This window comes from Diplotaxodon limnothrissa, linkage group LG8 (assembly GCF_057381915.1).
Source record: "Diplotaxodon limnothrissa isolate DT_005_m linkage group LG8, D_limnothrissa_male_GT1.1, whole genome shotgun sequence".
In the NCBI taxonomy this organism is placed as follows: Eukaryota; Metazoa; Chordata; class Actinopteri; order Cichliformes; family Cichlidae; genus Diplotaxodon; species Diplotaxodon limnothrissa.
In genome coordinates, this window is record NC_140603.1 from 16,502,905 (window position 1) to 16,557,988 (window position 55,084).

The 55,084-nt window shown below is 41.7% G+C and overlaps 4 protein-coding genes across 5 annotated transcripts; 2 read left to right on the forward strand and 2 right to left on the reverse strand.

Moving 5' to 3' along the window:
• The first annotated feature begins 1,059 nt into the window (after positions 1-1,059).
• Positions 1,060-11,467, forward strand: LOC146626636 (sulfotransferase 1C1-like). Its single transcript, XM_085361398.1, has 7 exons — positions 1,060-1,850; positions 2,478-2,606; positions 3,846-3,943; positions 4,165-4,291; positions 8,095-8,189; positions 9,495-9,675; positions 10,736-11,467. The coding sequence occupies exons 1-7, from the start codon at positions 1,664-1,666 to the stop codon at positions 10,846-10,848; spliced, it is 930 nt and encodes a 309-aa protein (XP_085217524.1). The 5' UTR covers positions 1,060-1,663; the 3' UTR covers positions 10,849-11,467.
• On the reverse strand, positions 11,107-16,062 carry LOC146626637 (sarcoplasmic/endoplasmic reticulum calcium ATPase 1-like). The gene is made up of 9 exons (XM_085361397.1): positions 15,998-16,062; positions 15,615-15,838; positions 15,278-15,498; positions 14,993-15,189; positions 14,818-14,903; positions 14,602-14,735; positions 14,376-14,493; positions 14,148-14,265; positions 11,107-11,767 (listed from the first exon to the last, which is right to left on the reverse strand). Exons 1-9 carry the CDS (start codon positions 16,005-16,007, stop codon positions 11,748-11,750), a joined length of 1,128 nt encoding a protein of 375 aa, XP_085217523.1. The 5' UTR covers positions 16,008-16,062; the 3' UTR covers positions 11,107-11,747.
• A 2,494-nt stretch (positions 16,063-18,556) lies between these two features.
• Positions 18,557-39,354, forward strand: LOC146626638 (sulfotransferase 1C1-like). The gene is made up of 7 exons (XM_085361399.1): positions 18,557-19,347; positions 19,983-20,111; positions 33,677-33,774; positions 33,996-34,122; positions 36,056-36,150; positions 37,445-37,625; positions 38,686-39,354. Exons 1-7 carry the CDS (start codon positions 19,161-19,163, stop codon positions 38,796-38,798), a joined length of 930 nt encoding a protein of 309 aa, XP_085217525.1. The 5' UTR covers positions 18,557-19,160; the 3' UTR covers positions 38,799-39,354.
• Positions 39,056-51,488, reverse strand: atp2a1l (ATPase sarcoplasmic/endoplasmic reticulum Ca2+ transporting 1, like). 2 transcript variants are annotated; one of them, XM_085361396.1, is made up of 24 exons: positions 51,204-51,488; positions 50,247-50,264; positions 49,849-49,931; positions 48,602-48,706; positions 47,625-47,763; positions 46,702-46,782; positions 46,528-46,613; positions 46,132-46,429; positions 45,878-46,044; positions 45,695-45,783; positions 45,497-45,599; positions 45,271-45,402; positions 45,021-45,137; positions 44,175-44,393; positions 43,975-44,086; positions 43,592-43,815; positions 43,255-43,475; positions 42,964-43,166; positions 42,789-42,874; positions 42,573-42,706; positions 42,345-42,462; positions 42,117-42,234; positions 41,792-41,837; positions 39,056-39,719 (listed from the first exon to the last, which is right to left on the reverse strand). In XM_085361396.1, exons 1-23 carry the CDS (start codon positions 51,319-51,321, stop codon positions 41,833-41,835), a joined length of 2,976 nt encoding a protein of 991 aa, XP_085217522.1. In that variant the 5' UTR covers positions 51,322-51,488; the 3' UTR covers positions 39,056-39,719; positions 41,792-41,832. The 2 variants fall into 2 exon arrangements, with proteins under 2 accessions (XP_085217522.1, XP_085217521.1); XM_085361395.1 differs by lacking the exon at positions 41,792-41,837.
• Between the last annotated feature and the right edge of the window lie 3,596 nt (positions 51,489-55,084).

Below are 55,084 nucleotides of genomic sequence, written 5' to 3' on the forward strand. Positions count from 1 at the left end.
TATATATATATATATATATATATATATATATATATATATATATATATATATATATATATATATATATATATATATATATGCATCAAAATAATCTGACAATACTATAATATTGGCCATATTATATTTACATTACCACAGTGAGATGATTTTAGTCTCATGAACAACATTAGCTAATTGTTATTTACTAACTAATCTTGAAATAACTGTTCGGTACAGAAATGAAGCCCAACAATCATGTTTTACAGTCCTGTGGTCTCAGCCTCAGATACTCAACTAATCAAAGTGATGTCATGACAATAATGAATGACCAACAAAACATTTTTTCTCCTTCATTTCTGTAACGTTTCTCGCAGTTAGTATCATGGTTGCTAGGCAACCTGAACAGCGCGACGAAGGCTAGACCGTCCCATTTCACAAGCCTCTCACTTCCGCACTCGTACTTATAGTACGCACCGTACGTAGTACGCGTAGTAAATTTCTCAACTTTCCCAGACAGTTTTTATAAAAACATTCTTGAACTCCACTGAGACAGCTCAACCTGTTTATAGTGAAAATATTGTTTCTATCGCTGGCAGGATATTAACTCTGAAAATCCTGGAATGTAAAGTCTAAACACTTTCATCTGGCTGAATAGATAACCTATGAAGTCCATATAAATCTCCAGCAGCGTGTCTACACAAGAACATTTTTCTTCTTGTAAGACAATACAATATGAAACGAGACCCCTGCCATGCACTCTTTTACTGGAATTAGGTCAACATTTTGTTTACTTTGAAGGATCAAAGTCCAAATGTGCTTTTGTAAAGATTGGCCACTAATTTTCTGATTGTGATTAAAAATTGGTTGTTTTTTAAAATTGTGATTAAAAAGTGTGAATCAATGAACACAACTCTGTTAAAAGACCAAGAAACGCAAGTGGTCAGAGTGTTTTACACAGAGTTACACATTTAACTGTGAAGTTTAAATCCATTTCATTTGTACTCTCCACATGTAAGTCCACCTCTCTGTGGGTTGCAGGATTTTTCGCGACCCTCCCTTTTTCCTTCCTCAGATTACAGAGGAAGCAGTCAAGACAGTATTGTGAGGAAAAGTGGAATTCATACGTAACTAGGAACGTTACATAAGGGCACTTTAGTGTAGGTCTGCTGGTGCAAGTTCCTGTGATCGCAGACTGATAAGAACCTGGGTACAAGCACTCAGGGAGCCAGCTTACAAAGATAGAAAGAGGGGCAAAAAGAAACACGTTTTAAAGTGACTGAGGCACTCAGACTTCAGCTGGGAGTTCATTGTTTCTGAGAGGCCGCTGAGAGACTCCTGCTCCCGCATTCAGATCTGGGAGGCGACTTACGCTGCAGACCACGAGAAATCAAGAGGAAACAAGGCAGCGCTGCTGTTGGCCGGGATCATGCAAGGAGGAGATAATGACAGTTTAAAAAGGAAGTAAACACGCTGACTGTGGGACTGACAATCAGGAAGAACAGGACCATTAGAAGCTGGGATTTATGTGGCTCATTGGCAAATCAGCAGTGAGTGGTTGACACAGACAGCTGAAGGCAGGACCTCGGGAGTTTGTTGAAGTTTTTTTTTTCTCTTCAATTTAAAAGAGGCAGATTTTAGCTCTCTGTTCTTGATTTCCTTGAGGCAGCTTTTGGCAGTGTAAAAAATGTCAGAGGAGAAAGAAATGACTTATAGCGAGGCTATTCATAAGGCCAGCTCCTCCATCACACGCTTCCCTCTCATCCCAGTCAGAGGAGTGCCTCTCATGAACTACATCGCCAACAACTGGGACAACATCTGGGCTTTTTGTCCCGATCCATCGGACCTCCTCATCGCCACCTACCCCAAAGCAGGTACTCAGAAACAGTGTTAGACACAAAGTACTGATCTCAAGCAGCTTTATTTGCGTTCTTACATTTCTAACACTTTACACTTCCACTCACGGGTATGGAGAAAAATACTGTGCATTTTCCTTATCTGTTGCAAATTCAGATGTTACATGAAAATATGCAGGACTGCACTGCCAAAACAGCATAGAAAATGAAGCACACTTTCCCTTTTCTCTTTAATGCAGCACTTTAACTTGTGAGGAAATATTTTTCCATTGTGGTGTTAATGCTTTCTTCTTCTTCCATTACTTGATTGTTAAGTAGTTTTTCCACTAAGTCTACCAAAACATTGTGTGTGTGTAACTGCTTAAACAAGCAGGCAATAAAGGAAAACACCAGTAACTCTAGACTAATCCTGTAATTACGCCTTCATGAAGTGTGAGAGTTATAATTTAAGCAAACAAACAACAAAGACAGACTACTTTTCCTGCCCTTCAGTCTCTGGACTAATTTGTTAGACTGTGGAATCTGCTGTAATGTGGCACTACTAAGTAGCTGGTGTCAAAAAAGACGTTTGTTGGACTGTTGTTAATGTTTTTACTCAATGTGGTGAGATTTAGCAGTGCACCGTTTGATGTCTCTGTCTCATAGGGACTACATGGACCCAGGAAATTGTTGACCTGCTCCTTCACAATGGAGATGCTGAGGCCTGCAAACGAGCCCCCACACCTGTCCGCAGTCCATTCCTAGAGATCTTCTCCCCACCTCCCATCCCTTCAGGTGTGTGTTTTATCTATGTTTTTATTCTCTACTGTGACTCAGCAGGTTTAACATGTAGTTGTAGCATGTCAGAACTCACAAAAACAAGTCAAGGAGGAATGTTTCTGTAACGGATCGTTTTTTTCCCATCCCAATCAGAGTCAATGAGTTCTCAACCCATAAGCATATCCCTCCAAAGAAAAGACTTGAACTGGAGTTCTGTAGGCGATCAACAAAAGTTACTGTAGTTGGGTCATTTCAGTGAACGCAGCTGTGCTTTTCCAACACAGATTAGCCATATTTGTGTTTGACTAAACTTTAATACCAGCCAGTTGAATTTTTACAATGAAGCCAACTTTCAAGCATGTCACGGTGACCTAACAGGCAGGTTTATAACAATAAGTCACAGACAGCTAAAAAAGTAGCTGTAGTGTTTTGCTGCAGGGTTTTGGCACAACAGTCAGTGTTACTACTGTCTAAGGAAATCTTAAATGTACTGGGGTGCTAGACTTACCACTATATCCAAACCATTAGATACAAGAAAGAAAATAATGAACTTTACCCTCCCACCCTTTCTCTCCCCTGGACTGTTGACTCAACAAAACATGCCTATGTTTCATCAGTCTCTAATCACTTCAGGTGTTCTTACCTTGATTATCCAGACTTGGTCCCCTACTGTGTTTGTTATTTTTGTCAGGTACATTTTTATATTGTATTTATTCATTTTCAGTCATCTGGGAAAAAGTAAAAACAGGACTTAAATATACTTCTTCTAATTCAGGTTGGTTATTCAAAGAACAGATACCTGGAAGGCTCCATGTTAATGCAAACGGTTGTATAACAAAACACTGAGCTAAATGACATTACATCAAAATAGCTGGATGATATCATTCTCTTGTAGTAGGCTACTACAAATGATCTTGCAAATACCTCAGAATAAGGTGAAATCCTATTAGTTCACAATATGCTGAGTCATTCGGTCATTTTAGTAGAAATCACGACAACAGTTGCTCTGGTTTGGTGCTAAGTAAAATTGAATTGAATTAAATTAATACTGCTGTCACATTTTTTGGGAAATTTGCCTTAAGTTAAATGGCCGTGTCAACTTTTTCTCCTGTTTAATGTTATTTTAACCATGTTAAAAAAAAAGTAAATTCAACAATGCTAATAAGCAGTTTCCATTGGTTGGAATATATGAGAAATCATGGAATACACATGTTAAGTTTTTCCTGTGTCCAATTCCCTGGATTTATGTCTCAGGTCTTGATCTTCTGGAAAAAATGGATCCCCCGAGAGTTATCAAGACGCATCTTCCTTTTCAGCTGGTGCCTCCTGGATTCTGGGAAAACAAATGCAAGGTGAGACTTCTTGTCTATCAGACTTCAGTGAGAGTAGAAATTCCTCATTTTATTGCTTCTTACTAGACAGAAAACTCATGCAGCTTGAAGGTAAAAGGTTCATGATACGGCACATAAATGAGGTGGGAGGTTACGAATGCCATGCTAGACACAATCTCATCAAATAACATGTTCTCTGTACTGTGAATATCTTTTTGTGTTCCTCCTGATTATGTGGGAAGTCGATCTACGTGGCACGCAATGCCAAAGACAACCTGGTGAGCTACTACTACTTTGATCTTATGAATCAGACCCAGCCTGAGCCAGGGCCCTTTGGTGGCTACATCCACAAGTTTATGCAAGGAGAGCGTAAGTATATTTCCCTCTGTGTCCTCATACCTATTCTAAGCCATCAATAGCCCTATATGTTTACCCACCAAAGCAGCGTCTTTGGTTGCCTGGAGGCTTTTGTGAACAAAATATGTGATGGTGGATGGAAACTATGACAACTTGTGTAACTGCCTTTTATGCTTGAGTGGTCATGATAAGATTAGTTGCACCCTGAGTGGCTGTAGCGCGCATATCTTGGGAGGATCTGGATGAAAATGTAACCTTTTTTTAAAAATATATAAATAAATGGAATATTTCTTCATCATGACAGCCATAAAAAAGCTGCTTCTTTACTGCTATTTCTTTTGTGCTTTTTTTCCCACCATATGTGCCTTGTTAGGAACATAGTTTGCTTTGTAAGTAAGTATGAAACCAATCACACAACTTTATTAAATTTCAATGCATTCATTCCAGAATGGGAAAAAAAATGATTTCCTTAGAAAAAGACTTAAATGGTTGCTGTAGGGTCATTAAATGATAACTTTTTGAAATGTCTTTATATTAACAATTGGATATATGTTAACTACCTATAAATGAAGTCACTGGGTTGGGTAATGCAAAGTGAATTATTACCTGACTCCTCTCAGCTTGTTGAGAGGAGAGTGTTTAGTTGTGATAGAAATCAAAATCTTGGTGACATATAACCAGTTTGGCTGCTTTGCTGCTGATTTGACTGGAACATATTAAAGCATCTGTGCCAGTTTGGTGAAGATTAGGGAACAAAAAGGTGGCCTTTCATAAAACACAATATGGTGGAAATGTACATAATAGGTTTCGTTGGGCTTGATTTATTTAACAAATTTAATGGTCCGTCAGTTAATCAGATTCAAAGATAGATCCTTTGTTTGCAGGAAATTACATTGCCATTTACATGCCATAAACACTGACATAAACAATATTAATTCCTAATAAAGTTAATAATTTATGAATAAATAAAACACCCAGTAACTAACATGAAAATATGCAAACATTTTGGAAAACTCATATTATTAGTACTGTGCATTAAATGGGCTTACAGCAGCTGATATGAAGGACCTCCCGAGGAGCTCAGACTGCACTTTGGTTCAGTCAGTCTTTGACTGATTTGCTACTTTTGATAACCTCCAGGGATTGGAGTGGGTGTGCAGGTTCATCAGGTAAAATCAGATCTAAAATCTGGCAAAGTTCAAACATTACATGCATAAACTCATATTCCACCTTGGCTCACTGGTTGCGCTCGACTGCTCAAGGCACAAACATGAAACTTGTTCATAAGAATCAGAGGCTTGTCAGTTTGCCAGGAACTGAAAACATGTACCGTTCATGCAAATGTGTACTGATGTGTAAACTTTTGACCCAACCCTTATTTCTTTATGCTTTGCTTTCAAGGAGCCCTTTAACTTTAAGTGGTCTTGAGCAATAGTTCTTCAGGTTTTCTGAAGGTCTTTCAAAGTTTTCCACTGGCTGCTTTTTCAGTCATTTTAAGTCACTGTACCTCACTATTTTTAAAAGAATATTTTGTTTATTTTTTTAAAATCACTTAACACTGATTTATAAATCATTCAAGCACAAAAAGGCACCCAATTCAAGGGATGAACCAGTATTGTATCTACTCAAAACAGACAGCTTCACAAAGAACTGTGTTGTCTTCATAGCGCTTGTTAAAAAAACAACACAACATCCACTTACGCTTTGCGAGCTGCCGCTCCAAACATTTTATTAATATCCTTATGCCACACCACAGACCAGTCTTCTTTTATGTGCTCCCCCTTTTTTTCATTAATATTTTTCATTAATATTTTTTCTTTCTTTTTTTTTGTGAACACCATCAGAATATAAGATAAAAACAAATCCAGTTCACTAGTTTTGCAGATTAAGCCTAACTGGTCTTTTGACCGTATGCTCTGACCTCTGACCTTTTCCACATACCCATGTCCATCTAGTAGTTTCAAGTCAGACACTGTCTCTGCATGTGACACATCAACATTTTCATCTTCCTCACCACATTGTTCCTCCTGAAATGTCTCTTTAGTCTTCAGTAAGTTGCGACGGTTCCTTCTGAACACATGACCGTCTTCAGTTCTTACGTCACATGATCTCGGACCTGATTCCTGAAGAACAATGGCTTTCCTGTTCCATGCATTCTGATCTTGGATTCTCACTACATCATCCTTTGCAAGCAATCCAAGTGCTCTTGTTCCCTTGTCGTATTGCTGTTTTTGTTTCCATTTCAGATGCTCTTGCTTTTTTATAATTTCTTCACTCTGCTTGCTCTCTGCATAGCAGGGCAAAGTTGTGTGTAGCTTACGACTCATCAGCAGTTCTGCAGGGGATAAACCACAGTCAAGAGGAGCAGTCCTGTAGCTCAGCAGAGCTAAATAAGGATCTGATTGACTGTCTGTAGCCTTCTCCAGAAGCTGCTTGATGTTGTGCACTCCTTTTTCAGCCTTGCCATTTGCCTGTGGATGTTGAGGACTTGTGTGACATGTTTAAAGCCATATTCTCTTGCGAAATTCTGCCATTCTTTGCAATAATAGCAAGGACCATTGTCACTAATGACAGTTTCTAGAAATCTGCTCTGAAACTTCTTACATGTTTCACACTTTCCGATCATGTTCTCAATGTCTTTATTAATACCAGGCCGGTACACAGTGTCTCTAGCCCTCCTTTTACACTTTTCTATTCCCAGTTGTCCCTCATGTATTCTTTGAAGTATCCCTTGTCTCAGACTATGTGGTATCACAATCCTATTGCCTCTCAACAGCAGGGCCAGTCTCCTTGGATAGTTTCCATCACTGTTTGTAGCTCCTTGTCTACAGCCGTCTCCTCACATACTTGTTTTATCTCCATGGACTCACAAAGTAACTCCCTTAGTGCTGATGTTCTCACTGTTAGGTATGAATTTTCCAACAAAGTTTATCATTCCCATCACTCTGAGCACACCTCTCTTATCTTTCGGGCGTGCAGTGACTGTAAATTGTGTCTTTAGACACTTTGTTACTAGCAGCCTGTCACAAAAAAACACACTAATTTGTTTCAATTTCTTTAGCTGAATCTGTGATGATTCTCAAAGAGCTATTAGCTGAAACCTTGGCATAAAATGTTTTAAAGAATTGGAGGACAAAAAAAGTGGTAGACAGACCATGACAACAGCCTCATTTTTCAACATGACAATGATCTTAAAAACACTGCAAACGCAGTAAAAGCATACCAGGATAGAAAACACACACAATAGGACACTATAAGTCATGGATTGGCCTCCCCAGAGTCTGGACCTTAACATTACTGGAGCAATGTGGGATCATTTTGACAGAGAACCAAACAAAAGGAAGCCAACATCTTTAAATGTCCTTCAAAAAGCAAGAGAAGTACGGTATCTTTGAAAACTACTGAAAGAAATTAAGCTGCCTGTATTGTAGAATAAAGGTGGTCATACCAAATATTGATATTAAAGCTAGTCAGAATGACACATCTGTCAATAAGTCACTGTACGTACTTTTAATTTTCCTAGTATAAAATAAAGAAATGATGAATTATGTAATCATAATTCATCACTTTGCAATAATTCATCAGCTCTGCAGTTACACAGCTGTAAAGTCATTAAAGGTGGTCAAGTTTATCAGTCTCTTATCAGCCGACAGTTACTAAAATACCTACTGTCATAAATGTTGATGTTAAGCTGTTAATGAGGCTTTACGATAGCCGTAAATATAAACATACACTCAGCATAAACCTGGACTGGAGTAGGAGAAATGTTTTCATCAAAGCTGCTTGAATGAATGGCCTTTGCTCTGCTTCTACAGTGTCATGGGGCTCCTGGTATGATCATGTGAAAGGTTACTGGCTGGAGCGAGAAAAGAGGAATATTCTGTACCTCTTCTACGAGGACATGAAAGAGGTGAGGAGAACACGTGGATTATAACCAAAGCATGTTGCGCAACCTTCTTCAAAGCAAACGTAATAAACGCAGCGCATTCCTTTGATCTCATATGTAAAGCTGAGATTGAATGATTAGGAAGCCTTGTTATAGACGCAGATTTAGACCAGCTTCATGTATAAAGGAAAAAAAAGAAAAGTAATGCCAACTGTCTGACATACAGCTGAAAAGAAAGAGCAGATTTTTTTGTAAACAATGTGACTACCGGCAAATCTCCTATTTCTGAAGATTTAAAAACAAATGTACCATACTCTTAAAAGACATTCAATATAAATTAAAAAAATACTTTGAGATATTGTTCAAAGAACTGTATATATGTATTAGTTGCACGACAGAGAAAGTTGGACTGCACAGTCGTGTGGAAAACACCCAGTGATTCAGTTGCTTGTAGAAGCACCTTTAGCATCAATAACCTGAAGTGAAGGTTTTCTGTATGACCTTATCGGTCTCTCACATCGTTATGGAAGACTTTTGGACCCTTCTTACAGCGTTGCTTTAGTTCATTGATGTTTGCAGACCTTTATTTAAACCCAGGTTTCAGTTAGTTTGAGGTGTGGACTTTGATCGGGCCATTGCTTACCTTTATTCTTTTCTTTCCCAGCCCTTTTGTGGTAGATTTGCTGCTGTGCTTGTGGCCATTGTCCTTTTACATGATCTAATTTCAGTGAAACTTTACCTATTGGACAGATGGCTTCACATTTAACTGTAGATTACTTAACAGTTGGTATGAGGTGTTTTCTGTTGATATGCTGTATTTGCAAACCTTTTATAGAGGTGCTCACACTTCCTGAAGATCAGTTAATCAAGCGCATTTAATTAGCTTGCTTCTACCAACTGAAGCAGTAAAGGTGTACTTAGTTTTTCACAGGACTGCACAGAATCCCGTGATAAACATCCTTTTTCACATGACCAGTCAATTCATAAATATCAGCATACTTTATATTGTAAGCTAAATACCCTGAAGTGTTAGAGAGAGAAACCCAACAGGGCAATGATCTGCTGTGAGCAGTTGTCCACAGTGAGGAGGAAGAACTCCCATTTAACAGCTTCTCCCAATTTGATTTCCGTTATGTAATCTCTCCTCACCGGTTTGCAGTGTTTTGTTTATCACTTCTTATGATTTTACTTTTTCCGTTACCTTCAGGTATTTGCTGTTTTCAGTCGTAATGTGGTGACACCCCCTCTTGTTTTATCTGTTTGAACATCTGTAATGAATTTTAAAAATTAATAATCTCCGCACATACTCTGTCACATTTATTTTCCCAGAATCCTCGGCGTGAAGTGGAGCGCATCATGAAGTACCTGGACTTGTCGGTCTCCGATGAGGTCGTCAGCCAAATCGTGGAGCTCACCTCCTTTAAAAACATGAAGGAGAACCCGATGGCCAACTACTCCTGCATTCCATCTCCGGTGTTTGACCAGTCCATCTCTCCTTTCATGAGAAAAGGTGCACTATTAAATTAAAGATATGCAGGAAAGTCAATCTCAGTCGCCAGTGAGTGCCTTACGTAGGGCAGTTAAAATGTCATGAACACCTATATTTGTCTCAGACACACAAATATCTTCATGTAATAATGTCACAAGGTTAAATCAACTTGTGAACAGTCTGAGCTCCTCAAAGGCAGCAATTACTGCTCTGCTACCTGTCCTTCAGTGCAGGGGCACCCCCTAGAGGTCCCTGGATTTTGAGCTCTCGCTTCTATTTTATTTATACATTACAACAACTTAACACTCAAATGAATAAGTCTGTTGGCAGATATTAACTAGAGTCGATTTAAAGTTTTGGAGGATTTTTAGTTCAAACAAGGCATCGTTAGCCTGGGCTTCTGCAACAATTATATGGTCAGTTTTTCCCCCTCACTTTTAACAAACCAGTCATTAAGTATTTAATCAGCACAATATAATTACATCTATAAACAAAGATACAGTTTTGGGAGTTTTACCTCTGTACACATCACAGTGGATCTTAACTCAAACAGTCAAGATGTAACTGAAATGCAGACGTCCAGGTTTTTAAAAAAGTATGGGGCTAAACATTACAGCTAGTCATACAGATAACCTCACATTTTCACAGGCTTAAAATGAGTTTAACAAACGTACATGATTTTAAATAAAAGGATTGTTTGATAAGTTCTGAAATTTCATGGCCTCAAGAAACTGCTTGTCAATCAATCATCTAATGACTACATATAAAAATGGCTGAAAAACATCCGGAGCAGTTCAAGCTGGAATTCTGCACTTTGCAGTTTTTGATTTAAAATCCACAGTGATACAAAATGTGAACAGTGTTTACACGCATGTTGTATGTTACATGTTATAATTTAATAAATGTATTAGCGGTAAATGAGACACTGTGTGGGCATTACATATGACTGTTTTGGAAAACATTTTTTAAGCACCAGTCAGTTATTCATTTGTGCAAAAAAACAAAAAAAAACAAAAACATTGATAGAGGCTTTAGCATAAATTTTCCAACTTAACAAAATTGTCTTCCTTTTCATATGCAGGTGAAGTGGGTGACTGGAAAAACCATTTCACAGCTGAGCAATCAAAGCTGTTTGATGAAGACTATGAAAAGCAGATGAAGGACGTCGACATACCGTTCAGGACCCTCATCTAATGGATCCGGGGGTTTCTGGAATTCGCCGTGCAAACCAAAGACTGATGACTGTCGCTGAGCCACGCTTAAACAGCAGAAGCGAAAAACAAAAAAAACCCGTCATGGGCTAAAAAAACCAAAATAGTTGCTATAAAATTAAAATGGTTTGACTCACATTTAATATGTATGGATGTTGAACACTGTAATCACTCATCCTCGTGGCATTTCCAGAGGAGGTCATCTAAATGTACTCCCAATAAAAACATGCTCCACAATAAATTCACAAGTTTTTAATCATCACTTTATTGCAGCTTATCAAGTAAACAATATATAAGACCAAAAGTGTTGTGACTGAGTAGACATGCCCATTTTATGTCACGAGACCTCCAACTGAGTCCGCTGACCGCATGGTGCCTATAGAGAGCGCTGGCGGCTGAAAGCAAGTGGTTTTTCTGCCCATATGAAGTCATTTTAAACAACCCTACACCACACTGTACAGAGCCCAGCTAAAGCAGGGAGGCTGCACAAGACACGAGCAACGAAGACTAGAATCAAAGTAATGAGCTGGAAAGTCAGTCATATGAAAATGGACGCAAAAACACAACAGCTGAGAATATCCAAGGTTAACAAAAAAAAATAATCACCTTTAATACATACTTTACTTCTTAGAATAAAATCATAAATATTACTGCTTTATCTGGTTAATCAGGATACTTCCCCTCATTTTAATTCAATCTCCTTCCTTATACAGAGACTATTTTTATTGCAGATTTTAAACAAATTTTATTGTTTGTTTTTTTTTCCATAAGGTTTTCTTTTTTCAGTCTTTTTCTTCTTTATGGCTCCCCTCTTTGGCTGTGATCTTTCTCTCTCCTCCGCTTCTTTCTCTTCAGCCCTGAAGATCCTCTTCTTCTACATCTCTATTTAACTTCTGTACCTGCTGCAGAGACCAGAGACACGTGATTTGGTAAACAAAGGAAAACTACGTGATTTCTCGTGTGATAAGAAGAATGACACTTTGATAGCGTCTCTCAAACTTAAAGTGACAGGGCTTCACAAAATTCAGTTTGTGTACAGCTCAATATGGCATGTAGAGGATCAAAGGACTTCACAAGCATAAAAACATATTAAAACTACAAAATACAAGCAATGCATCAGAAATACATACATATAAACAGACACCTGCGCGCGCGCACACACACACACAGACACACAAATACACAGTGCTTAAAAATTTATAAGACCACCAAGGTAAGGGTGGTCAGCTGCCCTAAATTAACAGTTTTGTTAGTTTACTAAAATATTTTTTAATATTTCTGGTCTGGTTAATCAGCCTTTATACACAAGCCCTTTAATCAAAATGATATTTTTGATGCTAAAAAAAGAAATATTGTCATTCGTGTATTTATAAATTTACTGTTTTACAAAATAATAAAGCACATTATTACTTCAAATGCCAGTTACTTACTGAGGACTTTACTTACTTTTTTGCCAGTACAGTTATTTTTTTACATTGCTGAACAGAAAATTAGCTTCAGTGTTTAATAATAATGGATTGGATTTATATAACGCTTTTCAAGGCACCCAAAGCGCTTTACAATGCCACTATTCATTCACTCTCACATTCACACACTGGTGGAGGCAGCTACGGTTGTAGCCACAGCTGCCCTGGGACAGGCTGACAGAAGCGAGGCTGCCATATCGCGCCATCGGCCCCTCTGGCCAACACCGGTAGGGTAAAGTGTCTTGCCCAAGGACACAACAACCAGGACAGAGAGCCCAGGGATCGAACTGGCGATCTTCCGGTTACAGAAGCGCTTCCCAACCCCCTGAACCACAGTTACCCTCACTTAGCTTTTGACTTCTCAGTCAGGTCTGGTGTGTTGGCTCAAATTAGAACATGAACTTGAACCCCCCCAAAGAAATGTAAAAACTTTACAGATTTGTAAAATAGTTGTGTTTTCTTAAATTTCTTAAGCACTTTATCCGTAAGCAATACATAAAATTAAATTCTGCACAAAATCCTGTCGAATATAAACAGAAATATGAAAACAAACAAACTTTGACACGACAGAAGTAGGAGGCCAACATGATACTGACAAAGACAAAATGCACATGCTCTTTATTTACCAGACCACTAAATGTGGCTGAGCTCACTCGTAGGCTGTATAGCGATCTATTATTTAGTGGAAACATTAGCTAAATGTCTCATTAAAAAGGTGTATTTTAAGAACTGCTTGAAATTATTGTTAGACTTCATATTTGAAGGTAGGTTCCAGAGTTTGAGGGTTTAAACATAAAAAAAGCTACATCCCCGATTTGTCTTCATAAGGAGAACAAAGAACAGTTTCACAGTATGACTTTCTTTCAGAAATATAAGCTAGTTTAAGAAGTTTAAGACAATTTAAGCCTTTATTTACAAGGGAGAGCATTTTAAATGTGGGGCTTACTTTATGAAAAAGTCACTGTTATTATTTATAAGCTTCATATAAACATGTAATAAATTATTTTGGAGTTTATTGCAGCTCTAGAGGAAAAAACTACACATAATGCTAACAGTAAAAGAGATTAAGAGTAAAATCTGTTGACAAAGGGAACAATTAATACTCACACAGACCTTTTATCTGCTTACAGCTATATCGTAAAGTGCTAAGAAAAAACATTTGTTTAATGTTTATATAATGATTATAAAAGGTAACCTTGGTGAGATACAAAGTGATCTACTCACCTGCTCACGGTGATCTCACGAAGAAAAAAACAAAAACCAATAAACAGAAACCTCAGATCAACACACTCGAGGGTCTCCCCATACAGAAGTCATGATACCCAATGTTTTTCAATTTGATTTTCAATGAATGAGTAGTGAGGAGACCCCGGAGGTCACAGTGAGTCTGATAACAGCTTGAACACATTGAAATAGCAACAAATACACAAACAGACAAACAGTCTCTACACAGCGCTACACACTGCAGTGTGAGCCTTGGAATACCTTGGTTTAGTTACAGGTTAATGGTGATGGGTTGGCTGAATTTAAGCTGGAAATGGACAAAAACAAAAGGGTTACGTGAGTTAATGATGAATGGAGAGAAGTGAAAACAGGCAGATTAAAAACACAGAATCAAACCTGATTGAATTAAAATGAAATTACCGGTAGATAAAGGCTAGGTTAATTTTAATAAGTTAAAATATTAATAAATAGTCTGAAAAGATGATGGTAGTAATGCATGAATGATTAAGTAAAACTATTATCTGTTATCTTAGGAACTGGGACAGATCTCTGTTTATTTTTGTTCTTGTGGATTTATAAAAGTGCTGCTTACCTTCAACGTAGTTGCGGGCGAAGAACTTCAGCACCTCATCAATGGCAATGACGGGGAAGGAAAGTTTCAGGACCACCAGCCACTGCTCCACTGACAGATGGGTCAACTTGAAGATCATCTTGAGAGGAAAAGAATGGAAGTCAGATGAAGCTGAACCCCACGGAGGAAATCCACATAAACTAGAGCTTCTAAAACAAAAAAGATTTTCAAACTGAACTTCTGACTCACAGGGAGAGGATCAACATAGATGATCATGAAGTGCAGGGACATGGACAGGGTCATGGCAGAGAGCAGCCAGAAGTTGCTCCATGGGGGCATGCGCACCAGAGACTGATTCTCAGACAAGCTTGAAGAGGAAGAAGAAGAAGAGATGTGAGAGCAGAATATATCTGTTGCATGAAGAAACCTCTTTTTTTACAAGCTACATCCTCCTCTATCACATTCAAAGAAGTACCTGTTAAGAGCATTGCACATCTCAATGGTGACCAGTACAGACAGGGCCATGGTCATGGGAGGAGCAGCCTCAAAGATTTCACATTCCAGGCCTTCAAAGTCCTCGTTCTCATCGTGGCACTGCATGAAGTGTGACTGCACGGATAGGAAGTAAAATCAGTAAATTTCTACATCTGTGTTTAGTGGAAAGCAACAGGAAACAGAGAAAAACACTCACCAGCTGATAGTAGGTGACCCCGGGGCCAGTGGGGTCGTAGATGAACCACCAGGCAGCGCCACCAACAGTGGCAGCACCGACATATCCTGTTAGTGTAGGTGGATCGTGTCAGTGTAGACAACTGTTGTACCTACTTTCAATCAAAATCCATACAAACTCACACAGTTCCACTTACCACCAATAGCCATGTATCTGAAGAACAGCCAGATCAGAGGCTCCTTGGGGGAGCGTGGGGGTTTGCCCATGATGTCCAGATCAGGTGGGTTGAAGCCCAGAGCAGTGGCGGGCAGACCATCAGTCACCAAGTTGACCCAGAGCAGCTGGACGGGGATCAGAGCTTCGGGCAGACCCAGAGCAGCGGTAAGGAAGATACTGAGGGAGGGTAATGGGCTGAAGTTAAGCCAGAGACAAAAAGAAAGATGTGTAGCTGTACAGAGTGTGTGTCAAACAGGTCACTCACCAGACGACCTCACCGACGTTGGAGGAGATGAGGTAGCGGATGAACTGCTTCATGTTGTTGTAGATAGCTCTGCCCTCCTCAACAGCAGCCACAATGGAAGAGAAGTTGTCGTCAGCCAGGACCATCTCAGAGGCAGACTTGGCAACGGCAGTGCCAGAGCCCATGGCGATGCCGATCTCGGCCTTCTTCAGGGCAGGGGCATCGTTCACACCATCACCAGTCTGCGGTTGGAGGAGATGAAGTATGCATTAGACAAACCAACCACCAGACAACACTTTAACACAACCTCTGTGTCGGTAACAGGTTTAGTTTGCATCCTGCACTGCTGGGCTCTTACCATGGCAGTGATGTCATCATAACTCTGGAGGAACTCAACGATCTTGGACTTGTGGGACGGCTCCACACGGGCAAAGCAGCAAGCCCTGCGCACAGCCTCGGACTGCTCGTGGAGAGGCAGATCATCAAACTCACGTCCGGTGTAGGCCCTGCCGGAGACATCCTCGTCCTCGCCGAAGATGCCAATGCGACGGCAGATAGCGATAGCAGTTCCCTTGTTGTCACCTGACACATGGAGAAGGAGAAAATGAGTGGAAACCTTGTAAAAAGGACAGTTTCCGGAGAATAAAAACAACTTTGTATGATTGTGTATTAGCAGAACAGAAAGATCCGATTTTCTGATTATAAGAATGGTATAATAAAAAAGCTCTCCATGACACTAACCAGTGATCATAATGACACGGATTCCAGCAGCTCTGCACAGCTCAATTGAGCCAGTGACCTCCTTACGAGGGGGGATCCAGCTCTTATCAGTATGTTTCTGCCTAAAGACAAATTTATGTGCACACTAGAGGCGGACAAAGACCGTTGTACTGTGTCCAACGGAGGATTCAGATCCACCTCAGGCATAACTGGTTGTGGTAAAGCAGAAAAGCTAGTTGTATTCAAGTCAGGAACGGTACTATTAATGAAGATATGACAGTGTGCCATCAATTTACGGTTAAAAAACATTTCTTTGCTGAATTTATGAAAAATGCCAATGATGACAGTTTGACAGGGATAGAACAAAATATTTCCTTATTCCTCCAGAGCCCGGACCTCGACATTATTGAAGCAGTGTGGGATCACCTTGACAGAGAACAGAAGTCAGCCAACATCCAAAGAAGAGCTTTTAATGTTCTTTGTGAGGGACCAAGCAGCCAAAGCAAAGAGGACACAGGCAAAAAAGTATCTTCAAAAAGGGTTTTCTTTATTTTAACCCTCAAAAAGTCCAAAATTAACAAAATTCAAAAACATACTTAGCAGGCCCATAAAAGAGGTCAACTAAATATAACTCTACAAAAAGGAATTTACAGAACCTTAAACAAAACAAAGTGAGACACAACTTAACTCACAAACTGACCTAATTACAAAGACACATGAGGGTAGCTTTTATAATGATTTGGCCAAACCATTTACACACAATAGGGGGGGGGGGGGGGGTAAACAAAAACACACACTAAGGCTGTGTCCCAATTCAGGGTCTGCATGCTTGAAGTACGCATTTTAAGTGTGATTACGTCATTACGTCATTATATATATATATATATATATATATATATATATATATATATATATATATATATATATATATATATATATATATGTATGTATCATAATAATCTGACAATACTATAATATTGGCCATATTATATTTACATTACCACAGTGAGATGATTTTAGTCTCATGAACAACATTAGCTAATTGTTATTTACTAACTAATCTTGAAATAACTGTTCAGCACAGAAATGAAGCCCAACAATCATGTTTTACAGTCCTGTGGTCTCAGCCTCAGATACTCAACTAATCAAAGTGATGTCATGACAATAATGAATGACCAACAAAACATTTTTCTCCTTCATTTCTGTCACACAAAGCTGTATGTAACGTTTCTCGCGGTTAGTATCATGGTTGCTAGGCAACCTGAACAGCGCGACGAAGGCTAGACCGTCCCATTTCACAAGCCTCTCACTTCCGCACTCGTACTTATAGTACGCACCGTACGTAGTACGCGTAGTGCGCGTACTTCAAGCGTGCAGACCCTGAATTGGGACACAGCCTAATATTAGCTAAGCACAGAATAACCTAACTAAACCTAAAACACCCCTGCTTCTGGTAAGCCCATGGTTGGTCCTGCCGAGCAGGCATTTTGTTCCCAGAGTCCTCAGCCACACCTTTTGCCCAGACAGGAAACAGCCACCGCCCAAACCCAGGTAACTCAAAGAAAGAGAAACATAATTAATATAACAAAACATTTTAGAAAAACCACACAATGCTACTATGTGTGCGCCTCATAATATCAGTGTTAGGTTTAACCAAATGATTAATAAATTTTATTAATGAAGAAAACTGCAAAGCAAACTAATAAAGTGAAAGAATGGACTGATTTACCCCTGTGTGGCTGATGCCATCACATTCTTCAAGAAGCCTGGAGAACTATTCCTGAAGACGACTTTAAGAAATGACAAGAAAGCTGCCTGAGGGAGTTCAGGTTTTGTTGAGAAATAAAGGTGATCACACCCAATATTAGCTTTCAGGCTTTGTTTTTGTGTTATATACTTTATTTTAATGAATGTTTGCAAACTTTTTAATAACTAACTGCGGCACCTATTTTCAATTTTCTTAAAAATACAAGTGAAAATGAAGAATAACTCAAGACTTTTGCAAAGTACTGTAACTTTGTGCAATAGTACTGATGCACGGTATACAGGAACTGTAACTTATCTGATGTTTCCTCCATGTATAGACAGACACTAGAACTTGTAATATAAATATGATGGAAAGGAATTGTTAGGAAGCCGTGCACTTCAGGGTGCTTTAAAGTTATAAATTTCTCAACTTTCCCAGACAGTTTTTATAAAAACATTCTTGAACTCCACTGAGACAGCTCAACCTGTTTATAGTGAAAATATTGTTTCTATCGCTGGCAGGATATTAACTCTGAAACTCTTTTACTGGAATTAGGTCAACATTTTGTTTACTTTGAAGGATCAAAGTCCAAATGTGCTTTTGTAAAAATTGGCCACTAATTTTCTGATTGTGATTAAAAAGTGTGAATCAATCAACACAACTATGTTAAAAGACCAAGAAACGCAAGTGGTCAGAGTGTTTTACACAGAGTTACACATTTAACTGTGAAGTTTAAATCCATTTCATTTGTACTCTCCACATGTAAGTCCACCTCTCTGTGGGTTGCAGGATTTTTCGCGACCCTCCCTTTTTCCTTCCTCAGATTACAGAGGAAGCAGTCAAGACAGTATTGTGAGGAAAAGTGGAATTCATACGTAACTAGGAACGTTACATAAGGGCACTTTAGTGTAGGTCTGCTGGTGCAAGTTCCTGTGATCGCAGACTGATAAGAACCTGGGTACAAGCACTCAGGGAGCCAGCTTACAAAGATAGAAAGAGGGGCAAAAAGAAACACGTTTTAAAGTGACTGAGGCACTCAGACTTCAGCTGGGAGTTCATTGTTTCTGAGAGGCCGCTGAGAGACTCCTGCTCCCGCATTCAGATCTGGGAGGCGACTTACGCTGCAGACCACGAGAAATCAAGAGGAAACAAGGCAGCGCTGCTGTTGGCCGGGATCATGCAAGGAGGAGATAATGACAGTTTAAAAAGGAAGTAAACACGCTGACTGTGGGACTGACAATCAGGAAGAACAGGACCATTAGAAGCTGGGATTTATGTGGCTCATTGGCAAATCAGCAGTGAGTGTTTGACACAGACAGCTGAAGGCAGGACCTCGGGAGTTTGTTGAAGTTTTTTTTTTTTTTCTTCAATTTAAAAGAGGCAGATTTTAGCTCTCTGTTCTTGATTTCCTTGAGGCAGCTTTTGGCAGTGTAAAAAATGTCAGAGGAGAAAGAAATGACTTATAGCGAGGCTGTTCATAAGGCCAGCTCCTCCATCACACGCTTCCCTCTCATCCCAGTCAGAGGAGTGCCTCTCATGAACTACATCGCCAACAACTGGGACAGCATCTGGGCTTTTCGTCCCGATCCATCGGACCTCCTCATCGCCACCTACCCCAAAGCAGGTACTCAGAAACAGTGTTAGACACAAAGTACTGATCTCAAGCAGCTTTATTTGCGTTCTTACATTTCTAACACTTTACACTTCCACTCACGGGTATGGAGAAAAATACTGTGCATTTTCCTTATCTGTTGCAAATTCAGATGTTACATGAAAATATGCAGGACTGCACTGCCAAAACAGCATAGAAAATGAAGCACACTTTCCCTTTTCTCTTTAATGCAGCACTTTAACTTGTGAGGAAATATTTTTCCATTGTGGTGTTAATGCTTTCTTCTTCTTCCATTACTTGATTGTTAAGTAGTTTTTCCACTAAGTCTATCAAAACATTGTGTGTGTGTGTGTGTGTCACTGCTTAAACAAGCAGGCAATAAAGGAAAACACCAGTAACTCTAGACTAATCCTGTAATTACGCCTTCATGAAGTGTGAGAGTTATAATTTAAGCAAACAAACAACAAAGACAGGCTACTTTTCCTGCCCTTCAGTCTCTGGACTAATTTGTTAGACTGTGGAATCTGCTGTAATGTGGCACTACTAAGTAGCTGGTGTCAAAAAAGACGTTTGTTGGACTGTTGTTAATGTTTTTACTCAATGTGGTGAGATTTAGCAGTGCACCGTTTGATGTCTCTGTCTCATAGGGACTACATGGACCCAGGAAATTGTTGACCTGCTCCTTCACAATGGAGATGCTGAGGCCTGCAAACGAGCCCCCACACCTGTCCGCAGTCCATTCCTAGAGATCGTCTCCCCACCTCCCATCCCTTCAGGTGTGTGTTTTATCTATGTTTTTATTCTCTACTGTGACTCAGCAGGTTTAACATGTAGTTGTAGCATGTCAGAACTCACAAAAACAAGTCAAGGAGGAATGTTTCTGTAACGGATCGTTTTTTTCCCACCCCAATCAGAGTCAATGAGTTCTCAACCCATAAGCATATCCCTCCAAAGAAAAGACTTGAACTGGAGTTCTGTAGGCGATCAACAAAAGTTACTGTAGTTGGGTCATTTCAGTGAACGCAGCTGTGCTTTTCCAACACAGATTAGCCATATTTGTGTTTGACTAAACTTTAATACCAGCCAGTTGAATTTTTACAATGAAGCCAACTTTCAAGCATGTCACGGTGACCTAACAGGCAGGTTTATAACAATAAGTCACAGACAGCTAAAAAAGTAGCTGTAGTGTTTTGCTGCAGGGTTTTGGCACAACAGTCAGTGTTACTACTGTCTAAGGAAATCTTAAATGTACTGGGGTGCTAGACTTACCACTATATCCAAACCATTAGATACAAGAAAGAAAATAATGAACTTTACCCTCCCACCCTTTCTCTCCCCTGGACTGTTGACTCAAGAAAACATGCCTATGTTTCATCAGTCTCTAATCACTTCAGGTGTTCTTATCTTGATTATCCAGACTTGGTCCCCTACTGTGTTTGTTATTTTTGTCAGGTACATTTTTATATTGTATTTATCCATTTTCAGCCATCCGGGAAAAAATAAAAACAGGACTTAAATATTTACTATAGTGTTTTTTCTTCTTTGAATTCATAATAATAATAATAATACATTTTATTTGAAAGCGCCTTTCAAAACACTCAAGGTGCTGAGTGTTGCTGCATGCTGCACTTACGCAGTCCTTCAGTCCTATTTCTTAGCTTGTTGCTAACTAAGCTAACAAACGGGCTGCTGATTAGCGTGTTACTAACTTTAGCTATAGTTAGGTGCTAATTTGTTCTCTTTTCTTTTTTTCTTTTTTTCTTTTTTAATTGACATTTTAAAATCACTATACAATACCATCAACTTCAGCTATCTTTCAGTACATATATTTTTTCTTTTTTTCTATATTTAAACAACTAAAATATCCATACAAGAAGAATGAAAGAAGAAGCAAAGAAAAAGAAGCCAAACAACATAAATAAAAATACATAAGGAAAAAGAAAAAGGAAAGAAAAATAAATAAATATAGGGAGTGTGTTTTTGTTTCCATTAATGTAACTAATATTTCCTCTAGTCTTCTAGTAGTTAACAGAGTCAAAATCTAATGCAAAAGCAAAAACTGGCCTGCGTTTTCTAATGTAGTCCATCCATTTCTTCCATCGTGATACAAACAGGTCCACACCTGTGGACCTGTAGTTCACATCTGCTGTCATTTTCTCCATTCTGTAAATGTCCAGTGTGATGTTCATCCACATGTTCATGGTTGGGCTCTCTGAAGAAAGCCATTTTTTTGTGATGGCTTTTTTTCCTGCTGCCAGTAAAATATTAAACAAGTATTTATCGTTCTTTGTCCATCCTTCTGGCATAAGTCCAAATAATAGAGTTTTACTTTCCAAAGGTAAATATCTTCCAAATGTCTCTTGTTGTCACGGTTTGACGTGGCAAACCATGGGGGAATGTGGGAAAGGAGGACCCAGGCGCGGTGCTCAAATTACAAGCAGTGCGTTTATTTACAGTGTGGTAGAAAGCAACAATGAATCCCAGTGTTTTCCCCAGACTCCCGTGATGTGTCCTCCTAGTGCTCTCTGCTCCCGTGTCAGCACCCCCCGGTGCTCGCTGCTCTCCAAGCCCTCCACGCTCCTCCTGCGGGAAACAATAGCAGCAGCTGTCAGGACACTCAACAATGGCAGGCATACACTTCACGACAGAACCTAAACTGGGTAACTAACGTGGAGTCCCAAGCAATGATCCCGCGTCGGTGGGAGCTCCAAGACTCTCCTAAGTAGCTCCCCCGACGAGCCCTGATCAGCGGCAGGTGTGCAGCTTCGGGTGTGGCCAGTCCCCTAGCCGGGCAACACCCACCAGGCCTGAAGGCGCCTGTAACCCAGTGTACATACACACCTGCACCCATATACACACACACACTCACATCTACAAGCATGGAGAAGAGCAGCAGTAACACCAAAATACATATAATAATAATAATAATAATAATATAATTCATAACTGCTCAGGGATCCTGGGTTGCTCAGACCCAGGACCCTGACACTTGTATTGCTGCATGTATTCCCTTCCAATAAGTTTTAATAACATGACAGTCCCAGAAAATATGATAGTGATTTGCATTTGTATTTCCACAATTTCTCCAGCAAGCGGGAGGGTTACCTTCATAGTGAGATTTTTGGTGAGGTGTAATAAAATATCTTGTCAGGCATTTCCACCCAAATTCCCTCCAGCTCTGTGAGCTGCTACATTTCCATTGATATGCCCATATTGTTGTCCACTCATCCTCCTTTATCTCTATTCCTCCCTCCATTTCCCATTTTGTTTTGATATACAAGGTTGAGTGTAATTTCATATTTGTTAATCCTTTATAGAGGTCACCTATAATACCTCTATTTTTATTTGAACTATATGCCCTTATAAATACGTCTAGCAGCTGTTTATTCAATTCAGCCTTAGCTTTTATCGTTTTATTGACAAAATGCCTCATCTGTAGATATCTATAAAAATCCTGTTTCCAATGAATATTTATCTTTCATTTTATCAAAACTAATTAGTCTCCCTTCCTCCATTACCATAAATAAAGCTGTTAATCCTTTATATGTCCAATCTTTGAATCTGGTGTCCAATTTATTTGGAGCAAAATGTGTGTCATATGCACACCACTTAAGAACTGCTATATCCTCTTCTAGTTTATATTCTTTTATTACTGTTTCCCAAATTTTAAAAGTCAACTTGATCCATGGATTTTCAATAGTTTTTATTAAATTTTGCAAGCTTCTGTCTGCTATAATAGCTTGTATGGGGATGGAAGTCAGACCCTCCTCAATGGCTTTCCATTGAGCATCGTATGAAGGATTACACCAGCATATCATAGGCCTTAATTGTGCTGCCCAATAATATTCCCTAAGAGAAGGTAAGCCCCACCCCCCTTTTCCTTTGTTAAGTTGTAGGGTTTTAAATCTAATTCGGGGCCTTTTTCCTTGCCATATGTATCTTGACAAAATTTTGTCTATTTTTTCTATTGGTAGTGTTTGAAATAAATATAATAATTTAGGAAGAATATTAATTTTAATTGAGTCCATTCTCGAATATAAACTTAAATATGGAATTAAATTCCATCTCGCTATATCTTCCTTAATTTTTTTCTGTATTGGTAAATAATTTCATTCTAATAGTTCTGTAAGATCCTTAGGTATTATGACTCCTAAATATTTAAAGTACTCTGTTTGCCATGCTAATTGACACTTATTTTTAATTTCTTCTGATGGAATATAATTGTACTCAAGCAATTGTGTATAAAAGGCTCTGGGATTTTATGTCTATGTTCTGCAATATTGTGTGGGGTGGAGTCGTAGGAAATGACGTAGGCAGAAGTTGGGGGTATCGCGATGCTACTCGAGAAGAGGAGATTTTTCTGTGTTAGTTCTGTTACCTCGTAAGCTGTGTTCCTGGTTGCCATCCTTCACGTGATGCTCCGAGTGTTAAGTTCATGATTGGAAGTAAGTTTCCTTAAATATGTTTATTTTCCGATTCTGATGTTGGCCGCGGCTTTAGTTGCATTCTACCGCATTGTAGCACCGCATTTTTTCATCTCGTGACTCGAAGCATGTGCCGCCGGCCGCCGCCATTATGTAGTAATTTTATTCGGCCACACGATGGCGCCAAAGTCCTTTGTTTACAGTTAGAGTGGATGTTTCGGCTATGTATGACATTCTCACTGTGTTTAATTGTGTCCTTTCTGTGTTTAGAGCAAGAGATGTAAGATTGGCGTAGTTCAAATTATATATGTCCTGTTATGTGTATATTCAGATGGATGTGTTGGTTTATTTCATGTAATCCTTTATATTTATCTTAGTGAAGCTGTTGCTGTATATATTTATATACTCATGGCAACTTGTTTGTTACTACAGACTGCTGGCAACACTGAGCATCTAGGTGGCAATAAAACAGCTGGCGGTGACAATCCAGCAAAGTGGAAGCCTGTTGTCCTCCTTCCTGTATCCTGACCGATACACCATCTTGTTAGCTGCTGAACCTAAAAGAACTAGCCCTCACCAAGTACTCCTCAACATTGGTCCTTCGAGCCGGATGAGTTATCAAGATGGAGCCAGATGGAGCGACATGTCCTGATGCAAGGCCTAAACGCCATACACGTCGACCAAGCCGGTTTGAGGACTTTGATGTTAACTATACAGGCCACCTCTTTAGGAAAATGCTGCAGTGGGATACCCCACAGCCTCACACAAGAAGCGACAGAGTTCAGCCTCAGTATAGTCATACGCCACCCCTCTACAGCGACAGGGATGGGGCCTATTACAATACACCCTCTCCACTGGGAAGAAGTGAACAAGATGTGGACCTTAATAGGAGCCTCTCACCTGAATTTGCACCTTCTAATTTGCTAGGGTCTTCAATACACACATTTCATACAGAATTCAGAGCCTTGCAGGCCGAAAGAGAGCAGCTACTCCAATCACAGCAAGTTTTACAGGAGGGCCTCAAAGAACTGAAGGAAGCAAAGAGTGACCTCAGAGAGCTGATTGAAGTGGCTCACCTGCTGAGGAAGGATATGGCTCACCTGACTGCCTCACAGCCTAGCACCAATCATCCCCCCAAGCGCGGTTCAGGAGAGGTATACACCACCCCTGAGACAATGCCACAGGAGGAGGATGAGGAGGTGTGGCCTGACCCACCGCCATGGCCTGAACCGATGGAAGAGTTGCACACAGGATTCTCCCAAATGAAGGTTGACGAACAATACTCCGATGATGGTGTACAGTACCACCCTCTACCCCGCACACCATATTTCGCTGGTGAGCCTTCGCTGCCTAGTCATCGCTGCACCCTATATCAGGACCCTGTGGTTAAGGATGGAAACACGTTTCATGCCCCTCCACAACACTCTGTGCCACCCCCCTGCTGGGCACCAAGTAAGACAGGTTTGCTCCCAACCAAGCCTGTTCCAGCCAGTTCCCCCTCTCTTGTCACTGGAGTAACCAGTGGGCACGGCAGCAACCCATCTGCTCCTCTTTCGGCTGAGCTAGTGTACAGGGGGCCCAAACCAACCATTCCAAGGTTCATTCATTCTGATCCCTCTGAGTTTGCTAGGCTCCGCATGGCTTTAGAGAACCTACTCCCTCCTAATGCTACTGAGCTCTTCAAGTATCAGATACTTGTGGACCACCTCAAACTAGATGAAGCTCGACTTATTGCCGATGCTTACCTGAACTCACCCAAGCCTTATACTGACACCATGGCAGCCCTCCACGACAAATTTGGACAACCTCATCAGCTCGCCTTGAGAAAGATAGCAAGTGTCCTGGATGGTCCTGAAATAAGGCGAGGTGACACAGTAGCCTTCCAAAGGTTCTCCCTTCGGGTGCAGTCACTAGTTGGGCTGTTACAAACATTAGGACTGGAAGGAGAAGCGGAGTTGAACTGTGGGTCCCACGTTGCCCGACTAATAAGTAAGCTTCCTGCCGAACAGAGAGCTGATTTTCGTCGACACCAGTTTAAACAGCCCGGGAGCACCTACACTCTGTACGACCTATCTGCATGGCTTCGTCAGGAGTCCTGGTGTCAAGGATTTGACGGCCAAGCAGGTGTAAGAAGCAGTAGAGAAAGGACCAGTGTAAAGGCTGAGGCCCGTACAGGCCGACAAACCGTGACAGTCCTACATAACCTAAAGGGGCCATCAGAACACACTTTTTCACCAGTGAAGGAGAGTCGAGCTAGAGGGAAGGTTAAGAACAAAGCCTACTGTGCCTACTGTGAGAGCACAGAACACTATTTCAGCCAATGTGATGATGTAGCCAAGCTCTCCAAAGAGGAAATAAAGGACTGGATACAGGTCAACAAACGATGCTGGCGCTGTGCCCGAACTCATTTAGCTGCTCAGTGCACACTAAAGAAACCCTGCAGCCGCTGCCAGGGTAAACATCTGCTGGCTCTTCACGAGGTAAATGCCAGGACAGAAGGAAACAACGCTGGCATGGCTGCAAAGGAGGAAAGCTGCCTAACCAGTTCGGCTTCGGGCTCACTCTACCTTGATCGCCATGGGGCTGGCAATCGTGTCATGCTGAAGATTGTACCTGTGCTTTTGAGCCATGGAGAGCGGACTCTAGACACCTATGCTATACTTGATGACGGTTCAGAGAGGACCATGCTGCTCCCTGCTGCTGCAAAGACTCTTGGTCTGGCAGGCACCCCGGAGGACCTGCCATTACGAACCGTCCGCCAAGATATTCAGATGCTTCATGGACATACCGTATCCTTCAGCGTCTCTGCTGCTACCAACCCCGGATCCTACTACAAGATTGATGGAGCGTTTACAGCTGATCGTCTCAACTTAGCTCACCATACTTATCCTATCGACCAGCTGAGAAGGAAGTACAAATACCTGCATGGGATCCCGGTCCCTGCCCTGAAGGAAGCCAAGCCTCTGCTTCTCATTGGTTCAGACCAGCCACACCTGATCACCCCCATAGAACCAGTCCGCCTCGGCCCACCTGGAGGCCCAGCAGCAGTCCACACCCGGCTTGGCTGGACCCTTCAAGGGCCAAGTCTTTTCATGGGGCGGCAGACCCAGCCTGTCCTATCCCTGTATACATCCGCCCAATCAGACGAGTTGCTCAAACATGTGGAGCGGCTCTGGCAGGTGGACGTGGTGCCTTACCGATCCGAGAAAGAGGTCACTCGGTCGAAACAGGATCAGCAGGCTGTGGCCCTGCTCGAGGCAAGAACAACTCGCAGGATGGTCGATGGAGTCTTCAGGTATGCTACACCTCTACTCCGTCACCCACAGATGCCGCCACTGAATGCACCAAAGGAATCAGTCATGCCCATGCTTCGAAGCACAGAAAGGCACCTGTTAAAGGATCCCAGTCGGGCTGATGCCTACAGGGCAGAAATGCAGAAGCTGATCCAATCAGGAGCCGTGAAGGAAGTTACGCATGAGACTTCGCCCAAGGAGAACTGGTACATACCGCATCATCTTGTCAGTCATAACAGGAAGAATCGCCTGGTGTTTAACTGTTCCCATAAATACCTTGGACAGTCCCTGAACCAGTTCCTGTTGCCTGGCCCTACTCTTGGAGCTTCCCTGCTGGGGGTGCTGGTCAGGTTTCGTGAACACCCCATAGCTGTGAGTGGAGACATCAAGGGGATGTTCCATCAGGTACTGCTCCTCCCTGAAGACCGGCCCCTGTTGAAGTTCCTTTGGCGGGACTTAAAGGTGGATGAACCCCCTAAAATCTTCGAGTGGCAGGTCCTGCCATTTGGGACAACTTCAAGCCCCTGCTGCGCCACCTTCGCCCTGCAACATCACGTGATGGAGCACACACAGCCTGACGACAGCCTGAGATTCTCCATCGAGAGGTGTTTCTACGTAGACAACTGCCTACAGAGTGTTGGGTCACCGGAAGAAGCGAGAGATCTGGTGGATCGGCTAAGAGAGTTGCTGAAATCAGCTGGCTTCGAGCTACGTCAGTGGGCTTGTAATGATCCAAGTGTCCTGAGCCATTTGCCTCCAGAAGCTAGATCACAGAGTCTGGATCTGTGGCTAGCCGAGGACAAATCCAACCCGCTAGAGACCACGCTCGGGCTCAGCTGGGACTGGAATACAGACTCCTTGGGTTATAAGCACAGGCCCGTGTCCTATGAGGTGCCAACCCTCAGAAACATCTATAGAGTCCTAGCCTCACAGTACGACCCTTTGGGCTATCTGTTACCCTTCACCACTCGGGCCAAGCTCCTTCTCAGGCAGTTATGGGATAAGAAGCATGGTTGGGACGACTCGAATCTTCCCTCCACCCTCCTGCAAGCTTGGTCTGACTGGGAGGTGGAGCTTCAGTTTTTACCTCACCTTACCTTCCCACGCGCCTATGTTCCTGCCAGTGCTAACTTAAAGGGGGCCATTCGTGAGGTGCACATTTTTGGGGATGCTTCTGAGAAAGCTTATGGAGCGGTGTCCTATATGAGGACTGTAGAACAGGATGGGCAAGTTCACCTCACCTTCATCCTAGCTCGCTCCCGGGTAGCCCCCAAACGAGCTCTCTCTATTCCCCGCCTCGAGCTCTGCGGAGCTTTGCTGGCAGCACAGCTGGCCAGTACCCTGAATAAGGAACTCACCTCAGCGATTGAAAGAACAGTCCTGTGGTCTGATTCGACCACTGTTCTTACCTGGTTGAGCTCACAGTCCTGCCGCTACAAGGTTTTTGTAGGAGCCAGGGTAGCTGAGATACAGGAGTTGACGGAACACTGTACCTGGCGCTACATAGACTCAGAGAGTAATCCAGCGGATGACCTGACGAGAGGGAAGGCTCTGGCCGAGCTCAAAGTGCCTAATCGGTGGTCGAATGGACCCCCCTTTCTGCTCAACAGTCCTGACACATGGCCAGAGAACCCGAGCTCCGAGCCCCGTAATGACGAACTTGAGCTCCGGAAAACAGTCTTCTGTGGAACCTCTATCACCTCCACACCTACCTGTCAGGATGGAATGGCGTGCAAGACTTGGCAGGAGCTCTTGGATGTTACTGTTAAAGAGCTTTGTGGTCAGGGACTCTCGACTGCGCCATCTAGGGCTGAGGACTATCAGAATGCTGAACAGGCCATCCTCCGGCAGGCTCAACAGGAGTCATTTCCTGAGGAGTGCAGATTGCTTTCAGAAAGGAAACCTGTCTCATCCAGAAGCCGCTTGCTTACCCTGGCACCTGAACTGGATACCTCAGCGGGCCTCATCAGAGTAGGGGGTCAGTTGCGACGCCTAGAAGGTCTTGACGGACCTATATTGCATCCGATTGTCTTGGATCCTTCACACCCTTTCACACGCCTGCTTATCCAGAAATATGATGTTGATCTGCATCATCCAGGCCCCGAACGGGTCTTCGCGGAGCTGCGGAGGTCTTACTGGATACTGCGTGGAAGAGAGGCAATTCGCAAGCACCAGCGAACCTGTCCTGAGTGTCAGCGCTGGAGGGCACAACCCTCTGTTCCCAAGATGGCTGACCTTCCAGCTGCTCGGCTTAGACTGTACAAACCAGCCTTTTACTCAACCGGTGTTGACTGTTTCGGGCCTATGTTTGTGAAGGTAGGAAGACGTCATGAGAAACGCTGGGGAATCATTTTCAAGTGTATGACGACGAGGGCGGTACATCTTGATCTCCTAAGTAGCTTAGACGCGGATGCGTTCCTCATGGCCCTGAGGCGATTCATAGCCAGAAGAGGGACACCGGCAGAGTTATGGTCTGACTGTGGGACCAATTTCAAAGGGGGAGAACGAGAAATCAGAGAAGCCTTTGCCAACATGTCAGAGACATTGCAAGGGAGGCTCGCCCGTCAGAAGATCAGATTCCAGTTCAACCCCCCGGCAGCCCCACATTTCGGAGGTGTATGGGAGAGGGAAATCCGTTCAGTGAAGACAGCTCTGCGCACCTGTGTGGGTTCCCAACCTCTTCACGAGGAGGTACTCCGTACAGTTCTGCTGGAGGTTGAATTGATCCTTAACGCAAAGCCCTTAGGCTACGTTTCCACCGACGTAGCCGATGTGGACCCTGTGACACCCAATAGTCTCCTCATGGGGCGGCCTGATGGATCACTACCCCAGGTGGTCTACTCTGAGACAGAGAACCTCAGTCGGCGACGTTGGAGGCACTCACAGATTCTTGCTGATCAGTTCTGGGCAAGATTCATCAGGGAATACTTGCCTGGCTTACAGGCAAGGCAGAAGTGGCAGTCAACTCCTCCTGAACTTCTGGAAAAGGCAGTTATTATGGTTGCAGATCCACAGCTGCCTCGAGCCTTGTGGCCAATAGGCCATGTGATTAAGGTTCATCGTAGTGATGATGGACTTGTCCGATCTGCTGATGTGAACGTTAATGGACGTGTTTACACCAGACCAGTTGCTCGGTTGGTAGTTTTACCTGCCGTGCCATCGGAAGACAGCGATACTAAGCAGAATAGCAAGTCGCCTCCCTCAACTGATTAGGGAGCCTTTTTTCGGGGAGCAAATGTGTAACCACATTTGGGGGCGGCTGTATAAAAGGCTCTGGGATTTTATGTCTATGTTCTGCAATATTGTGTGGGGTGGAGTCGTAGGAAATGACGTAGGCAGAAGTTGGGGGTATCGCGATGCTACTCGAGAAGAGGAGATTTTTCTGTGTTAGTTCTGTTACCTCGTAAGCTGTGTTCCTGGTTGCCATCCTTCACGTGATGCTCCGAGTGTTAAGTTCATGATTGGAAGTAAGTTTCCTTAAATATGTTTATTTTCCGATTCTGATGTTGGCCGCGGCTTTAGTTGCATTCTACCGCATTGTAGCACCGCATTTTTTCATCTCGTGACTCGAAGCATGTGCCGCCGGCCGCCGCCATTATGTAGTAATTTTATTCGGCCACACGATGGCGCCAAAGTCCTTTGTTTACAGTTAGAGTGGATGTTTCGGCTATGTATGACATTCTCACTGTGTTTAATTGTGTCCTTTCTGTGTTTAGAGCAAGAGATGTAAGATTGGCGTAGTTCAAATTATATATGTCCTGTTATGTGTATATTCAGATGGATGTGTTGGTTTATTTCATGTAATCCTTTATATTTATCTTAGTGAAGCTGTTGCTGTATATATTTATATACTCATGGCAACTTGTTTGTTACTACAGACTGCTGGCAACACTGAGCATCTAGGTGGCAATAAAACAGCTGGCGGTGACAATCCAGCAAAGTGGAAGCCTGTTGTCCTCCTTCCTGTATCCTGACCGATACACCATCTTGTTAGCTGCTGAACCTAAAAGAACTAGCCCTCACCAAGTACTCCTCAACAAATTGTGTTTTACTCATATTAACCCTATATCCAGATAGTCGACCAAAGTATTCAAATGATTGCATTAATTTAGGTAAAGAATTTGATGGTTGACCCAAAAATATTAAAATATCATCTGCATAGCAGGTCTCTTTTCTTATTACGTTGTGTAATATGTTGCCTAAATATGTACAGCTTGAAGTTGTTTAGCGTCACCACCAACTTAGCTTTTAGCATTTTGGCTCAGTTCAAAAGGTACAAAATTAGCCCATGACCTTTGAAGACAAAATATGAATGTATGTAGTTTAATCTGTGCAAAAACTTTAGTGTACAAAACAAAACACCTCCCCCCTTTTTTTTTTCTTTTACAGGAAATATTTTTATATTAAAGGTTGAGATCGCGAGTGTAGAAAATATTTACATAGTCATTTGCATAGATATAGCACCACAGATATAGAGTTGATTAAACTTTAGAAGGGCTTCTTCTAATTCAGGTTGGTTATTCAAAGAACAGATACCTGGAAGGCTCCATGTTAATGCAAAAGGTTGTATAACAAAGCACTGAGCTAAATGACATTACATCAAAATAGCTGGATGATATCATTCTCTTGTAGTAGGCTACTACAAATGATCTTGCAAATACCTCAGAATAAGGTGAAATCCTATTAGTTCACAATATACTGAGTCATTCGGTCATTTTAGTAGAAATCACAACAACAGTTGCTCTGAGAGGACTGGTTTGGTGCTAAGTAAAATTGAATTGAATTAAATGAATACTGCTGTCACATTTTTTGGGAAATTTGCCTAAAGTTAAATGGCTGTCTCAACTTTTTCTCCTGTTTAATGTTATTTTAACCGTGTGTTACGACCCATCTAGGGCCAGGCCATAACATGAGTGAGGCACTCGCTTCCCCCCCAAGACCCAAGCAGCCACAAGAAACAAATCCGTTAGATACAAGGTGATTTATTTACAATGTGAAATAAAGGAACCAAAACGGGAGTGTCAACACTTCAGGGTGAGCCAAGGCCAAAACAATAAACAAAACAAATCTACACAAGTCCCGCACCCCTGACCTTACCAAAACAAAGTCAAAAATAAAGACAGAGTCTGACCTCCTTAACTAACTCAAAACAGGAGAAAACGGGTGATCAAAAGAAACGGCAGCTCACCCCTACCCACTCCACTTCCACAACTTTCAAGCACACTGCAGCCAGCGGCTGCCACAGGAATACTACTGGGTCATGAGGAGAAACGCGAGGACCTCTCCCGCTGTAGCACTCCAGCCTCCTTTTAATGGGCGGGTCCTCCAGCTGGAACCAGTCACATCGTGGCGGTGTATCCACGCACCAATCGGAGCAGGGCCCTGGCACAGCTAAATTAACATAAAAAGACTCAACACCTGCACAAACAAACACATGGACATGCAAGTTCGTAACACCCCCTTCCATAAGAATTAAACAACCCTCCTATTGTTTAATTTCCAAACTATGAAATCGCTCTCGACAGGGCGTCAGCGATGACATTTTCCGTCCCTTTCTTATGTTTGATGTGCAGGTTAAAATCTTGCAAAAGAAGGGACCAACGCATAAGTCTCTGATTTGAGTTTCGCATCTGGGAGAGAAACACCAATGGACTGTGGTCAGTGAATACTTGAACAGGGATAGAGCTGGATCCGATATACACCTCGAAATGCTGCAGGGCTAACAACAAGGCAAGGGCTTCCCTTTCAATAGTGCTGTAGTTCATCTGATGTTTGGTGAATTTTTTTGAAAAATAACAAATTGGGCGATCCACGCCACGATGGTCTTCCTGCATAAGGACAGCTCCTGCACCAGCCGCACTAGTGTCAACCTCGAGCTTGAAAGGGGACATGACCTTTCAACACCTGCACAAACAAACACATGGACATGCAAGTTCGTAACACGTGTTAAAAAAAAGTAAAGTCAACAATGCTAATAAGCAGTTTCCATTGGTTGGAATATATGAGAAATCATGGAATACATAAGTTAAGTTTTTCCTATGTCCAATTCCCTGGATTTATGTCTCAGGTGTAGCATCCCTGGCTGAATGATTGTCTCTTATACTGATGCTTCACAGAGGTTTTATTGGAAATGTTTTTATTGAAACATTCAGTGAAGACACCGTAAGAGCTAGGAGCAAAACAAAACCAGCAATATTAATACCATAAGATCAAAGGAAACAAATTTCTCCTGCTCACGTATAGCATATACATCAAATTTACATCACTCAATTCATTATATCACCTCACTAACTTACAACTACACATAAAGGTCAAGGTCAAGGTTAACAACATAAACTCTATTAAACGACATTTTGATTGCATGTAACTTATTCTGTTAAAGGAAACATTAACAAACCTTGTGCCACTGTCAGCCAGGTACTAATTGGCAAAGTAAACATACATATTTTTCACTTTAAGGCACACTATTTTACCATATCCTAAAAGAAACGCTACTAACAGCCCTTTAACGGTTTTGTGCCAGTTTCCTGTTTCAAAATAAAAGCATGGATTTCAAAATAAAACCGAAGTGCCTTTCAAACAAACGTAAAAAATATTTACCAAATTTAAAGGTCATTTACACAGGTCTTGATCGTCTGGAAAAAATGGATCCCCCGAGAGTTATCAAGACACATCTTCCTTTTCAGCTGGTGCCTCCTGGATTCTGGGAAAACAAATGCAAGGTGAGACTTCTTGTCCATTAGACTTCAGTGAGAGTAGAAATTCCTCATTTTATTGCTTCTTACTAGACAGAAAACTCATGCAGCTTGAAGGTAAAAGGTTCATGATACGGCACGTAAATGAGGTGGGAGGTTACGAATGCCATGCTAGACACAATCTCATCAAATAACATGTTCTCTGTACTGTGAATATCTTTTTGTGTTCCTCCTGATCATGTGGGAAGGTGATCTACGTGGCACGCAATGCCAAAGACAACCTGGTGAGCTACTACTACTTTGATCTTATGAATCAGACCCAGCCTGAGCCAGGGCCCTTTGGTGGCTACATCCACAAGTTTATGCAAGGAGAGCGTAAGTATATTTCCCTCTGTGTCCTCATACCTATTCTAAGCCATCAATAGCCCTATATGTTTACCCACCAAAGCAGCGTCTTTGGTTGCCTGGAGGCTTTTGTGAACAAAATATGTGATGGTGGATGGAAACTATGACAACTTGTGTAACTGCCTTTTATGCTTGAGTGGTCATGATAAGATTAGTTGCACCCTGAGTGGCTGTAGCGCGCATATCTTGGGAGGATCTGGATGAAAATGTAACCTTTTTTTAAAAAATATATAAATAAATGGAATATTTCTTCATCATGACAGCCATAAAAAAGCTGCTTCTTTACTGCTATTTCTTTTGTGCTTTTTTTCCCACCATATGTGCCTTGTTAGGAACATAGTTTGCTTTGTAAGTAAGTATGAAACCAATCACACAACTTTATTAAATCTCAATGCATTCATTCCAGAATGGGAAAAAAAATGATTTCCTTAGAAAAAGACTTAAATGGTTGCTGTAGGGTCATTAAATGATAACTTTTTGAAATGTCTTTATATTAACAATTGGATATATGTTAACTACCTATAAATGAAGTCACTGGGTTGGGTAATGCAAAGTGAATTATTACCTGACTCCTCTCAGCTTGTTGAGAGGAGAGTGTTTAGTTGTGATAGAAATCAAAATCTTGGTGACATATAACCAGTTTGGCTGCTTTGCTGCTGATTTGACTGGAACATATTAAAGCATCTGTGCCAGTTTGGTGAAGATTAGGGAACAAAAAGGTGGCCTTTCATAAAACACAATATGGTGGAAATGTACATAATAGGTTTCGTTGGGCTTGATTTATTTAACAAATTTAATGGTCCGTCAGTTAATCAGATTCAAAGATAGATCCTTTGTTTGCAGGAAATTACATTGCCATTTACATGCCATAAACACTGACATAAACAATATTAATTCCTAATAAAGTTAATAATTTATGAATAAATAAAACACCCAGTAACTAACATGAAAATATGCAAACATTTTGGAAAACTCATATTATTAGTACTGTGCATTAAATGGGCTTACAGCAGCTGATATGAAGGACCTCCCGAGGAGCTCAGACTGCACTTTGGTTCAGTCAGTCTTTGACTGATTTGCTACTTTTGATAACCTCCAGGGATTGGAGTGGGTGTGCAGGTTCATCAGGTAAAATCAGATCTAAAATCTGGCAAAGTTCAAACATTACATGCATAAACTCATATTCCACCTTGGCTCACTGGTTGCGCTCGACTGCTCAAGGCACAAACATGAAACTTGTTCATAAGAATCAGAGGCTTGTCAGTTTGCCAGGAACTGAAAACATGTACCGTTCATGCAAATGTGTACTGATGTGTAAACTTTTGACCCAACCCTTATTTCTTTATGCTTTGCTTTCAAGGAGCCCTTTAACTTTAAGTGGTCTTGAGCAATAGTTCTTCAGGTTTTCTGAAGGTCAGAGAACCAAACAAAAGGAAGCCAACATCTTTAAATGTCCTTCAAAAAGCAAGAGAAGTATCTTTGAAAACTACTGAAAGAAATTAAGCTGCCTGTATTGTAGAATAAAGGTGGTCATACCAAATATTGATATTAAAGCTAGTCAGAATGACACATCTGTCAATAAGTCACTGTACGTACTTTTAATTTTCCTAGTATAAAATAAAGAAATGATGAATTATGTAATCATAATTCATCACTTTGCAATAATTCATCAGCTCTGCAGTTACACAGCTGTAAAGTCATTAAAGGTGGTCAAGTTTATCAGTCTCTTATCAGCCGACAGTTACTAAAATACCTACTGTCATAAATGTTGATGTTAAGCTGTTAATGAGGCTTTACGATAGCCGTAAATATAAACATACACTCAGCATAAACCTGGACTGGAGTAGGAGAAATGTTTTCATCAAAGCTGCTTGAATGAATGGCCTTTGCTCTGCTTCTACAGTGTCATGGGGCTCCTGGTATGATCATGTGAAAGGTTACTGGCTGGAGCGAGAAAAGAGGAATATTCTGTACCTCTTCTACGAGGACATGAAAGAGGTGAGGAGAACACGTGGATTATAACCAAAGCATGTTGCGCAACCTTCTTCAAAGCAAACGTAATAAACGCAGCGCATTCCTTTGATCTCATATGTAAAGCTGAGATTGAATGATTAGGAAGCCTTGTTATAGACGCAGATTTAGACCAGCTTCATGTATAAAGGAAAAAAAAGAAAAGTAATGCCAACTGTCTGACATACAGCTGAAAAGAAAGAGCAGATTTTTTTGTAAACAATGTGACTACCGGCAAATCTCCTATTTCTGAAGATTTAAAAACAAATGTACCATACTCTTAAAAGACATTCAATATAAATTAAAAAAATACTTTGAGATATTGTTCAAAGAACTGTATATATGTATTAGTTGCACGACAGAGAAAGTTGGACTGCACAGTCGTGTGGAAAACACCCAGTGATTCAGTTGCTTGTAGAAGCACCTTTAGCATCAATAACCTGAAGTGAAGGTTTTCTGTATGACCTTATCGGTCTCTCACATCGTTATGGAAGACTTTTGGACCCTTCTTACAGTTCATTGATGTTTGCAGACCTTTATTTAAACCCAGGTTTCAGTTAGTTTGAGGTGTGGACTTTGATCGGGCCATTGCTTACCTTTATTCTTTTCTTTCCCAGCCCTTTTGTGGTAGATTTGCTGCTGTGCTTGTGGCCATTGTCCTTTTGCATGATCTAATTTCAGTGAAACTTTACCTATTGGACAGATGGCTTCACATTTAACTGTAGATTACTTAACAGTTGGTATGAGGTGTTTTCTGTTGATATGCTGTATTTGCAAACCTTTTATAGAGGTGCTCACACTTCCTGAAGATCAGTTAATCAAGCGCATTTAATTAGCTTGCTTCTACCAACTGAAGCAGTAAAGGTGTACTTAGTTTTTCACAGGACTGCACAGAATCCCGTGATAAACATCCTTTTTCACATGACCAGTCAATTCATAAATATCAGCATACTTTATATTGTAAGCTAAATACCCTGAAGTGTTAGAGAGAGAAACCCAACAGGGCAATGATCTGCTGTGAGCAGTTGTCCACAGTGAGGAGGAAGAACTCCCATTTAACAGCTTCTCCCAATTTGATTTCCGTTATGTAATCTCTCCTCACCGGTTTGCAGTGTTTTGTTTATCACTTCTTATGATTTTACTTTTTCCGTTACCTTCAGGTATTTGCTGTTTTCAGTCGTAATGTGGTGACACCCCCTCTTGTTTTATCTGTTTGAACATCTGTAATGAATTTTAAAAATTAATAATCTCCGCACATACTCTGTCACATTTATTTTCCCAGAATCCTCGGCGTGAAGTGGAGCGCATCATGAAGTACCTGGACTTGTCGGTCTCCGATGAGGTCGTCAGCCAAATCGTGGAGCTCACCTCCTTTAAAAACATGAAGGAGAACCCGATGGCCAACTACTCCTGCATTCCATCTCCGGTGTTTGACCAGTCCATCTCTCCTTTCATGAGAAAAGGTGCACTATTAAATTAAAGATATGCAGGAAAGTCAATCTCAGTCGCCAGTGAGTCCCTTACGTAGGGCAGTTAAAATGTCATGAACACCTATATTTGTCTCAGACACACAAATATCTTCATGTAATAATGTCACAAGGTTAAATCAACTTGTGAACAGTCTGAGCTCCTCAAAGGCAGCAATTACTGCTCTGCTACCTGTCCTTCAGTGCAGGGGCACCCCCTAGAGGTCCCTGGATTTTGAGCTCTCGCTTCTATTTTATTTATACATTACAACAACTTAACACTCAAATGAATAAGTCTGTTGGCAGATATTAACTAGAGTCGATTTAAAGTTTTGGAGGATTTTTAGTTCAAACAAGGCATCGTTAGCCTGGGCTTCTGCAACAATTATATGGTCAGTTTTTCCCCCTCACTTTTAACAAACCAGTCATTAAGTATTTAATCAGCACAATATAATTACATCTATAAACAAAGATACAGTTTTGGGAGTTTTACCTCTGTACACATCACAGTGGATCTTAACTCAAACAGTCAAGATGTAACTGAAATGCAGACGTCCAGGTTTTTAAAAAAGTATGGGGCTAAACATTACAGCTAGTCATACAGATAACCTCACATTTTCACAGGCTTAAAATGAGTTTAACAAACGTACATGATTTTAAATAAAAGGATTGTTTGATAAGTTCTGAAATTTCATGGCCTCAAGAAACTGCTTGTCAATCAATCATCTAATGACTACATATAAAAATGGCTGAAAAACATCCGGAGCAGTTCAAGCTGGAATTCTGCACTTTGCAGTTTTTGATTTAAAATCCACAGTGATACAAAATGTGAACAGTGTTTACACGCATGTTGTATGTTACATGTTATAATTTAATAAATGTATTAGCGGTAAATGAGACACTGTGTGGGCATTACATATGACTGTTTTGGAAAACATTTTTTAAGCACCAGTCAGTTATTCATTTGTGCAAAAAAACAAAAAAAAACAAAAACATTGATAGAGGCTTTAGCATAAATTTTCCAACTTAACAAAATTGTCTTCCTTTTCATATGCAGGTGAAGTGGGTGACTGGAAAAACCATTTCACAGCTGAGCAATCAAAGCTGTTTGATGAAGACTATGAAAAGCAGATGAAGGACGTTGACATACCGTTCAGGACCCTCATCTAATGGATCCGGGGGTTTCTGGAATTCGCCATGCAAACCAAAGACTGATGACTGTCGCTGAGCCACGCTTAAACAGCAGAAGCGGAAAAAAAAAACCCCCGTCATGGGCTAAAAAAACCAAAATAGTTGCTATAAAATTAAAATGGTTTGACTCACATTTAATATGTATGGATGTTGAACACTGTAATCACTCATCCTCGTGGCATTTCCAGAGGAGGTCATCTAAATTTACTCTCAATAAAAACATGCTCCACAATAAATTCACAAGTTTTTAATCATCACTTTATTGCAGCTTATCAAGTAAACAATATATAAGACCAAAAGTGTTGTGACTGAGTAGACATGCCCATTTTATGTCACGAGACCTCCAACTGAGTCCGCTGACCGCATGGTCATAGAGAGCGCTGGCGGCTGAAAGCAAGTGGTTTTTCTGCCCATATGAAGTCATTTTAAACAACCCTACACCACACTGTACAGAGCCCAGCTAAAGCAGGGAGGCTGCACAAGACACGAGCAACGAAGACTAGAATCAAAGTAATGAGCTGGAAAGTCAGTCATATGAAAATGGACAGAGGACGCAAAAACACAACAGCTGAGAATATCCAAGGTTAACAAAAAAAAATAATCACCTTTAATACATACTTTACTTCTTAGAATAAAATCATAAATATTACTGCTTTATCTGGTTAATCAGGATACTTCCCCTCATTTTAATTCAATCTCCTTCCTTATACAGAGACTATTTTTATTGCAGATTTTAAACAAATTTTATTGTTTGTTTTTTTTCCATAAGGTTTTCTTTTTTCAGTCTTTTTCTTCTTTATGGCTCCCCTCTTTGGCTGTGATCTTTCTCTCTCCTCCGCTTCTTTCTCTTCAGCCCTGAAGATCCTCTTCTTCTACATCTCTATTTAACTTCTGTACCTGCTGCAGAGACCAGAGACACGTGATTTGGTAAACAAAGGAAAACTACGTGATTTCTCGTGTGATAAGAAGAATGACACTTTGATAGCGTCTCTCAAACTTAAAGTGACAGGGCTTCACAAAATTCAGTTTGTGTACAGCTCAATATGGCATGCAGAGGATCAAAGGACGTCACAAGCATAAAAACATATTAAAACTACAAAATACAAGCAATGCATCAGAAATACATACATATAAACAGACACCTGCGCGCGCGCACACACACACACAGACACACACACACACACACACACACACACACACACACACACACACAGTGCTTAAAAATTTATAAGACCACCAAGGTAAGGGTGGTCAGCTGCCCTAAATTAACAGTTTTGTTAGTTTACTAAAATATTTTTTAATATTTCTGGTCTGGTTAATCAGCCTTTATACACAAGCCCTTTAATCAAAATGATATTTTTGATGCTAAAAAAGAAATATTGTCATTCGTGTATTTATAAATTTACTGTTTTACAAAATAATAAAGCACATTATTACTTCAAATGCCAGTTACTTACTGAGGACTTTACTTACTTTTTTGCCAGTACAGTTATTTTTTTACATTGCTGAACAGAAAATTAGCTTCAGTGTTTAATAATAATAATAATGGATTGGATTTATATAGCGCTTTTCAAGGCACCCAAAGCGCTTTACAATGCCACTATTTATTCACTCTCACATTCACACACTGGTGGAGGCAGCTACAGTTGCAGCCACAGCTGCCCTGGGGCAGGCTGACATATTGCGCCATCGGCCCCTCTGGCCAACACCGGTAGGGTAAAGTGTCTTGGCCAAGGACACAACGACCAGGACAGAGAGCCCAGGGATCGAACCAGCGACCTTCCGGTTACAGAAGCGCTTCCCAACCCCCTGAACCACAGTTACCCTCACTTAACTTTTGACTTCTCAGTCAGGTCTGGTGTGTTGGCTCAAATTAAAACATGAACTTGGTTAAACCCCCCAAAGAAATGTAAAAACTTTACAGATTTGTAAAATAGTTGTGTTTTCTTAAATTTCTTAAGCACTTTATCCGTAAGCAATACATAAAATTAAATTCTGCACAAAATCCTGTCGAATATAAACAGAAATATGAAAACAAACAAACTTTGACACGACAGAAGTAGGAGGCCAACATGATACTGACAAAGACAAAATGCACATGCTCTTTATTTACCAGACCACTAAATGTGGCTGAGCTCACTCGTAGGCTGTATAGCGATCTATTATTTAGTGGAAACATTAGCTAAATGTCTCATTAAAAAGGTGTATTTTAAGAACTGCTTGAAATTATTGTTAGACTTCATATTTGAAGGTAGGTTCCAGAGTTTGAGGGTTTAAACATAAAAAAAGCTACATCCCCGATTTGTCTTCATAAGGAGAACAAAGAACAGTTTCACAGTATGACTTTCTTTCAGAAATATAAGCTAGTTTAAGAAGTTTAAGACAATTTAAGCCTTTATTTACAAGGGAGAGCATTTTAAATGTGGGGCTTACTTTATGAAAAAGTCACTGTTATTATTTATAAGCTTCATATAAACATGTAATAAATTATTTTGGAGTTTATTGCAGCTCTAGAGGAAAAAACTACACATAATGCTAACAGTAAAAGAGATTAAGAGTAAAATCTGTTGACAAAGGGAACAATTAATACTCACACAGACCTTTTATCTGCTTACAGCTATATCATAAAGTGCTAAGAAAAAACATTTGTTTAATGTTTATATAATGATTATAAAAGGTAACCTTGGTGAGATACAAAGTGATCTACTCACCTGCTCACGGTGATCTCACGAAGAAAAAAACAAAAACCAATAAACAGAAACCTCAGATCAACACACTCGAGGGTCTCCCCATACAGAAGTCATGATACCCAATGTTTTTCAATTTGATTTTCAATGAATGAGTAGTGAGGAGACCCCGGAGGTCACAGTGAGTCTGATAACAGCTTGAACACATTGAAATAGCAACAAATACACAAACAGACAAACAGTCTCTACACAGCGCTACACACTGCAGTGTGAGCCTTGGAATACCTTGGTTTAGTTACAGGTTAATGGTGATGGGTTGGCTGAATTTAAGCTGGAAATGGACAAAAACAAACGGGTTACGTGAGTTAATGATGAATGGAGAGAAGTGAAAACAGGCAGATTAAAAACACAGAATCAAACCTGATTGAATTAAAATGAAATTAGATAAAGGCTAGGTTAATTTTAATAAGTTAAAATATTAATAAATAGTCTGAAAAGATGATGGTAGTAATGCATGAATGATTAAGTAAAACTATTATCTGTTATCTTAGGAACTGGGACAGATCTCTGTTTATTTTTGTTCTTGTGGATTTATAAAAGTGCTGCTTACCTTCAACGTAGTTGCGGGCGAAGAACTTCAGCACCTCATCAATGGCAATGACGGGGAAGGAAAGTTTCAGGACCACCAGCCACTGCTCCACTGACAGATGGGTCAACTTGAAGATCATCTTGAGAGGAAAAGAATGGAAGTCAGATGAAGCTGAACCCCACGGAGGAAATCCACATAAACTAGAGCTTCTAAAACAAAAAAGATTTTCAAACTGAACTTCTGACTCACAGGGAGAGGATCAACATAGATGATCATGAAGTGCAGGGACATGGACAGGGTCATGGCAGAGAGCAGCCAGAAGTTGCTCCATGGGGGCATGCGCACCAGAGACTGATTCTCAGACAAGCTTGAAGAGGAAGAAGAAGAAGAGACGTGAGAGCAGAATATATCTGTTGCATGAAGAACCCTTTTTTTTTTTACAAGCTACATCCTCCTCTATCACATTCAAAGAAGTACCTGTTAAGAGCATTGGACATCTCAATGGTGACCAGTACAGACAGGGCCATGGTCATGGGAGGAGCAGCCTCAAAGATTTCACATTCCAGGCCTTCAAAGTCCTCGTTGTCATCGTGGCAATGCATGAAGTGTGACTGCACGGATAGGAAGTAAAATCAGTAAATGTCTACATCTGTGTTTAGTGGAAAGCAACAGGAAACAGAGAAAAACACTCACCAGCTGATAGTAGGTGACCCCGGGGCCAGTGGGGTCATAGATGAACCACCAGGCAGCGCCAGCAACAGTGGCAGCACCGACATATCCTGTTAGTGTAGGTGGATCGTGTCAGTGTAGACAACTGTTGTACCTACTTTCAATCAAAATCCATCCAAACTCACACAGTTCCACTTACCACCAATAGCCATGTATCTGAAGAACAGCCAGCCAGAGATCAGAGGCTCCTTGGGGGAGCGTGGGGGTTTGCCCATGATGTCCAGATCAGGTGGGTTGAAGCCCAGAGCAGTGGCGGGCAGACCATCAGTCACCAAGTTGACCCAGAGCAGCTGGACGGGGATCAGAGCTTCGGGCAGACCCAGAGCAGCGGTAAGGAAGATACTGAGGGAGGGTAATGGGCTGAAGTTAAGCCAGAGACAAAAAGAAAGATGTGTAGCTGTACAGAGTGTGTGTCAAACAGGTCACTCACCAGACGACCTCACCGACGTTGGAGGAGATGAGGTAGCGGATGAACTGCTTCATGTTGTTGTAGATAGCTCTGCCCTCCTCAACAGCAGCCACAATGGAAGAGAAGTTGTCGTCAGCCAGGACCATCTCAGAGGCAGACTTGGCAACGGCAGTGCCAGAGCCCATGGCGATGCCGATCTCGGCCTTCTTCAGGGCAGGGGCATCGTTCACACCATCACCAGTCTGCGGTTGGAGGAGATGAAGTATGCATTAGACAAACCAACCACCAGACAACACTTTAACACAACCTCTGTGTCGGTAACAGGTTTAGTTTGCATCCTGCACTGCTGGGCTCTTACCATGGCAGTGATGTCATCATAACCCTGGAGGAACTCAACGATCTTGGACTTGTGGGACGGCTCCACACGGGCAAAGCAGCAAGCCCTGCGCACAGCCTCGGACTGCTCGTGGAGAGGCAGATCATCAAACTCACGTCCGGTGTAGGCCCTGCCGGAGACATCCTCGTCCTCGCCGAAGATGCCAATGCGACGGCAGATAGCGATAGCAGTTCCCTTGTTGTCACCTGACACATGGAGAAGGAGAAAATGAGTGGAAACCTTGTAAAAAGGACAGTTTCCGGAGAATAAAAACAACTTTGTATGATTGTGTATTAGCAGAACAGAAAGATCCGATTTTCTGATTATAAGAATGGTATAATAAAAAAGCTCTCCATGACACTAACCAGTGATCATAATGACACGGATTCCAGCATCTCTGCACAGCTCAATTGAGCCAGTGACCTCCTTACGAGGGGGATCCAGCATACCCACACAGCCAACGAAGGTCAGGTCCATCTTAGGGGAGAAGGAAACAAATCAATCCAAGTTTTTACATGTTGTCATGGCTGTATCTCCAGGTTTCAGTTCAGTCAGGATGTCTAACCTCATAATCGGCAAACTTGGTGGAGTCCTCAAGGTTCATCTCCTCCAGCTTCAGTGGGGTGTCACGAGTGGCCAGGGCCAGGCAACGCAGGGTGTCACGGCCAGTACCCCAGTCCCTGATGACAGCCAGAATCTTCTCCTTGATGGCGTTGGTCAGAGGCACACGGGTGGTGCCGACACGCACATAGGCGCACCTGTCAATCACACCCTCAGGAGCACCCTAGGCATGAAGCAGGAAGATTGTAAAGGCGGCACAGAGACAAACAATTTCGGCCTGTTCTTTAATATTTATTCCATCTGCTACAATTTTTTTTTTAAAGGAAAAATGCAAATACCAACAGAATTAATTTTTTAGGAACTTCTACACCAAAAAGCTGAAGATGTCAGCTTTAAGCTACTACATTTCAACTAAATCATTTTAACAGTGCAACTTGTAGTAGAACAAAAATGACTTATGAAAGATATGAGTGACTTTAAATCCAGAATTTTATTACGTTTATCATCTTTAGTTGTATGTTGCGTGTTGACAGGCCAGCTTAGCTTTGTTGTAAAAACAGACATCACAAGCAGGGAGTGAATCTACTAACAAACCCGGGGACACTGAATGCTCATAAGATAATTCGATGATTGCTATGTTGCATACAATAAAATCAGAAACTAAAGGTTTGAGACCATAACGTCATGAGAAAAGCGATTAATGGTGATGGATGATGTGCTTTCTCATAGACCTTTACACAGCTGGATCAGATGAGTCACCCCCTGCTGGCCATTAGAAAGATTGCAGTTTTCAGAACCCTAGTCCATCTTTTATCCCAAACACTATGACAACAGGTAAGAGTGAACTGACCTTAACAAACATCTTGGGACCACCATCACCTTTACCAGGAGTGCAGTAAACAGACATGGACTTCCTGTCACGGGAGAACTCCAGAGTGAAGTTCTTCTTCATGAGCTGCTTGATCACCTATTGATCGATATATATGTTTTTACTATAAAGCAATAAAAACTCTCAAGCGTAACTTCAGCTCACTACAATGGTTTTCATCAGCAAACGTAAATCGCCTTCATTGCTCCACAAATGAAACGAGCTGACTTACTGAGCAGCATGCGTTGGCTCTCTCAATTCTGGACAGGTTCTTCACGTTTGAGTTGAACACGTTCATCTTCTCAACCAGGCAGCACAGGGCGGTCTCAGTAGCCTCACCGACCTTCTCATAGATCTTCTTGGACTACAGAAAACAAGAAATGAAGGAGAGAATTTCTTTCTCTGCAGGTAGTAAAGTCGAATTGTGGCAAATAAAAAGTGTGGCTTTCCGATTTTACCTCGTTGTAGTCCAGAGAGGAGTCGTTGCACAGGGCGCAGATGGTAGCCAGCTCAACAAGACCGTCGTGTGAGCTGCAGTTGACCTTGGCACCACCCTGGGTACTGATAGGAGGAAATTGCAAACAAATTAGAGTTGGATTGTCTGAATTTGATTGGCTACACCGAACAACGATACATGGCAATAAAAGCCAACTTACACCTCGCCCTCTGGGGTATACTTGGAGCCAGAGATATCAAAGGCATCGAGGTCAACGTGGTCCCCATCAACAGTCTTGACAATAAACATCTGCAGGGGAGGAAACAAAGACAGTTTTTGCACATGAAGGAGAGTTCATGAAAGCTGTCTAAAGTACACTTTTCTTCATTGGTTAAAAACCCACCTTGGTCACACACATCTGGTTGGTGGTGAGGGTGCCAGTTTTGTCGGAGCAAATGACGGAGGTGCAGCCCAGGGTCTCCACAGAGGGCAGGCTTCTGACAATGGCATTCTTCTTGGCCATACGGCGAGTACCAAGGGCCAGACAGGTGGTAATGACAGCGGGCAGACCTGAGGGACATTAGTGAAAAACTGAGTGTGACAAACAAGCAGCGGAGTGGAAACATGTTGTTCTTTCACTGTGTTTCCTGTCCTCACCCTCAGGGATGGCAGCGACAGCCAGAGCAACAGCGATCTTGAAGTAGTAGACAGCACCACGGATCCATGAGCCTCCGTGGACGGGGTCATTGAAGTGGCCGATGTTGATGGCCCAGACAGCAACGCAGATCAGGGAGATGACCTTGGACAGCTGCTCGCCAAACTCGTCCAGCTTGGCCTGCAGAGGAGTCTTCTCCTGCTCGGTGGCAGCCATCTGGTCACGGATCTTGCCAATCTCAGTGGAGACTCCAGTGGCGACAGCCACACCAACGGCCTTGCCGGCAGCAATGTTGGTACCCTACAGAGAAAAAAAACGGGGAAGAGAAACCTGGTAAGGCTAAGGAAATGAAAGGACAGGTGAGAGAAATAATTATCATAGTAACAGGATATACTGACAGAGAAAAGCATGTTCTTCTTGTCCTGGTTGACAGCTCTGAGGTCAGGAACAGGGTCAGTGTGCTTGATCACACTGACAGACTCGCCTGAGAGTGAAATCAGAGAATTAACTCAAAACTGCCAACGGAGAAAGGACAGAAAAGGATGTAGTGGCTGATTTTCTTAAAAGCTTACCAGTAAGGATGGACTGGTCAACACGCAGGGTGGTGGACTTAATAGAAACAATCCTGATGTCAGCGGGGACTTTGTCACCAACTGTGCAAAGAAGAGAAGTTATCATTAACATTTAGTGAACTGTTAGAGAACACATAAATAACTTTCTTACTGACATTAGAAAGAAGTTAAAAACAACCATGGGGACTGTGTGTGAAAAACGTTTCCTACTTAATTATGTTGGCACCTCCATAACATCCAAATGACTGCAATAGTGCCAAATAGTTCAATTCATGTCACTCATTTATTAAAACTGAATTCAATCAAAGTGAAATATAATACTACCACCGCTAATACTATGAATAGCTCCTAAAATAGGCACCAAATGCTCAGACAACTTGCTAAATTTCTATACTTAATCCACGGATTTCATAATAGTGCAGAGCTCTAAATGACACATGCTCTGACCAATCAGAGTGAAGCACACATGGTGAGGGGGGCAGGGCCACCAGCTAGAGTGGCAACAGGTGTGCACTGACAAATTAACAGGAGTGTCAACGGCAGCGAGGGAAGAGGCGGTGCGGCAGGTGCTCGTGGGGGTATTTATACTCATAATTTTGTTTTCCTACAGTCAGCATGTTTTCGCTGCGGTGTTACTCTGTCGTGCCTCATTCACGCCGCCTTAAAAAGACACAAGGCTCTGACATCAGCCTTCCTCGGGCACATCTATCCTAAACTTGTGTCTGCCTTTCACTCCCTGAATAGAAATGCAAGGAACTCAGTGAAAGCATCTTCACAGCTTCACTGTAATTAGACATCGAAGAGTATTTGATACAACAGGTTGTGAGTATTCCCCGGTTGAAAATATATACAGAGCCCCCCGACAGACCATTTAAAAAAATAATTAACACAGACTCCCCATGTGGAAGCTCGACATCTCTTACCAGACACTTCCACAATGTCTCCAGGGACGATTTCCCTGGCCTTGATCCTCTGCACACTCTTTCTGTCAGAGCGGTAAACTTTGCCCATCTCGGGCTCGTACTCCTTGAGAGCCTCGATGGCACTTTCAGCATTACGCTCCTGCGGCAAACACAGACACAAACTCTCATTAAGAGTTGAAAGAAGAAAACGGGATCTGCTTAAAAACTGCAGACAAATAAAAGTATAATCTTTGTATCAGAGGATACAGAGACACCACACGGATGTCCACATGCCTGTTCATCCTCGTTTGAATGTAAACTATACTAATTTTGTCCTTGGTCTGGCACTGGGCATGTCCTCTAAGAGGCTTTGAGTCATTACCCACAGCAATTACACCCGTTACTGATGTCACATGAGTAGGTCACATCTGTTATCTGATGTGGTCTGGTCCATATTAGGTTTCAGTAGAATTTTTATGGTGGGTTTTCTTTTTAGAGATTTTTTTTTTTTAAATCAGTATGGAAAGTAGTGCAAGAAAATAAACTCATTTAGGGAAATGTAATCTGGGATGATCTTTGATTAGCGGGTTGCTAATGTCAGTTCTTTAGATGCGGAAAACAGAAGGGAAGGGAAGCAGCTGATTTCAACACTTGGCATGAACATGATGACAGCAATGTTCCCTCTCTGAGTGATGCCTGACAGCAGTGCCACACACTTATTGGCATGTATGAAGAAGAGCATGACTAAATGTCTGAAGTCCAAACAACGCCAGATATAACGTGTTAAATATTTTAAAAAGTCATACAGTAATAATATTATATAAATGTTTTCATACTTGCACATAAGATCGAGTGAGCGCTGATGTACATTTCAGATTTAAGAGCTTGAAAATGCGAATTGAGAAACCAACTCGGGCAGTAACTGGAACCTGTGTACTTTCGGTCATCAGTGTAATGGATACAGCTTATTGCTCAACGACCTGGGCCTCATTACTGACCTGCCACACGCCAACAACAGCGTTAGCGATGAGGATAAGAAGGATGACGAAGGGCTCCACGAAGGCAGTAACGGTCTCCTCACCTTCCTCGAACCAGGCCAGCACCTGTGGTGAGAGCATGGTTAGTGCGGTGGAGACAACAGTGACAATGGGCTATCCTGCTCCTGAGAACCAGCGGGCCGATATCTCTTAACAACAAAATGCTTTTCATTAATTTTTCTTGTAAGCTGAACTAAAAACCTCTAACAAGTATATAAGCTTGTACAAATGTGTTAGCGGTTGTAGAGATTGCCATGAAGGGGGGGTAGGTACTTATGGGACTTTTTATATTTGTATGAATTCAGTGTTTTTATCTATATCAGTTACATGATTAAAAAAAAACATGTAAACAATTTAAAAAAAAAGAAAGAAAAGCACAATAATTTTAAACATATACCTACACAGACATTTTTTAGACCTTTTCATCATTTACATTTAGTCATATTTTGGTCTTTTCTTTTCCTGTACTAACGCTTTTATTTTGATAATAGCTGTGTAAAAATGATTTCAGATTAATCTCAGTGTCCTAATAGCTCTTCACTCCTTCTGACTTAAAAGTGTCTTTCTAAGGAGGCCCTTCGTTCCTTCTTCAGGCCTGACCTTTCCCGAAGGATTCAGTTTCTCTCCTCAGCTTGGGGCTTTCTTAAAATAAACCCTTACCCCTCTGCCCCCCTATACTTCCTCGAGCCCCCCATCTCTCACTGGCTCCTCAATATTCGCCTTCTAAGGCCATCGTGACAGCTGCCCGAAAGGGTGAAACTGGCCATAGCAATTAATACACCTCCTAGTAGACTTCGCAATTGGTCTCCCTCTTCTCAAGTTGTCGTCCTCAAAAATACATAGAGGGGCGGAGGGGATGGGAAGCTGTCTTGACAAAGTGGCCATAAAGTAGTGCAAGTAACTGCAGCATGCTTGCTTTAGTGGACTGGTTTGTGTGATGGACTAAACTAAATGCAATCACCTTTTAAGTTGACTCTTAAGAATGTGTGAGGGGCCGGAGATTACATCTAAACATGTGAAATGATTAGCTGGATGTTATCTTAAACCTGAAGAGTGTATTCTTGTTAGTAGTGCTATTAAACTTGGAACCTGTCCACAAGTGTCAGTGCCTTGCTTCATTTGTTGCTGCTGCTATTATGTCTACTACAAATACTCCTCCTGTCACTTAAGCTTAAAATGTAAATGACAGGAATAGCTTGTTTACTTACAAAGGAGATGCAAGCGGCCAGAAGCAGGATCCTGACAAGCAAGTCCTCAAACTGCTCAACGACCAGCTCCCAGATGCTCTTACCTGCAGGACAAGGACACAATCAGTGGATAATAATCACCTCATTAAGCATGCATTAGAGTGTATTTGTGTGCTACAAGTTTGCACACTATGGTTTGGATTTGTGATTGACCAACAATCTTCAGTGGCAAGTGTGATGCAATTATCTTATGGTGATTAAATTACACAATCAAAATGCTGCCTGCTTGTTTTGACTGAAGACCTTTTGAGGATGACTTCAGTGAAGTCACGCCAGTCATTCTCTCTGGGTGATATCAGGTGTCTGGAAGCTCTTGTTCACATTTAAACATGCAGTAAATGTGTTGAAGGAACACTTACCCTCCTCAGCGGGCAGCTCTGGAGTTGCACACCAAAGTGAAGGAGGTGGAGACAGAAGGAGAGCGGGGCGAAAAGACAGTCAGTTAAAGTGTCTCACGATCGTTATTAAACATTATCAGCATAACACTATGATGGAATTATACAATAAATGCGCCCTCTAGTTTATAAAAACATCCACCTTTTCAAAATCCTCTGTGTGCTTCACACTTAATAACTTAAGCTCTACAACTCAGTGGCTTAATTAAAAACACATTGTGTTGCTTAATTATTTCAGGAGGACCCAGCCTACTTTGATTTCCAGTCAAAGCCTGCAAAACCTCTGTGAAAGCTCGACTGTTTTCACAAAAATTCAATTAATAAAAATGTAATGACTGCTTACTAAGTGTTGTAAAGCAACGTCACAGTGAGTGCAGGAACATGACTGCTAAAATAACTGTAATACATTATTAAGCAACTCTTGCCATGGAATTTGCCTTCCTTGTAGTTATTGATTAGCAATCATATTCCCGATCACTTAGTCGTAAGCCGTCTGAGGACCTCCCCATTTGATCCGGCCTAAAATCATCCACACCTCTTGCTATTGCCCACACCATATATCACCCAGGAAGCTTCCTGAGCCGTCACCTGTCTCTCTCGCTCTCCAGTCATCTTCTCTGGCTATCTTTAAATAGCTCTTCAAAGCTCTCAAAGTCTCTGCTTCTCAATGTCTCTGCATTTTTATCAGCTGCTGCGACTGCACTCTAAAAAAGCTTTAACCCAGCCCTGCTAACTACAAGCAAGGCAAGAAACTCCACTGGTGTTGACTAAGGAAGACTTCCAGAACTTATCTTAGCAAAAGCTGTGATGCTTTGTGGAATATTCTGAATGCAAACACTGAGATGTTTCATTGACAGTTACTACGTGGGGTTTTCTTCCTTCAGTAGGCTTCCCACCCATCCCCGATGCCCGAACTCTCACCATTGAAGCCATATTTGTCCAGGTTCTTCTTGAACTGGTCAGGAGTGAGACCAGTGTTCTCGTTCACCGAGAAGTAGGCCAGGCATTCTACCGAGGTCTTCGCGTGTGCGTTCTCCATCTTCTCTGGATAGACAAGGGATTGGCCGACTAACCGTGTCTAGCCCCGCTCTTTGACTTCTTTGTTGTTCTCTGCTGTTTTCACCCTTGTTCCACCACCCTCACCTAGACGTGTGGCACCCTCCAATTCAGGAGTGCTGGACTGACAGAAAGAGCGAATAAGTGCATGTATGTTCAGGGATTTATATGACTACAAGGCCGGTGATTGGTCGGGACCCAGTTATTACACGCCTCCAAATTCCAGCGTGTGTGCTCATGGTAAGGGGTGTGAGGGTGGAGCTCGGGGTGGAGCAACGGGGAGGTGAGATGGTGGACTTGGACAGAAACTCGGGAAAAGGCTTGGATCTGGAAAGGAGGCAGTGCAAGAGAGAGAGAGAGACGGTGCAGGGGCTTGCGGGGGAGTGGGGGTGAGGGTGGAGGCGATTTGTACCATGGATGAAAATGAGATCTGTTTTTGGAACATGCATGGTCAGTGGAATAAGACGAAGGGAGAAGGTGAGAGAGCGAGACAGCAGATCATCCAGAGGGGTGCGGGGGGGGGGGGGGGGGGGGGTGCACATTGAGTGACGGCTCAACTGGTTTTTGCTGAGGAAGGTGGACGAGCCAGAGACACACAGGCTGAGACATTGAAGAAGGGAGATGGTAGACAAATAATTTAGTTCAAAAATTAGCTTGCATTTCTACCAACAGAATAAAAGTCCGACAAGTTGGCGCATTTACGCTTCACAGTTCCACCGGGTGAGCTCCGTACACCAGAGCTGCATCATCTGCTGCCACCAACATGTGCACAAGCATGTGAAATAACACAGACACCAAGCCTGATGATCGACCTGGTTGAGTAAGACATGGGAACGATAGTGGAATGAAGAAAGTGAGCGTGTAGTAGAGGAATGGGCGCTGAATGCCAAGAGGACGGCCAGTGTGTCATACTATCCCGCCACAGAGGAGAAGCCCCGGCTGCAGATACAGGAGGATCGAGTTTTATTTTCTCTTTTTTTATGAGCAATGGTTGGCAGCAGGTTGATACGGCACAGCTTAAGTAGATGTGTGGCTGATGATCCCACCACAACTGTTATTCAGTGAGTCACAATGGCCTCTTGTGGTGGAAGCAGAGCATCAAGTTTATTACAGCTAATATGTTCCTTTTTCCCACCTCATGGTTGTGGGAGATCAGCTCATACATTTTTAAGCCATAAATCTGCAGGTTAAATGAGGATGTGTATATATTTCTTTCATTATTTGTTTGCCTGCCTCTGAAAACAGCACGTCACTACGTCTTTATATAATGAAAACCTTTTCCATAAATCTGAGTGTTACGATGCTGAGCACGGATCTATTGATTTACTGTTTGTTATAACAGCAGTAAAGACACTGCGGGGCGGTGTGGAGTCCTCTGTGGACAGGAATCTGTGCTGCTATTCATAATCAATAAAATGACAGGTGCTGGAGTGCGAGCAGCAGTAATCATTGCTCAACATGTTTAACAGCTACTGCAGAACTGCTTTAGAGTAAACAAAAATAACCAAAAGATTTTTGTTTTGTTTGATATTTTAAAAGATGTTCATGAGTTCTGCATATGATTTCTTTATCGCTATGCAAAGACACAAATTGACTCCTGTATTTGTGCGTGCATTTTGCTACCTCAGTTACAAAACACACAAAACATCCTCGCTGATTTACATTTAAATAAAACAGAATCCAATCATTTGCAAATCTTATAAACCCACATTTCATTCGCACTAAAACATAGAAACGATTTCAAATGTTTAAACTGAGACGATGTATTATTTCATGAAAAATATTAGCTCAACACATCTCAAAAAAGTTGGGACACAGCCATGTTTAGCACTGCGTAGCGTCCCAGCCACTTTAACAACAGTCTGCAAACATCTGGGAGCTGAGGAGAGAAGTTGCTGGACTTTTGGGAGAGAAGTGTTGTCTCATTCTTGATGATAGTGCAACCAACCGCGGTACCCGTCCGTAAGCCGTTTGGTAGCGGGCTGTGAGAGTTGAGGCTAGGGTGTGAAATTTATGGTTTTCAGGGTTTTTATCGTTAACTCGGTTTTCTGGGTGTTTTGCTGTGTGTTTTGAAGAAATCTTCCTTTTTTTGGTACTGGTACTGGTTTTATTTTGTTGTATTTATCCACGACACCTTAAAGGCCAGTCCGTGACAATATTTTCGGACATAAATTGGTCCGTGGTGCAAAAAAGGTTGGGGAACGCTGTGATAATGGAATTTAGCTGCTCAACAGTCCTGGGTCTTCTGTCTTTCATCATCGACTTGTTGAAATACATAAGGCATTCCCCGAAATAAGATGGGAGCATATGTTGCTCTGATACCAGTTATAGACTTTCCAGATGTGCTAGCTGCACGTTCCATAGACACCAATGCACCTCATACCATCAGAGGTTTTGAACTGAGTGCTGATTATAAGCTGGAAAGGCCTGGAAATCACGGGCATCCAAATTTCATCTTCTGCCATCTTTGTTGCACACAGACATTTCTTCCACAGTGATATTATGTTCAGTAGATGGTAAAATATTCAAGCATTCAAGGCTATTTTACTTTGATGAACATTATTCTGAAATTATTCCACCATTTTTAGACAGTGTTTTGCATATTGGTGAACTTTTCCAGTAAGTTTGCTGCCCCCGTCCCGACTTTTAGGAGACAATAATAAACCGTCTCAGTTTAAAGTTTCATACGTTTTCTATGTTCTACTGTGAATTAAATGTGCGTTTAAGATATCTGCAAATTATTGGATTCTATTTTTATTTCCAGATCACACAGTGTCCCAAGTTTCTGGAGCTGGGATTATATATAAATCCCTTTATATAAATATAATACAGTTATATAGATTTTATAATTAAATGTCAGTAAAACTTCCTGTTTGTGTATGACATAATCACAAGGTCATATGTACTGTCTTCAGCATTAACCCCTTTTATTGGACAACATTAGCTTCTGTTGCTGCTTCACAGACAACCTGTGAAATTGGAATCCATGTTTCCCATCAGCTTCTGGTGGCCACCTGCCACGTGGACTTCTTATATGCTGCCCAGAGTGCACATAATTAAAATGATAATAATATTTATTTTCTAAAGTGTGATGATAAATATGAGAACTTATGTTTAGACATGTAGAAAAATCCAATGAGAAGAAGGAAAGTCTTACCAATGAAGTTAAACTAACTAACAGAGGGATTATTTTCATGTCATATTACATTTTGTTTTGCTTCTGGACATATTCAAAGACATTGTATTTGCTCGGATCTGCCAGCGTCTTATATCCGCTTCAGCAAGTCCTTCACTGAGCCTCAGCTGTCATATTCTCATCGTGACCTCTGAGATTTCGGGGTTGCGATAAGGGTCGGCCTGTCAGTGTCTCCCTCAGGCAGAGCAGTGACATTTAACTCAATATCCCAGAAGGATAAGGTTTCTCCTTTGCTCCCTTCCATCTTCCGCCTCTGTCCACGACTGCGTGTGCAGGGACTACTACAGCTAGGACACCCATCACCTCAGACTCCCACTGTGGCGCTCGCACGCCACGCCCATGTGCCAGGCTGAGGGATCACCATGTGCTAGGCTTAAACCATCAAGCCCCCGCCTCTGACCTCCTCCACTTGTGAACTCTATACATGTTCCCAGATCTGTAGTGTTAAGCACCGGGGTGGTGCAGCTGGCCATCTTATGCAACTAGGTCTGTCTCTGCTGACTTGCACGCCACAAGCAAAGGGAAAGGGACAAGGTGATGTTTGTCACCT

Excerpts from the sequence above, each read along its gene's own strand:
- LOC146626636 (XM_085361398.1), top strand. The coding sequence starts at position 1,664 with ATGTCAGAGGAGAAAGAAATGACTTATAGCGAGGCTATTCATAAGGCC. Across the intron at positions 4,292-8,094 it reads CAAGTTTATGCAAGGAGAGC|TGTCATGGGGCTCCTGGTAT; the intron begins GTAAGTATATTT and ends CTGCTTCTACAG. Across the intron at positions 9,676-10,735 it reads CTCTCCTTTCATGAGAAAAG|GTGAAGTGGGTGACTGGAAA; the intron begins GTGCACTATTAA and ends TTTCATATGCAG.
- atp2a1l (XM_085361395.1), bottom strand. The coding sequence starts at position 51,321 with ATGGAGAACGCACACGCGAAGACCTCGGTAGAATGCCTGGCCTACTTC. Across the intron at positions 42,875-42,963 it reads CAGATACATGGCTATTGGTG|GATATGTCGGTGCTGCCACT; the intron begins GTAAGTGGAACT and ends CTACACTAACAG. Across the intron at positions 42,463-42,572 it reads ATGTCCAATGCTCTTAACAG|CTTGTCTGAGAATCAGTCTC; the intron begins GTACTTCTTTGA and ends TTCCTCTTCAAG.
- LOC146626637 (XM_085361397.1), bottom strand. Across the intron at positions 15,190-15,277 it reads AACGTCGGTGAGGTCGTCTG|TATCTTCCTTACCGCTGCTC; the intron begins GTGAGTGACCTG and ends ACCCTCCCTCAG. Across the intron at positions 14,494-14,601 it reads ATGTGCAATGCTCTTAACAG|CTTGTCTGAGAATCAGTCTC; the intron begins GTACTTCTTTGA and ends TTCCTCTTCAAG.
- LOC146626638 (XM_085361399.1), top strand. The coding sequence starts at position 19,161 with ATGTCAGAGGAGAAAGAAATGACTTATAGCGAGGCTGTTCATAAGGCC. Across the intron at positions 20,112-33,676 it reads CCCACCTCCCATCCCTTCAG|GTCTTGATCGTCTGGAAAAA; the intron begins GTGTGTGTTTTA and ends TCATTTACACAG. Across the intron at positions 36,151-37,444 it reads TCTACGAGGACATGAAAGAG|AATCCTCGGCGTGAAGTGGA; the intron begins GTGAGGAGAACA and ends TTATTTTCCCAG.